Source organism: Mytilus edulis, chromosome 7, assembly GCF_963676685.1.
Source record: "Mytilus edulis chromosome 7, xbMytEdul2.2, whole genome shotgun sequence".
In the NCBI taxonomy this organism is placed as follows: domain Eukaryota; kingdom Metazoa; phylum Mollusca; class Bivalvia; order Mytilida; family Mytilidae; genus Mytilus; species Mytilus edulis.
In genome coordinates, this window is record NC_092350.1 from 80,019,851 (window position 1) to 80,089,900 (window position 70,050).

At 31.5% G+C, this 70,050-nt stretch overlaps 1 protein-coding gene and 1 long non-coding RNA gene across 24 annotated transcripts; both read right to left on the minus strand.

Moving 5' to 3' along the window:
* Positions 1-1,189: 1,189 nt before the first annotated feature.
* LOC139482316 (tetratricopeptide repeat protein 17-like) lies at positions 1,190-49,232 on the minus strand. 23 transcript variants are annotated; one of them, XM_071266117.1, is made up of 31 exons: positions 49,075-49,212; positions 47,583-47,727; positions 46,236-46,350; positions 45,026-45,137; positions 43,315-43,431; positions 42,322-42,431; positions 38,315-38,462; positions 36,329-36,468; positions 35,684-35,850; positions 34,769-34,902; positions 34,217-34,249; positions 32,558-32,656; positions 31,739-31,869; positions 31,061-31,256; positions 30,044-30,121; positions 29,116-29,340; positions 28,198-28,464; positions 26,122-26,142; positions 22,767-22,908; positions 20,948-21,013; positions 19,837-19,934; positions 18,863-18,964; positions 17,226-17,273; positions 15,214-15,384; positions 8,526-8,787; positions 7,847-7,976; positions 7,243-7,399; positions 5,894-5,971; positions 5,245-5,364; positions 4,100-4,243; positions 1,190-3,177 (listed from the first exon to the last, which is right to left on the minus strand). In XM_071266117.1, the coding sequence occupies exons 1-31, from the start codon at positions 49,183-49,185 to the stop codon at positions 3,040-3,042; spliced, it is 4,005 nt and encodes a 1,334-aa protein (XP_071122218.1). In that variant the 5' UTR covers positions 49,186-49,212; the 3' UTR covers positions 1,190-3,039. The 23 variants fall into 23 exon arrangements, 20 of the variants coding, with proteins under 20 accessions (XP_071122218.1, XP_071122217.1, XP_071122221.1 ...); XM_071266116.1 differs by having other exon boundaries at positions 15,214-15,387; XR_011654832.1 differs by lacking the exons at positions 18,863-18,964; positions 34,217-34,249 and having other exon boundaries at positions 1,190-1,581; positions 1,653-3,177.
* A 5,309-nt stretch (positions 49,233-54,541) lies between these two features.
* Positions 54,542-57,053, minus strand: LOC139483655 (uncharacterized). The gene is made up of 3 exons (XR_011655070.1): positions 56,895-57,053; positions 55,226-55,405; positions 54,542-54,611 (listed from the first exon to the last, which is right to left on the minus strand). It is a non-coding gene; the product is annotated as an uncharacterized lncRNA (long non-coding RNA).
* Positions 57,054-70,050: the final 12,997 nt, after the last annotated feature.

Consider the following 70,050-nt stretch of genomic DNA (forward strand, 5'->3'; position numbering starts at 1 on the left):
ATTGTCTGGAAACTAGAAAAATGCTTGTTTTGGCCCCTTGTTGGCCCTTAATTCCTAAACTTTGGCCCCATGACCCCTGAAATGAATCCAAACCTTCTGCTTGTGGTTTTAAACATTGTGGTACAATTTCAGAGCAATTGAAATACTTATACACAAGTTATTATCCTGAAACTAGAAAAATGCTTGTTTTGGGCCCCTTTTGGTCCCAATTCCTAAACAGTTGGGACCATCATCCCCAAAATCAATCCCAATCTTTCTTTTGTGGTATTGAACCTTCTGTTAAAATTTCATAAAGATCTATACACTTAAACTAAAGTTATTGTCCGGAAACCAATGTCTTCGGACGACGCAGACGACGACAGCGATGACGTCATACCATTATACGATCCCAAATTTTTTGCGGTCGAGTAAAAACAACAAAGGAACTCTAATCCGACCTTGCAACTAACCAAGCACTTGTGTCCTATCAACCAAACTTTTATGAATATGATTTTCTTCTGTTTAGAAAATCTGTGAAAATACGAATTAAAACTCGAGTGTTTGTTGTTGACATATGACACCCCAGCAGCACTAAAATGTATTACCTTTGCGTTAAATATGACTGGATGATATGAAATAAACGTTCAAGGGGATATGAACAGGCGAGACATCAAACACACTGCCAAAACAAAATAATGGAAAGCTGGATACGATAGAAAAAGATTGTCCTGAGCATCTGACCTCTTATTCATCATCTTAAAAACCGGGCCCTTTTTAGCTAAAGGAGCGTGCAATATTCCTAGCACATTTGTCAGTTTTGAAGCTTTTTCAGAGAAGTTTTAAATAAGAACTGTGTGCAATCTGAACAACAAACGATTAGAATCGTGTGAAGAAGCCTTTTGAATCTTTAATTCTGCAATCTTTAAAAGCATCACACCGTGTGGTTTAATGTGAATTCTTTGAAAATGACCAATCAGCATGAATGATGTAGTTTTGCACCATACTTTTATCAGATTACCAGAGTTTCACTGATTTTATGTGCAGTCAATACAGTGAGATTTTGAAATGAGTACCGTTTGTATAGGGTCTCAAAATTATCCATCCTATAAAATCTCAAAACATTCCAACTTTGATCTTTTGATATATCAGAAGTCACAGATTTAATTGTCATCCAAATATAAAGGAAAATAATAAAACAAAGAAAAGAAAAGCAATTTCATATTCTTTAATAAAACAGACAATTATACAAAATTAAAAAATAAATAAGGGATGGTATGGAATTCTCTGATTATGAATAATCTCATAACATTGATTTCAATTATCCTAAAAAAAGTTCTGTTAACAACATGATTCTCCTGAATTCTCCACTTGCTAACAAACAAAAATAATATATGTTTCTTTCTAAACAAAGCACTAATTCTTGTAACATTGCAAATTTCAAATCTTTTATACCTGTGTTCTTTAATAAACCCTGATCAAAAACAAACATATTCACTTACTTCTTTTTTACTCTTTTTAATACCACATCAATCACTCATACATTCATTCATTTGTGTCAACTTAAGGAAACCTTTTAGGAAGAAATAATCTACAGAATCTTTTCTAAAAGAGGAACGAAAGATACCAAAGGGACAGTCAAACTCATAAATCTAAAACAAATTGACAACCATGGCTAAAAATGATATCACTGTATTCTTTAAATTCATTGTCAAATAGTCTTACTAGCTACAATCACATGAACAAAGTCTTTAATTAATAACTAAACTAAATGATCCTGTAAGGGCTTAAACAATCTAAACAATAATACCAATACAATGATGTGTCCAATGTTACAGAAGTCAAATGCCCCACTGTTTTTCTTTATATGTGTTTACAGTGAAAAAGAATTGAACTAGTGAGGTTTTGTCTCCAAAAAACAAAAGTTTGGTCTTTCATGTAAAGAGATTAATTAGTCTTCTGAGGATATTTTGTTCTGCTTGTGAAAAGATAGATCTACTGAGAACATTTTGTCCTGCTTATTATGAGACAGCCAGTAGAAGGACTGGTATTTTGAAGATTTCAAATAAAAAAAGGTGGATGTTTCCAAGGATATCTGAAGAGTTGACACCTACACACATTCACTGCATACAACTATTTTGTTTTACAAACTATGACCTTATAGACTAAATTTCCTTTTTTTTTCATTATTAATAAGACATTTAGTGCAATATATATGAATATAAAGTGAGGAAATTACAAATTTCAATTGGTGCTAGTTATACTGATGGGGGAGGTGTGTTTATATCTTTGAATGAAATTTGAGAAATAAACTCTATTCTTTAAACTAGACAAATACAAATTACAAAACTTAAATAAATAACTTTTCTTTTAGATATGTTATTTTTTAATGACATTTCCTGCAACTTACTTTCCTTGTGATTTAAAAAAATATAAATCTTTATCTTTAGAACGACATTGGCTTTAAATATAAAAGTAAATAATCAAACAGATATTTGTGACAAAACCTGTACAGACGCTTTAAATTGAGTCAGGAGATAATCAACACAAAGGGTGGGAACATGCATCCATATTGTAATTTCTAGTAAACAATCGATATCATAAACTAGAGGCTCCAGGTAGTTGGTACTGATAAACTATGCACTATTTGTAATGGATTTGAGAACTTTATCCCTGAAAGGATTTATATTATTTCATTTTTTATAATGGTAGCAGACATGTTTGGTGGCAGTGATTGGTAGTCAAGTGCAATTTTTCTAAGGTTATAAATAAAATATGTCATTCCAAAAACCTGTTTTTCCTTTAAGGTGAACAGAATTAATGAAAAATGATGGATTTTTATGAATTTTTCTATCATGACCCCCCTTTTTATCATTTTATATGTCAATCAAGTATAAAAGGATGGTTTACAATAGGGGAAAAAAAGGTAAATTCATGAAAGACGTCAAAGATAGCAGGTATTTAACCTAATATGGCCACTACATTGGCCATATCAATATTTCTTAATTGTCATGTTTAAAAATATCACAATAAGCTTTAAGATGAGTATATAGCAAAATAAAATTAGTCTGTTGGCATGGCAACAGGTTTCTGCATCACAATTTTACATTTGATGGCTTTCAGCCTCTGCTTTGCAGGTTCAAATGTGGACTGTAATCCTAATGTTGATTCATAAAACATGGTTGCTTTATCCCATTGAGCCTAAAAAAGGAAAAAAATACATTAACATATAAATAAATTAATATTGAGGTAACCTAACTAATAGCAGGATGTAATATTAGTAATTTACCCATAAATGTGGTATTACAAAATTTTATGAATTTATAAACTAAAATGTATACTAAAATGATTGATATATGACATATACTGAAAATTCAGAAACTATTCAAATTTCAGTTTATTAAAAGTTTTGGACTGCATTTCTTTCAGTTTGTAAAAAAACATTAGTTAAGATAACAAGCTTGAAATATGGCACAAATAAAGCTTTCAAAATGCTCAGTTTTGACATAATTTTTATACTTTTCAGATGTAATTAATGCAGAAAGATACAATATGTATTGACCATGTATACAAGTGCTAGGATAAAATACATCCATCACAGCAATGGTGCATTTTGTTTGTTGTTGTTTCAGTCATCATTTCAAAAGTCCAATAAAAATCAAGATAAATGACAAAGAATTTGTTCATTTTTTTCACAATATTCTGTTAAAATTGCTGTCCTTGGAAGTCACATTAGCATTTTAATGTATTTAAAAGTATACAATACCTATTAAATATAATATTCATATTAATAGTGATTTTACCCTGCCGTTTTCTGCAAGCATTTTTAAAACAACAAATGACATTGTTGGAGGGTTTTACAACCTCTTCTTCAGAAGAGATATGAGGCATAAAATACACACACATGGGAAGCCTACTCAATAAAGGCCGATTTATGAACAAAGATTTTTTTCTTATCTGTTTTTTTTCAAACAAACTTGACAAAAAATTTCAACTTCCATCAACATCCTGAATTTGAGTTGTTGTCTCCCCTTATAGGTACTCTTCGTCTTATTTGAGTAGAACGGAAAGGAACAGGCTAAATAAATAAAAACTTCATGACAAGATTTTGGTTGATAATTACCTTTACAGCATACAGATTAGCCATGGTGAAGTGACTCACAGCCACTTTATTAGCAGTATCTAGAGCTAAATTAGTGGTAAAAATAGCATCGTTTATGTAACCAGCTCGATGAAAAATATTAGCAATACTGATTAATGCTGTGTCCTGAAAATATATATATATTTTTTACTTATATAAATATAAACTGTTTTTTTTAACTAGGACTGTGACATTTAAAGCATCAATATGACCCAGAGTATTATATTTGGTTTCATGTGAATGTACAGAATTCATTAATGGAATGAACTATTACAAATATTAAAGTTACATATTTAAACAATTATCTAGCTACCTGGGTGTTTATAGCTTATTGTAATATGACGTTCTTCTTTAGCTTTGGGTACAAAGCCATGTTCTAATTGCAATAGAATATGGGCTTATGTGATTGACATCACAATTGAAATTGCACCATCTGATGAATTTTTAGCAATGCTCTGCATATATCAAAATTGACATTTTTGTTGGTGTTGCTCGCTAGGAAATTAAATAAAAACATTCTTAAAGTAAGTTTAAATGTTTCTGTTCTTTTTTTATTGATAAACTATTGATTTTCTACAACATTTTTTGTTCATCAAATCAAAATGGCGACATTTCGAGTGTCTACTATATTTATATTTGTAAACATTAAAAACCTTGCTGATTTTAACAAATATAATGCCTACCCTTGATAAAATGAGCATAGCGCATGGCATGAAAGAACTATTTCTTAATCAATCCATGTAGGTGATTTACTGCATCATTGAAACAATGACATTTATTAATCATAGTACTGATACTAATTATATTATAAACAGATATGTCATGATTGTTCTTGGCTTTTGACTGGTTAAAAAGACACATCTTTCTATAAAAATGTCTTTCAAAATATCTGTAAAACTAATTTCATTTTTTTACATAAATAAGGCCGTTAGTTTTCTCGTTTGAATTGTTTTACATTGTCTTGTCGGGGCCTTTTATAGCTGACTATGCGGTATAGGCTTTGCTCATTGTTGAAGGCCGTACGGTGACCTATAGTTGTTAATGTCTGTGTCATTTTGGTCTTTTGTGGATAGTTGTCTCATTGGCAATCATACCACATCTTCTTTTTTATATTTAAATATATTTACCCTTTTATTTCTAGGTGCTGTTGTTAATGACAGACGTAGACAATCAATAGCTTTCTTGGCATCACCTTCTACTCTCCAGTACAAAGCTGCTACATTTGTCAAGATCCAAGATGTCATATTCTGTAAAATTAAATAAACACATTTTCCAAGTGCTTTTCATTTTCCTTAAGGTGGTACCCAACACTTTCACTAAAATTAATTTGGCTCGTTTAATTTTCATAAAATTTTGTCAAAGTATTTACTTTGACCCTTAAACAAAACTATAAAATTTTCAAAAATTTTGAACCAACCATTTTGTCAGAAAAATTACACTGGTTATATAGCAGTTTGACAAACACCTATTTTGATCATTGAGAACCTTAATATTCCTCTTACAACACAACTTAATTAAAACGTTTAGCTGACTTTACAGAGTTATCTCCCTGTAGTGTTAGGTACCACCTTAAAAACTAATTACCAATAAAAGGAGATGACACAAAAAAATCCAGTTAAATAAGAAGATACTTTCTAAATGCATTTTCATTCTTCTTTGGGAATTTTGAAAATTAAATTCATTTTTCATATGAAAACCAAATACATCATAAAGCATCAAGTAAATTATAAATATTATCATTATAATTGTTTAAGATAATAACTAAAACAGTGGTACCTTTTTTAAAGCATTTGCAATCCTGGTTCCAATCACTTCCACACGTTGTGCTGGCTCTCCTCCAAGTTTTTGCAACACCTAAAAGAGATTTTTTCCATGTATCTGACCAATTGTTAGTGAGGCTACTGATATCCAAAAAGAAAATTACTATTTGGTAGGGTTAAACAATTTTTTAAATCACCATCCTCAATCTTTTGAAGTTTAACACAATTAAAACCATGTAAATATAAAACTGTAAATTCAGAAATTATTGCGATTTTGTGATTTTAGACTAAAATGCGATTTAAATTTTTGCGATATTGAGAAAAAATCCTATTTAATTCATATAAAAATTTCAAAATGTGAGTTTAAGTTATTGTGAATATTAATTACCCTGTTGCATTTTCCCCAATAATAAAAACATTGAAATAATTTCTGAATTTACAGTAAATCATACAAGGTGTCAAGATAGTATTCAGTATTTTAGAAATTTTATTCATTTCATATATAGAAACAATCAAAATTTTATTCCTGGTAACATTGAATACTGCCGCCTGCCAGTGTAACAGTAAATTTGGTCCGGTAGTAAAAGTTGTCCGCCAGACTTTTTTTCCTAGTTAATCAAGTCCATGTCTATGATTTTACTAGGAATATAAGTCCTAGGACAAATGTTCTTAGGAAAATAAGTCCATAGCTAGTAATATATGTCTGGTACTTGTTTTCCTAGGAAAAATTGTCCCAAGACTTGTTTTTTCTAATAGTTTTATTATATCATAAAATATATTCAAAAAAGAAGAAAAAATGTTAGATATTGAAGATTGTAAATTTCCTTATTTTTTTCCAATTAAAATGAAGGACTTTTCCTTTATAACATAATTAAAACATGAATATTGAGTTCCCATTGCTTATAACATTTTCATTTTATAATAAAAGACATGGACATTTTTACATAGGAATACTAATGACATGGACATGATTTCCTAGGAAAATTAGTCTGGGGACATAAAATTTATTTAAAAAATTGATACACAACTCTTTAACAATATTAAATAGTGAATATAATATGGTGCAGTAATGACAGAAAATCCTACATGTACTTGGCAAACACGTAGCAACTGAGCCTCTTCATGGGGTTTTTGACTATGTGATTACTGAGTTGTTTTTATAGTGATCACTTGATTACCAGATCAAATATTTCATGTTTATTTGATTACTTGATAATATTGTTTAAAAAAAAAATCAATGATTAAGTGATTATACTGACAAAATATTTGTGATTTTTTTATAACTTGGATAACCCTCTGAGGGCCTCACAACTAAGGCTAACTAGGATTTATCTACAGTAATAGAAGCAGTACTGTATTAATTACCTCTCTCAGTCCTGACTCAGGCTGGTATTGAAGGTTGTCTCTGTTAATCATTCCGGGTAAGTTGTCTAATTCTAAACTGCTAGAGAATTCTGTCATACAAACAGGCTCTTCATAGTATCGCCGAATAACTGTCTCAAAATCTATATGCTTCCTTAAACTGAAATTATAAAAAAGAAAAAAAGTGTAAACTTTTTAGACATTGTGAAATGGATGGAGAGTTGTCTCTTTGGCACTCATATCACACATCTTCTTATTTGTATTAGTAAACTACAGTCAATTCAATATAAAGGTATTCTTATTCAAAGGTTGCCTCCCTTTTTTAAATTTATGCTCTCTGTACACATTTTTGACCTTTAAGTACAACTTTCACTGATATCAAATTTTTTTTTGTCAACAGTACTCACAAGGGGGTCTCAACATACATAATCAATATTTTCATTTCATTGACTTTCTTTGGGCACAGGAATACAGTAGCCAGAGATCTGCAATTTTTGCCAGGGGGTTTGAATTTCCTAATTATCCAATTTAGGAAATATTGAGAATATATCCCCGATGTATGAATAAAGATTTCTCAGGAATTCTTGCTCCAGAATATAATACTTACTCCACTTGTTTAGCTGTGACTGACAGGAAAGTACTGGTAAACTCACTAAACTTTATGTTTGGAAGGTTGTTACAATCCATAGTGGTGGGCGTGGCCATATGATATCTTTGTCCAATCTGATAGCTTGTATCTGAAACAGACAAATAAGTTTAAATCAAGAGGGTGTGGCCATATGATATCTTTGTCCAATCTGATAGCTTGTATCTGAAACGGACAAACAATATGTTTTGAATAATCTGGATGTAACAATGTATTAAAGCTGTCCATTTTAATGAAAGACAAATAAAAAGCCAAATCTTTTAAAAGAGGGGTTGGGTAGTGTGATAACTTTATGTTTTATCATAGCTTGCATCTGAGTGTCAATCTGACTTCTAGATTCTTTACAAGTATGTCCTAGGTTAAAATAAGAGATGAGATCTCTAAATTACATAACCCTGATACAAACTAAATGTACATGTCCCCAGTCAGGACCCTGTATTTCAACTGTTTCAGTTTTTTTGGGTTTTTTTTACATTTGATTTCCCTACAGCTCTAAAATGTTGTTTTTCACCTGTTCAATTGATTGATAGACTCTTAATTTTTTTTTGCATTTCCCCTTTTGGATATTTCCCTTGGATATGGGTACTGTATTTTTGTTATATATGTTCTTCTGAATTTGAAGAAATAACTGAACTGGTACCTGGAAGTTCTGAATCTGGTAACTGTTCTACTGGTTCCATTTTTACTTCTTTCCCATCATGAATATTTGGTTCCTGTGGGTTTTTAGATCTACTCTGTCTACGTTTAGTTTCTTTTATAACTTCAGGACCTTCAGGAGCTTTTGCAGCTTTCTTTTCATCTTTTTCTTTAGATTTTTTAGAAGCACATTTACTATTCAAATGCTGCAGCAGAGCAGATTCTAAATTCGCAAGTCCTTCCTTGTGCTTATCAAATTCTTCCAACTAAAAATAGATAGAAAGAACATGCGTAATAATTAAACTTTGATATAAATTTACATAAGCATTCATCTCCTTATTTTCTATAAATATATGGGTATAACCATAAATTAAGCAACAAAATGGCAGAATTTAAGCAATTTATAACTTGGTTCAGTCTACCAGTTTTATTCAAAAGTAACAATACAAGGTAAGGGTCAACCAAGACCGAGGTTCTGTGTGTCATGAAACTTTTAGTAACAAGTCAGTTTTATGCTGGTTAATTCGCCGTTTCAGAATCTAATGCATCCAGGGTAATATTTACAAAAGTGTACACCACAACGTCCTGATTGGTTAAAAATGTCATAAACAATGGAAATTTAACCAATGACGTGGCGTTATTTTCATTTTGGGGTACGAACAATGAAATTACCCATGATTCTTTAGATTCTGAAACGGCTAATTGCTAATTGTTCCATATGAGTTGTTTAAAAATTCATTAAAGATGATATATGATTTAGTTGAATGTTCCTTGAGGTTTTCTGTCAACCAATATACCAAAGTTAAAAAAAAGGGTCATATAATTGGTAATGCAAGTCCAGAAGAAACTGATTAAAGCGAGGAAAGGCCACATGTATATATAGGTAGACAGCTATTAAAAGCTTTGACATAATAAAATGTGAAACAAGGCAGTTTTCTGTCCTCGTCAGTATAACACTCTAGATCTGGGTCAAGGGAGATAATTTATAAAAGTAATACAGTGTAGTCAAATTCCTCAATTTTTAGCTTCTTAATCACTCTCATGATAGGTTAATATCAGCAATGTCTCGGACAAAAGAAAATCAGTGTAGATCAATTACTTTTAAAATATTCTGCATTTCTAAGAAGCTTACACTATATTTATAACAATGGTTGACACAATCATATTTGTGATTCTAAAGGGTTATGTCCCTTACCCTACAGCTATGTCTACCAAAATAGGTATGACATTAAAGTTGTCAATAAATCATGTTTCTTAAATAATTCTAATGAGCAAGGCATCTTCTAATCTTATACTTTTTTTTTTCATTCAGTTTGATTGGATTTTTCTTTTTACAGCATTACTAAATATTCTAGGCATAAAAGGTTATCCAAAACTCATCATGATTTGCATCTCATCAAATTTTTAATCATTCCGTTTTTCAAAAACAAGTAATGGTATCTTATAAAATTTTATCTGCAGTTTTAAGGTGGTACCTAACACTACAGGGAGATAACTCTGTAAAATCAGCAGAACGTTTTAATGACGTTGTGTTGTTAAGGGAATATTAAGCTTCTCAATGATCAAAATAAGTTTTTGTCAAACTGCTATATAACCAGTGTAATTTTTCTGATTAAACGGTTGGTTCAAAGTTTTTGAAATTTTTATATTTTTGTCAAAGGGTCAAACTGAATACTTTGTCAAAATTTAAAGAAAATTAAACGAGCCAAATAAATTTTAGTTCAGGTGTTAGGTACCACCTTAAGTCATTGATATGTTTCTCTTATACAACACTTTGTTCATAAACTCACCTTTATTCCAATGTCAGCATAAAAATGAAAACATTTCAAAACAAAACAAATAGAAGTCAAACATTGCCTTTGTAATACTTATTATGTTTGACCAACTATGTAATTGACATACCATGAGCGTTAACCATTTATTGTTGATGAGTTTGTGCTAATAAAATATTTGTATTTGTATTTGTATAATATCTGAATATTTGTAGACATATTTTGCAGCAAGTGAATATAGTACACAGTTAATAATTTAACATAAATAAGCCAAATTTGTGAGTAAAACTTAACCATAACTTGAAGATTTTCACTTCAGTAAAGTGGCATGTTAAGCAGAAAAACATCATATTCCACTTTTGAAGTCCTTGATTTGTCTTAACCTCTGATTATATCTAAAATTGTCTCCCTGCACTATACATGCTATAGGTGAGCAAGACCTTATACTTCCTGCACTCCAGGTGAGCAAGTTATGAAAACACTGAGTTATTTACACTACAGAAAGTTCAATCAAGCAATAGCTATGACTGCCATAAATGGGTGCTTTTATAATCTCAGAACTGACTGATGGACAAACAGACAGGCAAATGGACAGAGTGCAAACCTAAAGTCCCCTTCAAATTCGTGTGTAGGGGACTAATAACCATGTAATTAAGGTCAAGGTCAGATGAACCATTCCAGGCAAACAGGTAAACCTTGCAATCAGTCCATTCACCAAATATAGTTGTCCTATTGCTTATAGTATCTGCCAAACAGATAAAACCACGAAAAAAGGAAACTGAACAATAACTAACCATGAAAATAAGGTCAAGGTCATATGACAACTGCAACAACATGTATCTCTTACAATCATTCAACATACCAAATATAATTGACCTATTAATCACAATAAGTAACAGTTTTTTTATCAGTCACTGAACTATGGAAATTATGAAAGAGAGAAACTTCATGACTTAAGAAGTATATATATATTTTTCAACATGTCTGAATAGTATTCCTAAGCCTTGCATTCTAGAGACAAACCAGAAATCAAGAATAGCAAATCCTTCCAAAATGGCCATCTCTTTTATTTTCCAAATAGAGATAAAAAAACACAAAACATGTAATAGAAAAATATTTACTGATCATTTTCTGTTTACAAAAAAAGCAAGGAAGAACAAAATTAGTAACATGGCACATGAGTTCAACATTGTTCAAAGGTCATGACCTTTCAAAAATCACATGACTTGACATAAATGAGTGACTAAGAGTGCTTTCACAAATGCTGATCTTTCATCAAAATAGAACTGCAAAGGTATAATGGTATATATCTACTTCTTGTATTAGCAATACTATAGATTCATTTATTAATCGTAAGTTGATAAGATTTTTTGAAAAATATAAATAAAATAAAAAATGTAAACTTTTTTGGTCAATTATTCAACATTCAAACAGTTTTTAGAGTTAAAAGATATATTATATCATAGTTATAAAATCGTAAGTCTCTGTGTTGTAAAAGGTCATGACCTTCTCTGAAATCACATGGTACAAATATTTTAATTACAAATGTTATTATGATTCTTAATCTGAAAATAGATTTAACATGATAGAAGACACTAACAGTTCTATCTGAACACATATATCACATTTCAAGGAATAAATAAAACATTAAGTTAAAGAAATTTGGAAATATCACTTAACTTAAGAACCAATCAATTGAGCCATGATTGTGAGATTGTCTTTTTTTCAGGTGATTGTTGGTTTCCCAACACATATATTTACTCTAAGAGTAATATTAATTTTAACAAACAAACAAAAACGTGGCTCCCTTTTAAGACAATTTAGAATAATTTTTTAATAGTCAGATAATTTCTTTTAAAAGTTTTTTGTTTATCATTCTTAAATTTAACATAGCTTTTATCCCGATAGTTACAAAGATCAAGGTATAATCATGAAAACGTTAAAATAATTTTTTGATAAAATTTCCTTTCAGTGGTTTATAGAAAGTAAGTAAGTAATGGAATTTTGTTTATAGTTGGACATGATCAATAAATAGCTATAATGGTTTACTTTTATAAATTATTATTTGGATGGAGAGTTGTCTCATTGGCACTCATACCACATCTTTCTATATCTATATAATCTGCTCACAAACATGTTGGCCCGGTATACGGGTACGTAAAATAGAAACAATTATTTTTGAACGTATTTTGAAGAGAGTAGTTTTAGTTGACCAAGAATGTTATAATCATTGACAACAGATCAACACAACTAGTTGCAATGGTATTTCATTATCAAAACTTTCCTATATATTTAATGTAAAATAATTAATAAAAAAAAAAAAAATGATGGAAGGAGAATTTCAAAGTTTTTTAACCTCATATTTGTTCAATTATTAATTAAAATGTCAGTGAAACAATTCAGTTAACTTAAATTTTGACACCTTACTGTGAAATACGAAAAATATGCAGAATTTGTCAAAACCCAAAAATCAAGTATCCACAAAATTAGTATCCACAAAATTAAGCAAATTTTCCTAAAACAACAAAAATTAGTTTCCATGAACAAAATTGAATCCACAGTAGGCCAATTTTCAAGGTAACAATATATGTATTCTACCATCTCATTTATAGCAATAAAGATACCGATTTTTAGCCAACATATACACATTTAAGTTACTGTAAACCAACTTATTTTCGCGAGCGATTTATTTTCGTGACTTTCACGAGAAGCAAAATAACGCGAATATAAATCGTCGCGAATATGTAAAACTTAGATCCTTCCTTATTTTACTACACCAAACATTTTTGAAAATCGTGAAATTAAATCTCCGTGAAATGAGATAGTAAGGGCTAAACGCCAAATAAAGTATGAGCGAAAATAAGTTGGTTTACAGTATACCGCAATAAATGTCTTTTCAGTGATGATTGTTGCCAAAATGTTTTAAAAACCAAATTTATCAACAAAATTGAAGAGGTGATGATGATACAAAAATTGACTAAAAGTATAGCAAAAGCTGAGAAAGTACTCAGAAATATAATTGAAGGAGATATATTCCTTCTTTTCAAATAAATTCAAGAAATTTTGTAACATCAAATTTTTATATCACAATATCCATATTTTCATGCCCAAGTACTAGCTACTGGTCTGGTGGTACCCTCTACGACAAACAGTTCGCCAGCAGAGGTAGTGACAGTATTAACATTAAAAATTGCAATTTAACTGCACTGTAATTAAAATTTGTCCTGATTTTTTTTCTGACTTACATATTCTTGTAACACCTTCTTGTGAAAATGGCAGTACATAAATTGTACCCTCTCAATATTTTAAAGAAAGAATAAGTCTTCTTGTGGAAAAACAAAGTCAAAGGAATGTAACTCTCTGAAATTTTTAAATATGAAGAGAAGGAATTTTAATAGGCACAATGCTTAGAAAAAAAGATAAATTTATTTGAAATATTAATCATAGTAAAAAAAGTAAATTATATAAATATTGTCATTTTGAAACTCTTCTTTTAATTATTGATCCTCTGCTAAAAATACATATAAAATCAATTTACAAATCTGAAGTCTAAGAATTTTTTTTTAGAAGACTTTACAAAACTGAAGTCTTATAGAAGTTTTTTTTAGAAGAATTTAAGAAACTGAAGTCCAGAAATATTTAAAGAACTTATTGAGAATGAATGGCATAAAACATCATAGAAGCATGTAACATATCCCATAATTCATAGCCAAACATGGCATCTAGTTGAAAAACAAAGACAATAAAAAAGTAATAATAATAAAAAATAAATCTAAAACAATCTCACATTACAACAGTAGTTCATACCTGTCAATCAAAAAGATCAAACGTTTCAGTTCAAAGGTTAAAGTTTTCTTTAGAATTTCGAGTTTTTTTGGTTTTGAATTTTCTTGACAATTTTTTACCTTTCTGATTTTTTTTTTCCTTTTAAAATTGCAAGCTCATGTAAATTTACAGCCAAGAACAGTTCCGGCTTGTATAATTAAAGACAATGTAGACTAAAATCAATTGGAAAAAAAAAAATCCTTTTGTATATAACTTTTAATATTGAAAATTTCTGGCCTCTGTGTAATGGTTCAAGTTAGACTGCTCCCGTTCCATTACAAATCATTGTTGATTGACCTATACACTATTCCTATCATTAATCTTTCTGATTTTCCTTCAAAAAATCTATTAAATCAAACTTATTTTGAATCTTCATTAATTTAGATGTATCAATTTCATTTTGGATGTAAAATGTTACTTGTGTGCTATGTATATAATGCAAAAATATCAGCAAAATTATTCCAATTATCAGTAATTTCTTATAAACATACAATCGATTCTTCTTGGGTTTTTAATGTCAGAATGAACAGTATTTTTCCTATCTTTTATCAACATAAAAACATTATTTAATAATAAGCTTTTATAAAATTTTATAAATTGATTAGATTCAAGGTTTATAGATGAAAACAGAATTAGTAGATATAAGTAATTTTCTGTAGACAGCCATCTGCAACTTGCATTGACAGGTATGGTGAAATTATAGATAAAACATCAAAATTACCGACCCCTTTCCTATTGTTGAGGCCGCTATGAAATAAATGAATTAAAAGTATTAAATATTTGTTCAAATTGCAGATTTGCTCAATTTTCAATTACTGTATCTATAATCTATATCACAAAATATTTTTATTCCTTTTTATGTTTTACCGCATATGACAAATTCATACGTTTGTAATAAGACCTTTGGACCTTGCTCAATGAACCATTGAACTTGAAAATATTATGATCTTAAAATAATGAGTGATAAAAAAATAAAAGGAATAATTTGATGAAAAAAAATAAAAAAATACTAGTGTCTTAAATCTATATACAGTGTATATCCCTCCATCTAGACTATATACCAAACCATTGAATAATCTAATTTTAAATACTTACATAAGTTTTGAATTCAGGTTTATCACATCCTGGTGTTTTTGTTCCGTCATTAAAAATGACACAAACATCGAAATCGACATTGACCTCATCCTTAGTCTGCATAAAGATGAACTTTTGATGTAGAACTCCATCAATGAATTCCAACTTGATGTGTGGTCTTTGGTTTCCTTGCTGCTAATAGGTAACAAAGAATTAAAAAAGAAATGAATGATAAATCAATACAACATTACACCCCAATATTAAAAAGTTTTGTCCTCAAAATTAGTTGCATAAGTAATATTTATTTGAATAATAATTTGCACCATAATACAGAAAACTAAATTAATCTACAGTTATAGTATGGGGTGTTAAATATTTGCTTTTAAAAAAGCTGACATTATTACCTTAGATTAATTTAACAAACCTATGTGATGAATATGTAAGTTTTGCAGTGCCCTTTCGTTATGCCTAGAAGTATTAATATCTGCATACATTCAGTGTATCCCCTTTCGTTATGCCTAGAAGTATTAATATCTGCATACATTCAGTGTATCGACAACAAACATGAATGTATTTAGATATGTTTTAAATTTTGAAATTTTGAATGTTTGTTTTACATTTAATGGCAAATTAATTGCATATTCAATCATGTTCAATATGAAGCTGTTAACTTGGTATGATTATAAATCCTGCTTTGTAAAAGACCAACATGATGATCCCAATTTTGAATATGCTAGTTCACAAAGTAACAATATGCAGGAAGGCATGTCACCCTTTTACTTCTCTGACTTGCAGTCAATCAATCTCTGGTCTATAAAGAGCTGTATGCTATGCAAAGACTAGTCCACTTTAGTTTGAAAAAAAAATCTAATTTAATGTGACATATATATAAAATTTCAAATTAGAAATAAAACTGTATGTGTTTTACCAGGCAGTGTTCAGAATCATATCACAATAAGAGGTTCTCAGTTTGAATATGAATATAATATTTGCCACTGGACATTAATAAAACATTAAAATAATGGATTAATCCTGGCAGAGCATTAATCAGCAGCTGGCAAAGTTGAAAGTAGTCTTGTCTTTTTTTCATCTGTATTGTGTGTTATATTAGTGTCTTCCAAAATTTATCATATTATCAATAAACAGACCTTCATGATAAAATAAGTACAATCACAATTAAACACTGTTAAGTACCACATTCATATGCAAGCTCCCCTTGAAGTTTTTATTAGCAATTACTTGAACAATTAAAAAATATGAAAAAAGAAATTCATGCAAAAACTTTAACAACAACTGTAAAATTTCTTGTATAATATATGACCAATCACCAATTCAAATAAGGCTTTCCTTTAATTTTATCCAAAGGTAGTACAGATATGACAGAAGGTATAGAAATAAAAAATTACAAATATTATTTGCTAGGGACTTTGCCAAAAAGTACATTTCATTGTAAAATTGCTATCAGTTATTTCCCCTAATAAATGTTATTTTTTCTGAATACATTCTGTACACATGGTACAAGAAAAGTTTATCTTCATTTGTAAATATACAAATAAAGATAAACTTAAGTTAATATGTATGATACAACTATCTTTGTAAGAATGAAATTCTCAAGTCTTACAAAGAAATAAATTTCTGCTTCAAAATTTGCTTACATTAGTAAATTTGCTTACATTAGTAAATTTGCTTACATTAGTAAAAATGTATACAAAGCATAAGTTTTGATAGAAACAGTTACACTCCATACTACTTTCAACTCAAAATCATTAAATAGAATAGTCATACATGTACTATAAAATACAATGAGTATTTCCTTTAGACCTGTAAACATAAAGTAATCCCTCTGAAACATTAAAGCATGATGCTGGATTTATTAGAAATAACTTTCTGTCGTACTCTGAGTATTAAATTTGATTTACCCTGATACCATAAATTAGAGCAACATTTTTTTTGTTTTAAATTTCTCTATACCTGTATACTGTTTATAAAAATTCAGAAAACATGCAAATAAAATGAATAAAAATGAAAATTACATTACGCCATATATTCTGTTTGAGGAAATCTCTTATATTGAACTTTTTCTGAAAACAACAGTATTTTTCTTAGACTCTTAGTTGCTTATGATTATTCAATGCTATCATAACCATATACAGTCATTTTCAGTTTTATTTTTTGGTACTTAACCCTTTACTCCATAATGACGCCTTTTGACACCTGTGTAGTACATGTACCTCAGTTGAAACGCTATGTCTCCAAAATGTCTGCATCAGACTTAAAAAAAATTGTATCCAATATGAAAAGGAGATTCATGAGAATATCTGACTTGAATTTCATTGATGAAATATTAGTTTTCACAATGCATTAACACTTTAAACCTGATGATTTTTTTTACTGAAAAAAATCCTATGCGAATCAAGTATTTAAAAAAAAAATATCCATGGAGTAAAGGGTTAAAAGGCCGCCACCTGAAAGTCCTGGAAGTGGCGAATTTATGCTAGGCACTGTCAAAATTTTAAAGCCATGCATGTCCCATTTAAACCTAATGCAAACATTTGTAAAACAGGATATTATTTTGAAGAGCATTCCGCTCAAATCACTGCCAGGGGCTGTCTGAAACTTGGCTGTCTTAGGTGAGAGTTATTTTGCCCCGTGTTGAAGGCCTAACTGTAACATTAAGATGAAGAACAGTAATAAAAGCGCTGGTTCCATTGCTTTTTTAGTGTTATTTCCTGTACATGTACTGATTTTGTGTCATGTATTTCTATCAATATATGAAGACAAAATAATGTAAATTCAGAAATTTTTGCATGCATTTATGATTGTGATTTTGTCATTTTAGACTAAAATGTGTTTTAATTTTGCAATATTTTTGTTATCCTATTTAATTCTGTATAAAAAATTTCAAAATGCGAGTTTACATTATTGCGATTATAATCCTGTAGCATTTCACAAAAATAAAAACATTGCAATAATTTCTTAATTTACAGTAATTTGATATTTTGAACCCATTCAAAAATTGTACCATTTAAAAAGGAATTTAAACACACGTAAAATATATATATCTAAACTATAAGCTATAACTGAAAAAATAAGAGACACATGTTTCCTCTATTCAGTACAATACTAACTATACCTTAAAAAAAATTGAAAAAGCCAAAGCACCTAAAGGAATTTTTTTTCTTATAATTTTGGAAATATCACCTATGTAAAATATCAATACAGGTGCATCGCAAAGTGAATAATCTAGCCGTCCTCATTAATAACTAAACAGGTAATTCTGTAAATTCTACATAGAACATGCCCTAAGTGAGCAGAACATTAAAATAAGCCTTGGATTTCGGAAAACATTCCAACAAAATATGTTGAATACAAAAGCTTATTTCGTTTTTCAAGGTCTTCCACTACAAAGGGTAGATGGGCACTGAAAATTTTAAGTATTGCTCACTATCTTCCCTATCCTGCTATGGATAGGTTGAAAATTAAAGTGTAATTGGGCTACAGCTTAAGATTTACGAACAATCTTTGGCCAAAACATGGTCAAGATGACCAGATGACCTACTTCTATAAAGAAACAACAGATGAATATATAAACAGATATATATAGATATAGTGAAAACGACAGACAAAAGTAAAAAGAAAAACAACAACAGAACAACAACAGTTTGTTTACCATGCACTGTGATGTGTGCAGCGAGACCGGGCGAATGAAAAGTTTGGGAGGAGTAACTATGTGGGCTACCAAACCAGTGTGGGTCTTCATTGGAATTAAACACTGAAACAATTTTTGTTAGAATAGTCACACACATATTATCAAGATTCTAAGATACAAAATTTTGTTAGAACTGTCAAACAATTATTAGCAATATTCATAGATATAATTGTTTGTTAGAATTGGCATACAGATATTAGTGAGATTCTAAATTAGATAACTTTTGTTAGAAATATTACACACAAATATTTGAGCATAGAGTCATATATAATACTTGCTAAAATTGTTACGTTAGTATTCCAATAGATGCAAAGCAAACATGATTTTTGTAATAACACACACATAATTCTTTTAAAATTCGAAAATTCATTCTAGAATAATTTTAATACACATTTTAATGATTTCTATGAAGAGCGTAACACATATTTGAGCATTACTTAGAACATGTAGAATAATTGTGTAAAATCTTTTACATTAATAATTAATTCATAGACAAACATGAATAAAGTAATGACATTATTCAAGAATTTTGTAGAATACAAAAGAATTACATGATAAAGTCAGTATATGTATGGAGAGATAACTCTTTGAATGAAGTACAAGCATCAATAAGGGGAAATAACTCTCAACAAAAAGGGAGTTAATTCATAAAATTTATCAAAGTAACAGAACAAAAATAAGTGAGAAAAAAATCAACATGATTGATGATTAAACTTGTTGTACCCTCAAAAATGTGAAACTGTACATACAAAAACTTGTTTCTTCCAGTTCTAAATGAGATACTGTGCTTAGTGAAGTATATAGATTAAAATTAATGGAAAATTTGGAAGAAATTACAAACCAGTGTTCATACAAATAACTGTTAGGACACAAACATTTAACTTCATATAGAAATATTAAAAGCTGTCATAGGTCACAAAGTTCAAGGTTATTACCTGAACTCTCAACTGACTACATTCCTCCCCTTCACAAAGACCTTGCTTCATATAGTGATCACTGACTTCATCAAGTTTACTGCTGAAATCTGCTGAAACTGTAAGATAAAAAAATCAGTAAGTGGACTTTGGTCAAACAAAGTTGTTTCAGAGGCATAGACGGCCTATATAAACATGCATGATAAAGCCAGGTTTGGCATACAATTTTGGGATTCTGACAGCTCAAGGGCTATATAGACAGTCAAGGTCATTAAAAACTTCCATCATAAAGTGGGATTTTTATGCTCTTCAACTTTGTATTGATTTTGACTTCTGACTATTTGGACTCTAGAGCATCACTAATGAAACTTGTTGTCCAAATGTGTGTTGCCTTGATTATTTTGGTTACTCTATGCAATCAAATAACAAAAAATATGTATACTGTGTGAAAAACAAGAGGTCGAAGATGAAAAACATTTTATGTTAAACTGTCCATGCTATTACAAACTTAGACATAAATTTCTACCTATGGCCGCATTAGACAATTTTAGTGACAATAGCAAAAAACTTGTTCATTTACTGAAACACTATCAAATTCCAACTGCAAAATTCATAAATTCAGTATTCATTCATAGAAAAAACAACTTTGCATCTAATTCTGTATTTTTGTTTTGTAAACATCTAAGTTTTTCGACTATGATATAATATTGCTAAAGTGACATATAGGTCTGATAGGCCGGGTGTAAATATCAAATTGCTATGTATATAATTGTATAAATGTATGTTATGATACACATGTCACTATAATAATTTCTTACTTGCTTACATTTAAAATAGAAAGATCTATATGATGAATGCTTTTGTGTTTGGAATATCTATGCAAATAACAGGATTATGCAAATAACAGAATTATACAAATAACAGGATTATACAAGTAACAAGAGTATGCAAATAACAGGATTATGTAAGTAACAGGTAGACTATGAAGTATATTCCACTGAATAAAATAACATTTGGTTGAGGCATACTGAAGTTAGAGAATTATGTACAGATGGACAAGGGTAAAACTTAATGCCCCCTCCGCTATGGCGAGGGCATAAAAAACATTTAGAACCTAACAACTAATACGTACAGACAGGCTCCTCTGAATTAGGGTATGGTTGATTTGGTCCTTTCTGTGAACATTGGGTATCTGAAACTGGTGAAAATAAACAATGATAATTACAAACTCTGTAGAAAATAAATATCACCAACTAACAATCAATCACACATCTAAATCCAATGGTTTTTAATTTAAGGATGTACTTAGGTGAGGTTTTGGAATTTGTGTCAAATATTCGGACTCCTTGGTGTTTTTCCATACAATACAAGTAAAGTAAAATATTTTGCCCCATAACACCCATTTATTTTTTCATATAAGACTTAATAGCACATAAAAGGTCATTTAACAAAATTTTTGAAAATTCTTGATTTTCTTTCCTTTGTTTTGAGACCCAAATAATACCAATGCAAATATAAGGTAAAATTCCGAGTCAGCTTTTTCCCGAAATCTCAAATATCTCGAAAAGGAGGTCAATGACCTATCAATATTTTTTGCTTATTTTTATCCTTAACGAATGCTCTACCAGCTTATAGTATCAATTTTAAATTCTTGATTTATTAATCTTCACCTAACCTCACCTAAGTACATCCTTAAGGTCAAATAACAGTAAGTGGGCTATTTGCGGCTTATTTCTTCGTCACTAGGTCTCATGTGGAAAGTTGTCTCATTAGCAATCATACTACATCTTCTTATTATTGTAAGTCACAGATTTTGGTAAAATTTTGCACACAACTGTAGCTCATAAAACTGTAACTGAAAATTGAAGAAAACTAGATGTGTCAAAGCGTCACGAATGGCCCCGTCTCAAAAAGTTGAAAAGTCTGCAATTTCTATATTACATGTGGACACAATCATGATGGTAGTCTCACATATCATAAATCAGCTCAAAATCTGGAGGTGTATAGAAAAAAAGTGTGTATAACTGTGATTTTGAACAATTTTTCAAAGCATTAGAAAAAAAAGTCTGTTTAAGGTGGTACCCAACACTTTCACTAAAATTGATTTGGCTCGTTTAATTTTCATATAATTTTGTCAAAGTATTTTTTTTGAACCAACCGTTTTGCCAGAAAAATTACACTGGTTATATAGCAATTTGACAAACACCAATTTTGATCATTGAGAAGCTTAATATTCCTTTTACAACACAACGTAATTAAAACGTTTAACTGACTGTACAGAGTTATCTCCCTGTAGTGTTAGGTACCACCTTAACTGTGATTTTCAACAATTTATCAAAGTCCAAAGCCCGTAATTTCCGTAAAAATTACCGGAGCAGAACAAAATTTATACTTGATCTGTAACTCATCATTGTTAAATCACATACCGAAAATCTGAAGGCATTTAGAAAAAAACCCTGTATAACTGTCATTTTCAACAATTTATCAAGGTCCAAAGCCCGTAATTTCGGCAAAAATTAGCGGAGCAGAACAAAACTTAAACTTGACCTGTAACTCATCATGGTTAACTCACATAACAAAAATCAGCCCAATATCTGAAGGCGTTTAGAAAAAAACTCTGTATAATGGTTTGTTGTGGAATGACTGAATTACGGAATTTCGGACAAGGGTAAAACTATATGGCACCGACAACTTCGTTGCGGGGCCATAAAAAATGCATTCCTCTTGTATCATTTGAAATATTCAGAAATTTATATATCAGTACAAGTTTTTGTACATACGAACCTGACGGTTGGTCAATGGTTATGTCTCCTGTACAACTATCAAGTTTGATTGGTGTAACTGTACAAAGTCTGTGTACATACTAACCTGACGGTTGATCCATGGTTATGTCTCCTGTACAACTATCTAGTTTGATTGGTGTAACTGTACAAATTTGTGTACATACTAACCTGAAGGTTGATCAATGGTTATGTCTCCTGTACAACTATCTAGTTTGATTGGTGTAACTGTACAAGTTTGTGTACAATGGCCGTTACAATCAGACTTGCTACGGCTCCGTGTTTCAATAACACATTTTTCTTCACCATTTTCCTGAAAAAAATCAATATCCTTCTTTAAATTTTTAAATAGAGATGGATGTGTCATCTTTTGATAGTCCACAATACAATATGATTGCTTGAATTGTTAAGGTATCAGCTCCACACATTAGCCTGCATGACACATTATTATGGAAAACCTTCACCAGGTATGCCAAAAGTTTGGTACTTGGAAAGCAAGATCAGGTTTCAAATTCTACATTTCAAAATGAAAAAAAATCCCAGGGGTAAAGCTATTTGCAACTAGGAACATCCATTACATCTGGAAAGCTAAATACATGATATACATTATAAGCTTATCCCACAATAAGCAAGCACTCTATACTTCTAAATAAAATTCAATCAACAAATAATATTAATCAGAAAGAAATATTTCTATGTTTTTTTTAATTTCAAAGAAAAAATTATTTAAGTAATAAGCTACTGAAAATGTCAACTTTAGATTTAAGCAGATCAAATCAGCATAGGTATTGTGGCCTTACACTGCTTACATCTATGTCATTTGTTCTCTGGTAAATAGTTGTCTCATTGGCAATCCTATCATATCTGTTCTATTTTTAGATAAGCGCCAACAATACAAACTATATGGTATTGGCTTTGCTCATTGTTGAAGGCCGTATGGTGACCTATAGTTGTTAATTTCTGTGTCATTTGGTCTCTTGTGGAGAGTTTTCTCATTGGCAATCATACCACATCTTCTTTTGTGTAAGGTCCTTGTGATAAGGAAACTTTTTCTTTTAAATGTAAAGATCAGCAAATCTATGTTTTAGCGCCAAAATATAAACAGAAGTTATGAAAAAGCCATTTTTCTCCCACTATAGTACTTTTCAATAAGTCATGTCCCCTTCTATTTCAGATGCAGACAATGACTTATTGGAAAGTATATAAATGCTTAGATATTTGTTGTGTAATTTTTACCTGAACCTTTTCAGGTCTTGTGTGAACCTGAAAAGCAAGCACATGAACTGTGAACCCTGTCAAGAGTTAGGTACAGGCAAAACTTTCTATTATGGACTTACGTCTTTAATGAAATTTTTGTCAGTTTTCTTGAGAATTTCATGTGAAATGATCCTTTCAGAAAATAATATTTCTAGCACTTAATCTATATTAACAAGCATGCACACGCTGAAATGTCTCGCCTTCTTTACTAATTATTGATATATTATGTTGATAGTCTTAAATATAAAGCTTTCTTACAACTGTCACATAAATTTAACCAAGAAAACTAAACATTGACCAATGAACCATGAAAATGAGTTTAAGGTCAAATGAAAGATGCCAAGCAGGCATGTACAGCTAAAAATTCTTCCATACAACAAATATAGATGACCTACTGCTTTTAGTTTAAGAAAAACAGACCAAAACACAAAAACTTAACACTGAGCAATGAACCGTGAAAATGAGGTCAAATAAAACCTGCCCGACTGACAAATAGATCATAAAATATTTCCATACACCAAATATAGTTGACCTTTTGCAATAAGTATTCGAAAGACCAAAACTCAAAAACTTAACTTTGACCACTGAACCATGAAAATAAGGTCAAGGTCAGATGACACCTGCCGGCTAGACATGTACACCTTTCAATCACTTTATACACCAAATACAGTAGACCTATTGTATACAGTATGAGAAAACAGACCAAAACACAAAAACTTAACTATAACCACTGAACAATGAAAATGAGGTCAAGGTCAGATGACATCTGCCAGTTGGACATGTACACCTTACAGTCCTTTCATACACCTAATATACTAGACCTATTGCTTATAGTATCTGAGATATGGACTTGACCACCAAAACTTAACCTTGTTCACTCATCCATGAAATGAGGTCAAGGTCAAGTGAAAACTGTCTGACGGGCATGAGGACCTTGCAAGGTATGCACATACCAATATAGTTATCCTATTACTTATAATAAGAGAGAATTTAACTTTACAAAAAATCTTAACTTTTTTTTCAAGTAGTCACTGAACCATGAAAATGAGGTCAAGGATATTGGACATAAGACTGACGAAAACTTTGTAACATGAGGCATCCATATACAAAGTATGAAGCATCCAGGTCTTCCACCTTCTTAAATATAAAGCTTTTAAGAAGTTAGCTAACGCCGCTGTCGCCGCCTGATCACTATCACTATGTCGAGCTTGTTGCAGGCCTCGACAAAAATCATTTTCACATACAATTTTGATGTCATATTCTAATGATGATATTCATCAACTATTTTCTAGTCAACTTTAAATCTCATATAGAACCCAAATAATAATTTGATAACATTTTGTGAAAATTTAGTATAAAATTCTAAAATAATTAAAATTGCTTTCATTTGAAATTCAAATCAAATGTAGCAAGTTATATGCCTGTATTTGGGGAGCTAATCTGTCCCCCTGATATCAATAACTAGTGAGAATTCCATTCAACACAACAATATTGAAATATCTATAGTTAAATGGGTTGACCGAGCTATCCATTTACACAACATCTAAAAATGCCATTGACAATTTGTATAAAGACTTACATTATTAGTTTTAACTTACTACTTACTACTTACTACTGCTCAATCTCAAAGTAAGATTGTACAAGCTAGCTCTATTGAAAAATACTGACTCCCAAAAGGCAGCTATTTTAATTTGATGAAGCCAAAATTTACTGTTTCATGATAAAATATGACCACATAATATAAACCTACTTGTATAATATTTAACTTAATTTCCTAGCTAATAACACCAACCCAAATGTCAATTTTTATCTCCAGTGTTTTAAATATTTCAATTGTAAATACAATCAAGTGCAGCCCGTTTTATTTGAAATTAGAACATGTATGGCTTTGTTTCAAAAGTGAGAAAAGGAAGTCATCAGAATTGTTTATATAAGTTTTGTTTGCACTTCTTATTTTATCTTTTAAAATCATGAATTTTCTGTTTGATTTGAACTTGACCAATGAAAGTACAATGACCTGAATTTGTTTGTTGATTTGGTTTTCAGTCTGGTTGTGTTGTCATCTCTTTGGTTTATACCCTACATCTTTATTTTTCGATTTCCATAAAAAAAAATATATTAGTTCACAAACAGGAAATAAGTTTAATCAATGAGCTGTTCTAGGATCAAATTGTCAATGGTATATTTAAACACTGTGTAAATGAAGCGACTTCTTGAGTACAGAAAAAGCAGATCCTCAAACGGATGCAAATTACTATAACAAACTTACAGTCTCAACACCTGTAATCATCTAAGAAGAAAAACCCATCCTTTATTTAATAGTTATATAATAATATAAATTATATTCCAAACAGTACTTGAAATACTCGAGTTAATATTATGCAGCTACTCTTCACATATAGTTCAGAAGTCAGTTTTACAATAAAACAATAGTAAGTCATGAACAATTCAGTATACCATACTAACTTACAAACAATCTGAGTCCCAAATTTGTTAGTGAAACCGACTCCTGTCTGTTTTATATAATGAGTTGGTGAAAAATACCAGCTTTGAAAAGAAAGTTCTTCGCAAATGGTATTCTTAATACATAACAATGAATAAATCCGAACATAGTGTGTGTTATATATGTGTGCTCTAATACTTTGGAGTCATCTATTTTCGCGGGTACCAATTTTCATGGAGTGAGCTAAACTTGCATTTTCATGGATATTTGATTTCGTGGTTTTTCAAAAGTCTGAATAAACTCTTATACGCAATTTGTAATTAGTTTAGTTCAATCATATTTATTTATAATGGATTGGGAAACAAGTTTTGCAACTTATATTAATCCCTTTCCACTTTGCAGGTGCGAGTGCTGCCTTGTAGCGGCATTAGCCTACTCTTTTTCGAAATCTACAAGGGTGTCTTTAACGTGCAAGAGATATGGCTCTCTCTTAACACGGGTCAGCCATTTATCGTCCCCTTCTGACGGACTATCATCGTTTCCTCAAGACCATACTCGCAAATGGTGTCAAGGGAGAGCCGATAATTTAGTTCCAGAAATTTTTTATCCCGCACGAGAATCGAACCAGGAACCTTTGTGTTAGTCTCGGTGTTAGTAGTCCGATGCACTAACCACTACACCACGGCTCTCTAAATTTGTAATTCGTTGAACATTTGAATTCATGATTTTGGGGTTTCCATGAAATCCACAAAAATTGGTGTCCAACGAATAATAATGAATCCACAGCAGATTTTTTATTCATGTGTTTTCAGCTTACAAATAGATATTTATTAGTTAAAGGTCCTCCCCTATAAACTAAGAAGTATTAAGTGAATATAAGCAGGTTTTAATGCCTTTTCTTTTAAGTAACTTTAGTCTTAATTTCAGAGATATTTTTGTAGTAATTTAGACTCAATTGTTTTGTAATTTTAGTTTTAACCTTTTTGTTATATTTTTTCAGTCTTGATGTGAGAATTGGTGAATTGTTTTTTTTTAATATTGTTGATACTTTGATTTTACATTCCTCCTACAATTGTGGTTTTGTCCATGTTTAAATTGTACTCAAGTCAACAAGAACTTAAAATCTTGCAAGTCATTCCTAGAGATTAAGATTATTATAAATTCAGAAATGCAAATTATAAAATAAAAATCTATGAAAGGACAAAAAAAGCGAGATTCAGACTTCTGAAAAATGTGCATATAGATACATATATCAAGTTCTTATTATTGTGAATTTACAGTATTAAGTGTTAGAAAAATTGACAAAAATATTTAAAGTTAAATGATGGTCATTTAAGTCTGATTTAAGTCTTATTGAGGATGTACATGTACTTAAGTGAGGTTTAGGATTTTTTGTCAAACGTTCGGACTCCTTTTTTTTTCCCTTATGATACAGGAGAAAATATTTTGCCCCAAAAACACACATTTTTCTTTTGTCTGAGTCTGACTTTTCCCGCCATTTAAAAAATATCAAATATTTGAAAAAGGAGCTCCATAACCTATCAATATTTGAAGCTTATCCTTTCTAGTCTATTTCGCAGCTATTTAATTTCGAGATTTTCTCATTTCTGGATATAGTTTAATAAGGAAAGATCTAAGTTTTACATATTCACAACGATTTATATTCGCGTTATTTTTCTACTCGTGAAAATCACAAAAATAAATCACTCACAAAAATAACTTGGTTTACAGTAATCACATAATGCTCTTATGACTTATAGTTCCAATTTTATATCTTTTTAATTTCACCTAAAGTAAATCCTTAAGAATGATGGAATCATACACTGTGTTTTTGAAAAAGAACAGAACCAAAGTTACAACAGTTAAACATAAGACCAACAGATTGACCTCCCAGCCACTTACATTTTTACAGATAACTCGACTTTCTGTGTCCTGGCCTTTGTTCTGAGCCCTCTGTGGACAGTTTGGTAGGTTGGGTTGAGACATCTCAGCAGGGGCAGCACTCTGGGCCGAATGGTGATATTTGAGGTAACATTTGATAGCTCTGAGAGCATTGAAGGCCTCCTGGTGCTCAGGCTCTATGTCTATAGTCTTCTCATAATGTTTGACAGCACCTGTGTAGTTCTTTGTCACCCATAATAAATTTCCATACAAAAAGTGAGAATCAGGCTAAAATATAGAAGAATTGATTAATTGATGTAGCATGAATAAAATTTTGATTATATCCCCTCGTGTAAACTTGATCTTAAAGAATGATCAAAATCGTGGACCAGAAAAAGGACAAATTAAAAAAAAAAATCCCAGATTTGAGTTTTCTCTTTTCCCATTTTTTTCATGACTGGAAATGGTGACATCCACTTCATATTGAAATTAGAATCTGATTATCCTCTTATTGCCAATCTATTTATTTTCATGGCTACTAATTTTCATTGATTGAATAAAACTTGCAGTTCTGTGGATTTCGAATGTTCAAGGCAATATAAATTTTTCACTACTCTTAAAATGCAGAGATTGGCAAAACCAAGATATCAAATATCCACAAAATGGAAAAAATTTATACCCAGGAAAATTTAATTCTGAGTATAACACTGTAAATATTTTGTAGATTCATCATTATTCGTTGGATACCAATTTTCGTGGTTTTCGTGGGTACAGGTTAACCAAGAATTCAAATGTTCAATGAATTACAAATTGTCTATAAGGTTGTATACAGACTTTGGCAAAACCACGAAATTACATATCCACGAATAGGCTAATTTTCCGAAATCCACGAAATTGGTACCCACGAAAATAAATGCATCCACAGTATTGTATTATTACCTCCAGATCATTAATTGCCAGAGCATCCTTCATGATTTTGACACCATCTTCAAACTTTCCCCACATGTATAGAATGTTGGCCAGGTTAACGAGAGGGACATCTTTGTACTGTGGCTGTACAAAGTACAACGATCTTCTAAAACACTCTATACCGTGATAATTGTTACCAATAACACGCCAATACAATCCAGCGACATTGTAAAGGATCCATTCTGGTCCTATTTTCTGTTGAAGAAATCAAGGTACATTGCAAAAATTTCTATTTAATTAAAGAAGTTCTGGAATATTACTGTCATTGATAATTCTTAATTGTTCCAATTCTTTATAGATATTTGAGAAAGCAGTCCAAAGGCTAGGATTTTCTCAACTCCAGGTATATATTTTTATTTAATAATTTGCAAATAAACATTGCAAAACATAAAATGTTACAAATAATCCTTAATTTTTTTTTACATTTCATGTAAAACTGAATGAGTGTCATAAGTGTTTTCTTTGACCTGCATTTACCCAATGCTCTTTTTCAAGAAGGAGTTATTCAAAATTTACTTTTCAAAGCAATGTTTTGGGTACAAAGCTCTGATTCCTTTCACGGATTTGGCTATACTTTTTGGACCTTTTGGATTATAGCTCTTCATCTTTTATATAAGCTTTGGATTTCAAATATTTTGGCCACGAGCATCACTGAAGAGACATGTATTGTCGAAATGCGCATCTGGTGCAAGAAAATTGGTACCGTTAATTTTATTGCTAGTCTTTCTGACTTTTTGACTTTTTACTAAGGTCCACTCACAGCTGGGCTGTACCTTCAAATCAATAAAACTATTATTCCCTCTCTCCCCCGTTCATTGAAATGGACTAGCTTTGGCTATTTCACAATGAAATTGACTACATCTATTTACACAATCACTATATTTTCTGTTTAATTTACCTCTTTCAATGCAGTCAGTAATCTTTGCCCAACTTCCTCTGCTGTTAAAATTCTGTCAGGAACATGATTAATTAACCTCTGAAAAAATTAAAAGAAGATCTGTGATTAAACATTTTTATGAAATACGTTTAAAAGAAAAGATTATTTTAACATTTTTTGCAGAGAAAAGCATGTTATGGTGGTACCCAACACCTTGACTAAAATTTATTTGGTTTGTTTAATTTTCATAAAATTTTGACAAAATATTTACTTTGACCCTTTGACAAAAATATTGAGCCAACCAATTTATCAGAAAAAATAGTCTGGTTATATAGCAGTTTGACAAACACTAGTTTTGATCATTGAGAAGCTTAATATTCCCTTAACAACACAACGTAATTAAAACGTTTAGCTGATTTTACAGAGTTATCTCCCTGTGGTGTTAGGTACCACCATAAGCATGACCATGAACTTATACAGTAAAAAGTAATGATGTAGCTAACATTGTGAAATAGAGCATGGTCATTCTATAAAACACTTAGTGCTATATTTTGACCTCAATATTGGCATTTTTATTTAACTGCATTTTATTAGTAAATTCAATTGAACCATATGCTTTAACTTACAGCAAGGAAATCATATTAGTAAATTTCATCAATGCCAGAATGCAAAATCAATATCTCTGCTATGAGAGGTCAGCTTACTGAGTGTAAAAGGAATTTAATGAAATAAATTGATGTGGAGCAAAAACTCCACCATTCTAAAGACACTGAGTTCACCCCACTGGTATTCAGTGGGGTTCAGTTGTTTGGCTTTTTGTTTTTATCTTTTGCCATGGTGTTGACTGTTTCTATTAGACTAAGGATTTATGATTGCCCCCTTGGTATTTTTTCTCTTTTTATAACAGATAATGCAAAGGTACAACTATTTCAAATCCATTTAATTTTCACACTTATTGTCTTATAAATACCTAATGTACAAGTAAGTTTTGCTAAAAAAAAATGCAAAACTTAACAAAATAACCAAATAACTTCCTACCTTTTTTTGGAACTTGTCAAATAATTTGAGTGGCATTTTAACTCTTTGTTCTCTGCTGACAGCTGGTATGTGATCATAAGTGGTGACTGATCCCTCAGGAATCTCCAATAAAGGCACACATACAGGTGGATACCATGGCAAGGGGTGCTCCTCTCCTGGAGGAATATTTTGTGCCTCAGATAAAAGTGCATTCACCCTAAAAAAAAACAAAGAATTACTTACATTTCAGATTTTCAAATTTTTAATTATGCATGTATCTACACACAAGCTTTAAGCATTCATACAATTTTTGTTCTTTGTCATTAGAGAACTTGGTGTTGATTGCACATCTTTGCTATATATACTAAGGCAAAGTGGTATGCTTGCCAAAGAGACAACTATCCACCAAAATTCATATGAAATAGATGTATGCAAATCTGTTTTATTCACTACTTTTTCGTGGGATACTAATTTACATGCACAAAATGGGTTGTGTTAAATCCCAAATTTAGTGTTTTACTGAATAAAATTTGGTCATAGGCTTGAATGCAAATTATTATTCTATCCACAAAAAATATCACTTTTCCTCTATCCCAAACAAATGGTAACAAAAAATAAGACCAAAAGACAGAATTTCTTTTCACAAAAAAAAACCTGTTACAAGTAAATCAGTGATCAAACTCTTTTATTCATACATACTCAAATCCTTTATTTTCTGGTGATAAATATACAGTGCTAAGATTTCTTGGATCAGGGACTTTCTGTACATATGTATCACATTCTTCTCTGGACGGCCATTCATTTTCAGCATCAGGATCACCAAACTGGAACTAATATCAAGGATTTTTTTTTATTAATCAACAAATTTTGTTGTGCTTACTATTCTTTTCTGTCGTGTGTTCCTTTTTACCATTTTAACAGCTTCAGGAGTTAAGCAAAATAATTAGTTTTTATGTATTTGTAAGTTCTTTTTCCTTCTAGAAAACACTAGAAATATCCATAACATAAAAAAAGGTCAATGGGTCTGATACACATCCAAATAAAATATTATGGTGGTCCATGCAAGTGTACACAAGTAGCTAGGACATCATCAGTGCCCTATGGTTCAGAACTAGTTAATTGATGTCCAATGTGTATTTTTAGGTATCTGTATATTTTACGGAATTAAAGGGTCAATTTCTACCCTTTCTGAACCCACTCCTGTGATGACTCCGAACTGCATAACTCTCATCAGGAATGTTCAAATCCCAAATTTTACCAATATTTCTGATGTTTTAAACCACAAATTATGTGTTGTAAGATTTTCTTTTAACTCAAGATACAATATCATCTTTTGTACCATGTATGAATTTATGAACGGAAAATTTACCATAAAAAGTATAATTTAAATCCATTCTGTTCTGAAGCACCTGCTACTGTTACAGGGTTGTCTCCCCTCAGAGCAACTCCAAATTCAGATGTCAGTGCTACAACCTTTACTAAATTTTTATGTTTACAATTCTTTTATACAAATCATACCTTTGGTTTCTCAATCATTTTCTCCTTGGTGTAAAATGGTTCCCTGATGGGTTTAGAATAGTCTACTTTCTTTTTCTCTGAGGCAGGTAAATCTGCTGTCTAAAAATAAAGTAATTTACAATTTTTAAGTGAGAAAACATACATGAAAAGAACTCTTTAAAGGTGGCTGATTTTTCACACCGGTTTGGCGAATCTTTAAAAAATACTGAAATACTGCATAATCCAAAAGTGTTGCTATATTTTAATTTTTGCAATAAAAGGATTCAGAAAAATGCAAATTTGATACATTTTTTGAACCATTTTTCATGCAGAATTTCCAATAATTTTAAAATCAATCATTCACTTTTGTTATTTGTTCAAACTTTTTGATATACTATGTTTTTTTCATAAACAACCCCATCGTTGTAGGACAATGTCAGAACACAAATCTTTCCCTATTTTTTCTGTAAATGTGTGAAATGCAAATTAACTATTAGTAATCAGTAATATCAATTACATATCAACACATTTCAGAAAAATATCAGCTTGACAAAGTAATAGAATTTTATACTTGTACAAGATGCCATATATAAAATTAGTTATATGTATGCTTTTTTAAAACTTTAGAAATATATATTTATATATAATAAGAAAAGAAAATTTTTCAAGTCAAAGAGGAGCAAATATAACATAAACAGAAACAGGGAATGTGTCAAGGAGACAGCAACCCAACCAAAAAGCAAGAAATCAGTCCACCAATGGGTTCAATACAGTGAGAAAATACCACAGCTGGAGGTGGGCTTCAATTAAAGTCATATGAAACCTCAAATCAAAAAAAATAATGCATTTGTTTTTTTATAACTCAATGGATAGTTTTCATTATAAAACTTATGTACATATACTTTTTTCTGAAGAAAATTCTTTAATTTTTTCATATTTGGAAAAAGTTTACTTTATTTTAATTGCTTCCTTCCAGGAAGCAATTCTCCCGACATATTTTCCGTATGCAAAGTGACCTCAGTGTGACCCATCTCGTAAAAATCCGGTGATCACAATACGCATGGATGTCCTTAAAATAAACTATTATCTGAATTTACATGTTAAACACATGCTCAATTTCCGTGCTTTGTTGTTGATTTTTTGTCGATTGTTGACAAACAGGTGACAATCGTTAAACTTCGGCTTCAAAACACGAACTTTAATTACCTGCCATATTTTCACAACAACACTGACTGATTGAAAAAAAAAATGACGATTATACGAAATTTACACGAAAAAAATTATAAATTCGTGCACAGAAGACTAAGTTTATGATGTTTGTATGCATTGGTTCAAGAATTGGAAGAACATTATTTTTTACCGGTCACTCGTTTCTTATGACTTTAATATAAATGTATACTAGTTCTGAGAAAATGGACGTCATGTACATTTCATAATCACAGAAAGAATTTAAGAAATATACATTGTACTTTTGGAATTGATTATATTATAATAAATGTATATTGAATGGTTGACATATGTTAAGATTCAGTTGTCTTGCTACTAGAGAATTTAAGGTTTTCATCCAGAGTATGGCTCTTATGTCGTCCAAAAATGACCATCCAAGCATAAATGTGATATTAGTACACAAGAAAATAATATATTTGAGTTCTTCAAGCATGAAATATACGTCATATTTACCCAAATGTCTAAAAGAGGAGCTGAAAAGTGATACTAGAAAAAGAGTAAAAAATGTTTTGTACAAAATATTTTAATTACAACACTGAGGTAAGGGCTACCAACCTTTAAAAGTCACTAAAGATGAAAGAGTAGGTTACAGTGATCCAACACAATATGCACAAATTAGAATGCAGTGGTTAATTCCTTACATAGTTCATTTATAAGGTAACTTTTGACATTTTATTTTTGCTTATTATACTTAGCAACTCACAAACATTGAGTGTAGCTTTACCATAAAAATTTCATTAGTTTTTAGGGAAATTCAACATTTCAACCACTCAACCCTACTGCTTTACTATACATAAAAATATGGCATTGGAATATGAATTAATAATATGAACTGGTAGCATCACAAGGCAGGGATTGATTGAAAATGCAATTTTTATGCATGATGAAAACTGATCTAGAAAGGTGATATGACCTCTCATGAGAGGCGACTACTGTATACAATTTAGCAAGACACAATGCTTATCCACCCAGCAACATTCTTAGGCAAGGCATTTTAAAACATACCTGATTTTTTTCTTCCTTTTTGGAATCGTCAAAGAAAGGGGCAAAATCTAATTCTACCGTGGAGGTATCTTTCTTCCCCCATGTACACATCAAAACCTGTTTACCATCTCTGTCAACCATCCGACAGTATTCTCCTGAAAAATGTAGTTAAAATTTAAAATCAGATGCCTTAAAAAAAGATAAGCAACAGGACAGGTGCCAATATGGAGCAGAATCCTCTTACTTTTTAGGAGCATCAGGTTTTTAATGGGGTTCATGTTGCTCAATCATTGATTTTTTTATGTTGTGTTTTGTTTACTGTTGTTGGTCTTTCATTTGTTTTTCATCTTGGCATGGTCAGTTTGTTTTTACTTGTGGGTTTGAATATATTACCTTGATATCTTTATCCTCTTCATAGATCCCTTTTTATTTTTTTTCTGAATTTATTATTAAAGATCTTTAATAAGATCAGTCATTTTAAAGACGACGTATATTAAAATCATGTTGACACCTTAAAAGTTTTATGTGAATGCAAACTTCAGTTGCACCGGGTGTTTTTTTTTTTTTATTGTGAATCTATTTTAATTACAAATGCATTATATCAGGAAGGGGAATATTTGAGAACATTAAAATTCTTTCATATTTTGTACCTAAACCTAGCCAGGTTATCTGAACCTAGTCGTCATTGTTGTTGCCTCTGATTTCACATATATATTTTTAGCAGGGTCAGATGTTTTCTTGAGTTTGGTATATAATCCAATATTTTTAATAATTTTGGGTATTCAGTAATTCTTTGTATGCATTGTTCCACATCAATACATCTGTTTTTTTTCCCATATTTTTTTATTTTTGCACAACTACATATACAAAAGCATAGCAAATATCAATTTACAGTATGTTTGTACATTAATTAAAATTCCACTATTTTACACCTACCTATCTCTACAGCCGATTCCCTTAATTTCATGTTCTCATAAGAGATATGTTGGTCTAATTTAACATCATTGGTAACTTGTTCAGATATTAGTTTCTCTGTTTGACTCTGGAATATATCATGTTTTCTCTGATATTCTTTCAAATCATTCAATGTTTGCTGTAAAGATCTGGAATAAAATAAAATTTGTTCATAACATTTTTCATGCAAGCCATACACTGTCTAGTTCCTTACATTATTCATGCAAGTGGGAAATGGAAGAGAGAAGCGGGTCAATTATTAGCTGGTGAAATCTGCATAAATATTTATGTATGTGTGTGTGTGTTGAAGTTCTAGTGCATACAACCATCTATTACTTAATATTTATAGGAATCAATGAATAAAAGATCCTATAGTGCAACCCCTGCTGAGCCTTAAAAACTTCTCTTAGTTTTACTGATGTATATTTCATAAGGTGTTTTGACAATGCCATTAGATTAAACTCAATGGCCTTTAAATTTCCACCTAGCTTTGATTATTTGGCCTCTTAAGCTTCCTGATAATTCTTCTGTGATAAACCTCTTAAGTTTCCCATGCATTCAACCTCTAAAATTTCAAATAGTTTCCCCTGTGTTGAGCCTCTAATCTTAGTCTTCCAATAGGTTTACCTGTGTTGAGCCTCTAAAGCTTCCTCTAACTTGGCATGACACAAAACAGCATGTTTTCTTTTAGCTGCAGCGTCAAAATCTGGTTGTATCCTCAGGGTGTTCTCAAAACATATAATGGATTTATTGTATTCTGCTAAAACCTGAAACAAAAAAGATGTAAGACTATATATGGTAGAACTATGTTAGTGAACTAAAACATATATCTCCCCCTTTATCTTTAGGAGTCATTCCAGTTATAAAAAGGCACAATTACCTGTTAAAACTTACAACATGATTGAGGTATAAAATATATAAGCTCTGATCACCATGGTTAATATATTATTCAAAATCTTCACACTGATATGTGTGTGGTGGTAATTATCATTATGTAAAAGTGTCCTAACATTTGATCAAGACTTACTGATGCAGTGTTCTCCCCAGAAATTTTGGATAGCATCACATTTTGCGTAAAAAAAATTAACTGTATTTTTTTTTAATGTCATTTGTCGCGTCACGTTAATGCTCTATTTCCTTTATATGTTTTAGTTTATATTATTCAATTCATAACTGAGAATACAATTATATTATAACCACAAAAACAGTTGTGTTCAGTTTATGTTTTCTTTATTCATTTATAGTTACAGAATTATTGTTTTCCTCTTGTGCAAAATAAAAATAAATGTGTGGTTTCAGTTACCCAACAATAAGTCAAATGAATGAATGGTTCATTATAGTGCAACCTGTATATATACAAAACTAAATATCTAGTACACAAAATTAACTATTTTTATATTGTATTAAGTAAAGATAAAGCAGCAAAAGTAGCAAAAAAAAATCAATTTAAAAACTTTTTTTATCATGTTTATGAAATTCATTGTTTCATGGCACTCAATGAATTGGTCCCAGTTGTTTCTTATCTTTACATCAAAATGATATGTATTTTTAAAAAATTTATCTAACAAATAGTCTGTTAATGCGTAGTTTTCTCTATTGGTATATATATTTTTTCTGTCTACTGTCCATCTGTTGTCATTATCGTGAAAATGCGGATTTCTGTCGTATCTGGTCCGGTTCCGATCCGTAGTTAACACAAAAATGTGCAATGGCGGCCGTAGAAAAAAATACGAAAATGAGTCCGAGAATAAACATTGTTTGACAAGAGATTGAGAATGAATAAGACGCTTTTAATGCATTAAATGGATTAAACATAAACTTAAGCCAATTATGATCACTTTTTAAAGAAGTATAAAACTTATTTTAGCTCAAAACCAAAATTCTAGCTCTCGTATTTACCAGAAGAGTAAATAGAGAAAGAAAGTATTTTTTGGAGAGTTGCACAAATAAACGACCTTTTATTTTTTTTAAAATCGTTTCAATCTTTGAAATTTCGTAATACAAAACGTAGATTTCGAATTGTTTTGTGATTGCATTTTTGCATGTTGAAATTGGTGATTGCAGACACGTGGTATTAGTCATGTCACAAGTGTCGGCTTGGGATATTCGCATCCAAACAGTTATCACCCTGAGGGCAATTAACACCTGGCTATTTAATCTCTTAATTGCCTTTAGTGTCCGACTTAAAGGGATTACATTTAAAGGTGATATACTTTTTATGATCATAATCGATAATAGATGAAAGTTCAAAATTGAGGACAAGTAAAATAGCATCTTTAAAATAATTATAGCATCGCGGGAAATATTATAGCATCACGGTGAAAAATTATAGCGTCGCGGTACCGCGACGCTAAAACGGCCTGGGGAGAACACTGCTGATGTTACAAAATAGAAATCAATTTTAAATGTATGTAGAGATGTACGTACCAGGGTAAACCTTAATGCCTGCACTGCCACAGCAGGGGCTTGGAAACTATTTTTCATAATTTGTACCCACAAAAAATAATTGAATCCACAGCATAAGGTTTTGAATTAAACACCATACCCATTTTTTCCATTCAAAAATTAGAAAATACTAACAACACTTCATTGAATATTACCAAGGCAACTTACAGCATAAATATTTCCCAATGTAAAATGATTGACATTAAGCTCTTTTGAGACGTCTAGGGCAGCATGTACAACAACAGCAGCCTCATTGGAATATCTGGCTCGGTGAAGAATGTTGGCTAAACTTATCAAGGCTACATCTTTCTGATGCCTGGAACAAAGTGATAAAGGAAAGAAAATGTATTTCTGTTTAACAAAATATGCAAGAATAAAATATATATGCTTGTAAAAATTAGTTTCATTTTACTTTTATCAAAGACATATTCACCCCAACTTGAACTTGTATGATCAAGTTAATTTGTATGTTTGTAAGAAAAATATTCTACCAGTCAACAGTTTTTATTTAAAATAACTGCTTTCAAACTTTAGACATGTCATCATAAAAGGAGCAGGTGATATTTGTGTTTTGACATATTTTAAGACTAAGATTACACTGCTGTTGACCCGGACTGCCGAAAACATGAGGTTTATTTATATCCTGATAATTATAACTGGATAAAAGGATAATTCATAATAAACCAGATGCTCCACAGGGTACAGCTTTATACGACCACAGAGGTTGAACCCTGAACAGTTGGGGCAAGTATGGACACAACATTTAAGTTTGAAACAGCTCTGAATTTGGATTGGGATTAAATAGTTGACACAACATGTTTCTGATACAGAATGAATGTGGTCTAAGAACTTTAACTTAAAAACTTAAAATTTTTAAATTGGACATTTACCTATTATGGTCCAATATCCTAAATCTAAATACATGGTTAGATTCAGCATATCATAGAACCCCAAGAATTTAATTTTTGATGAAATCAAATAATGTTCAATTTTAGACCCTTTAGTCCTCAATGTGGACCAATTTGATAACTGGGCCCAAACCTTTTTTTGGCCCCTTATTCCTAAACTGTTGGGACCAAAACTCCCAAAAACAATCTCTACCTTCCTTTTGTGGTCATTAACCTTCTGTTAAAATTTCATAGATTTCTGTTTACTTATACTAAAGTTATTGTGAGAAAACCAAGAAAAATGCTTATTTGGGCCGTTTTTGGCCCCAAATTCCTAAACTGTTGGAACCCAAACTCCCAAAATCAATCCCAACCTTCCTTTTATGGTCATAAACCTTGTGATTAAATTTCATAGATTTCTATTTACTTATACTAAAGTTAAAGTGCAAAAAACAAATGTCTTTGGACGACGACGCAGAGGACAACGACGACGTCAACGTCATATCAATATACGACCAAATAATTTTCAATTTTTGCGGTGGTATAAAAATTTCTTGGTTTTCTTGGTGTTTTTTTTTAGGAAAATTGGGTTTCCAGTTTCTTGAAATTGACAGCTACAAGATTTGTCTTTTCAAAAGGTCACTTAACTCAAATTAAAATTGCAGTTTCTAGAGGTGTAACACCACAATTGATTTTCCCCTATTAGTCTTTGTTAAATTTGCACTTTTCAAAAAAATGTGCAGAATTTATCTTTGTTTCAAATAATGAAATACTTGGCAAGAGTAATGTTTTATCCTGTCCAGTTCTATAGAAAAATCAAAGCACCAAAGGGTGCTATAGGCAGTTAATCAAAAACCCAAAGGCAAACTTGGCCACATTCAGATGAATAGTGTAAAGAATTAGTCAAAATATTTATCTCCGGCATTGTTCTCAGCTATTTCTAAAGTATCAAATAATGCTTGTACAGTAATGTTTATGTTATGCAATCCTACCACTTTCAAAAGTTATTTCCAATTTATATTTATAAAGATTCAATGTCTGAGATTATACACATACACTGTCCTATGTTAGGGGAGAGTTTTGTGCCAGTTAAGACATTTAAGCCACCACATTCTGTATGTACCTGTCCATAGTGAGGACCCACGAATGCGGTGATTGTTGCTGTATATCATATTTATTTTGCATAATTCTTTTGTACATTTTATTAATTTCTTGTGTATACTTCTGATGTATGATGTCCAAGTTATTGTAAATGCTCTTTTGTTCTGACGTTGGAAAGTTCGAGGCGGAAAGAACTAACTAGCCGAAAAGTTCTCCAGAACTTATTAACTACATTGTAGTTACTTTGTTCTTCCTCTGGTTTAAAAGTTCCACCTGAACAAGTGACTAATTGAAATAGTTTACATTTTTGTTATCATGATTATTGTGTTAAGGGGCCAGCAAAAGCAATCCTTTGGGTGTAGGAGTTTCTCCCTGCATTAAAGATCCATTTGTAACCTTCGACTGTTGTCTGCTCTAAGATCTGGTTATTGTCTCTATGACACATTCCCCATTTTCACTCTCAATTTTTTTTACGTCTCAAATTATAACTGAATTAAAATATGTTGATTACGGTTTAACTGTCTTCCATTACTAATATCATAATAAAAAAACATTTACCGGTATTTAAACTTTCAATAACTGTAATACATGTAGTAAGAATTAAGAAAAACTTGTTTGTAACTTCAACTGTTCTCGAGTCTCGTTAGTCGACTTGTTGCCTTTTTTATCGTATCATGTGATTTCTTTTCATATTATTTTCATGGGGAAATCGTTTACCAGCATAAAGTTGCTGAAGGAACCGCATAGAATTGATTCAATAACACTTAACGAGTGTTCAAATGCGAAAAATTATAAAAAGAAACATATAAAAAAGTCGTATTTTTCTGTACCGGAAATCGAAAAGTCTTTGTATATCAAAAACAATTACGTTGTGATACGCGTCACAGATTCGGACTTAATATTTTACAAAATATGCGACTTTGAAGTTATATAATGCCGTCCTTTAGAAAACAGTTGTTAAAGTTTACATCACAATATTTATTGAACCACATCGAGCTTAATCAAAGCATGTGTAGCATTATGTTACATTGTACACAAAAGCGAAACAATCTTAAAATGACCTTGACATCGACCAATCAGAAAACTACAATAACAACAACTTAATTTGACAAGCATGAAGGTGATTTGCTAGAAATTGGAATAATATTAACAAGAAAACAAATGAGCATACATTAAAGATTACTGAATAAAGATGATTTAAATAATCTCAATCAGACAAAAAAACGAATAAAATGATTAATAATAAAGTACCTATGTATCATCAGAATTCTCCCAATTTAAAAGGTACGTAAATTTCGTCTTCTATGTAATTTGAAATTGCCACCAACTTATATCAGCTTATTAATAGCCTACTGACGTATGTAATACGTATCGATGACAAACAATATTCCTACTACTTTTGCCATCTGGGAAATGTAAACGACTCATCTTTATAGATTTTCAGCGATCAAATATTTCATACAATTGTTCTTTGACATCTTAGCCCACAGCACAGGGGGTAATAATCTATAGAAGGATTTCTATCGAGTACTACTTCCTATGTGCAACTTCAAAACTTTTGGGAAAATCGACGACCATTTAACATTTTTATGGTAATATTTTTTATATTCCAAAATAAAAAGTATGAAAAAAGTGCCCAATTAGTTATAAATAACATGATAGCCAGCCAGATAATAAAAGTGGCACATATTTCAGCATTTATTGGGTAGAACATAAATCTAGGGTGCTCGCATAAAGCAGCTTAACTGCTTAAAAATCACATAACATTTCATTGCATATAAGAAAATAACCATCATTGGAAGTTAACCAATCAAATTTCTCCCCTTATTTTATCTGTGTACAAGATTTAGTCACCATGTAACCTCAAGATTACAAAATTTTCTATAGAAATCCCAAATAAAAAATAATGGTGTTTTGAAATACCCAAGACATATGTTTATGACACAGAAATGGTTCTACTGCAGTAAAATGTAGGATTAATTACCTACAACTGTCAAATTCAAGTGAATATTTTTTTGACCTACTTTCGTATACAACTTGATGTGACGTACCATGATTTGATGGTATAACACCTAGATTTCATACAAGGAGCTGTAATTTTTTTTCAACAATTGTGATTGTTGATTTGTTTAGGATCTCGGAAAAGTGGATCCCCTGTCTGATATTGATTTGATTGGAAGAACAAACCTTGGTGAAAAATGTAGAGCTCTCCTGACACATTCTATAGCATGATAGGGATCTCCTTTAATTCTCCAGTAAAACGCTGCCATATTGTATAGTATCCAAGATGTACGATTCTGAAATTGAAAATATGATAATTGTTTATCCAAGATGTCCTATTCTGAAATTGAAAATATGATAATTGTTTATCCAAGATGTCCTATTCTGAAATTGAAAATATGATAATTGTTTATCCAAGATGTACGATTCTGAAATTGAAAATATGATAATTGTTTATCCAAGATGTACGATTCTGGAATTGAAAATATGATAATTGTTTATCCAAGATGTCCTATTCTGAAATTGAAAATATGATAATTGTTTATCCAAGATGTCCTATTCTGAAATTGAAAATATGATAATTGTTTATCCAAGATGTCCTATTCTGAAATTGAAAATATGATAATTGTTTATCCAAGATGTCCTATTCTGAAATTGAAAATATGATAATTGTTTATCAAAGATGTCCTATTCTGAAATTGAAAATATGATAATTGTTTATCGAAGATGTCCTATTCTGAAATTGAAAATATGATAATTGTTTATCCAAGATGTCCTATTCTGAAATTGAAAATATGATAATTGTTTATCCAAGATGTCCTATTCTGAAATTGAAAATATGATAATGGTTGAACCAAGATGCCCTGTTTAAAAAAAAATCATTTATTGGACAATCCATGGAGAGTATAAATTTCAACAACTGACTGGAAAGAAATATAAAATTCTGACAATCTATTTGAAAAATGAAAAATAAAACATTAAATCAACTTACTAAAAAGAGAAAACAATGATGACAATAACCACTGATTGAATACTAGATATTGCTTTTGACAAATTGGAAAAGTATTTTTTAGTGATGGATGTAAAAACTACTTTTTTTGGCCCCAGTTATTCATAAGCATGAGCTCTGTTGATTAAAAATTGTATTTTAAAACTAATGTTATGTGATCTTGTCCCAACCTTTTGCAAAGCCTCATATATTCTGTGACCATATTCATCAACACTGTCTTGGTATGTAATAGCATTTTTCAGTCCAAGTTCAGGAGTGCCTTGCAATGTCTCCCTATCTTTCATACCCTACAAATGTACAAAATATACACATAAAAATAAATATCATGTACGAAAAGTGTAATATATTTTATTCTATACTTTTAGAGATCTTCTGTGTCTCCCTTCTCAAATCTAAGGCCAAAAAAAATGATATATGTGTTTCCTATTGCATCTTTGAAAAAAATAGGGTAGGTAGGTTGGGATTTTTTTTATTTTACCATTTTCTTATACATGTTATACACTGAGTCTATGGAAGGGACATTATGACTTTAACACTGCTTATTGAAAACTGGGGTGAAAAACACTTTAAATGTTAAAGTAGGGTATTTTTTAGCTTTAAAATTAGGGAGGGTAGGGTAATAGGAAACACACACCTTTTTTTTATTTGGCCTAAAACTTGTTGTCACTGAAAGGTGTAATATGTAATAATTAAGACAAGAACTTCCTAAACTGCTTTTTACAGTGCACACATTTTCTTTTCTCAATTTCCATTTAAGGAAAATAAAAAAAATCTTTAAAGCAGCAAGAATTTGAAATCATCCTTTCATTTCTATAAAGGGAGAATGTATTTATTCATACAACAATATGAGCAATCCCATCAGGAACTGTTTAAAAAGTAAAACCTTATTTTGAAAACAAAATATATCTTAACAATATATAAATTATTTGTTAGATTTAAATAAAAGATTACAATAACCTCAGCAAAATTTGACTGGGTATATTTAAAATATGTAGAAAAATTGACATGTTCATCAATCATTTATAAAATAAATAATGACAATTATGCAATTTTAAAAGTACATTGTAACAAGTTTCCAATATATATGGAAATACAAAATAACATTTCTGCTTTAAACTGAAATCTGATATAAATAACTATGTTTTAAAGTATTTCAAATAAAACCGAAATTCTATGTTCATGAAAAATATACCAACCAAGGGAATAATATAACACGGGAATTCTATATTGCAAATATCCTGATAAAGCTCACACATAATATAATTAAATATTTTAAAATGAGTAAAACAGATTCATAAAATTTCTGATGCAAAAAAAAAGAAGATGAAAATGTAATCATAAATGGAATTGGGATGCATACATACAGTTACTACATTAGAAAATGCCTGTACCAAGTCAGGAATATGACAGTTGTTATCCATTCGTTTGATGTGTTTGGACTTTTGATTTTGCCATTTGATTTTGGACTTTCCTTTTTGAATTTTCCTCGGAGTTCAGTATTTTTGTGTTTTTACTTTTTACTTCTATGCTAATTCTGTTATATTTCAAAATTCACAAATCAATATTGAAAGCTTAAGGGGAAGAGTAGATAACTGTAAATGTTAGTGCACTCACAATGAAATTTTCCAGGAAATTTTATGTTTACGATCGGTGTTACTCTAAGAAAAAAGTTAAAGTTAATCTGCACTGATTTTCAAACTTATATGTATCTGAGATTTTACTGTCAGATACAAAAATCTAAGATATAAATAGAACATCCTATATGTTGACCTCTAGATGTCTTTTGTGTCAGTTGATTATTGTCTAATTGAAGGAAATCCCCCTTCTACTCATTTTCAAATTACACAAACATTTTACAGTCATAACTTTGTAGTACGTTACCTCAAGGTGTTCAAAGGCATGAAAACTGTATTCAAGTTCTGAGAACAGCCTACAATCTGGTTGGTGTAAATTATCTCTCGGTGTTATACTCAAATCTATATGTTCTTCTGGTCTGAAAAAAATAAAGAATAAAGAAAATTGAAAGCTTGAGGATAAGAAGTAAATGGGAAATGTATCCATGGGACACAGATGATGGCCCCTCTTGCATTTAACGTTATATTGGGACTTAGCTCAAGAACGGAAAAAACAATGCTACCCAAAATAAAACTTGATTGGAGTTTTGTGATCATAAAATGTGTATAAGTTTTATAAAATTGGAATGTAGAGCTAAAAAAACATTGTAGGATTAGGATAATAGGCATTGCATGTCAGCTTGGTCTTCAATAGTATTAACAAATTGTTCCCTTTAGGTTTTGAGATAGCACCATGGCATTAAAGCCAAGTGAAAGTTCAACGATATATGTTGAACAGTTTGAATTGTGTCCTGTAATCATGGTTTTTTATTCATATTTGTATGATCTTGCACAGTTTAAGATTTTTAAGACTGAACAAAAGCTAATTGCTTTCAGTTTAAATATTCAGAAATAGATGTATGCTTATATAATCAACATCTATAAACATAAAAAAAAATTACATGTACATGTAGTTGAGAACAAGATGTGACCAAAAACAATCATAAGAGAGACATTTATAATAGGATTGGTATGATTTATTCAAGTAACATGTTGTATTACATGTAGTGTGAACTCATCAATATTCCTTGGCTACCACTTCTCATAGATTATCGAAAGTGTGTAAATGAACCACAAATTTAAATGTTCAACAAGGTACAATTTTTCTATAAGCTTGTGTGCAGATTTTGGCAAAACTAAAAAACTAAATATCCATGATATCCATGAAATTGATATTTCCTCCACATACATGAAAATAACATAATAAATGATTCTACCTGTTTTCACAGTTTTACAACTACAACTTTTTAGTCTCAACATGCTAGGGTGAGCGTTTGGATCCCGCCAACATGTTTAACCCCGCCACATTATTTATGTTTGTGTCTGTCCCAAGTCAGGAGCCTGTAATTCAGTGGTTATTTTATTACCTATATTCCTTTATTCTATGGCTTAATTATCTTATTTTCTTATTTTATGACTTGAATTACCTTATTCTTTAACTTGTTCACCTTATTCCCTTATACTATGACTTGTATTACCTTATTCCTTTATTTTCCAATGGCAGGACAGTACTGATATACAAATCAAACTCTGGCAATGGCTTCCCTGCAGCCACACAGTCTATATCTGTTTTGTAAAATCTTTGTTCAAGACCTACAAAAAAGAGCATCAAATGTTATTATAAAACTTAACACAAAACATAATAGAACTTGAAAAAAAAGTTTTCTAGGTCATGACTGTTTTTGTTAAACAACTGACATCAGCATTACTATAAACATAATAAATCATTTTGTGTAAACATGGTAAATGCAAAGTGCATTATTTAACTTTCATTATTTTCATTTCAGGTGTCTTATTTTGTTGTTTCTGGAATGGTGTCTCATTGACACTTATATTGTATATATATGTTGTGTACAAATTGTAATGTTGTACAAATTATAATTTGTACAGATTTTTTGTACAAGTTATCAGTGTTTTATGAACTGCTTAACACAAATGGATGATGCAAGCAGACAGTATTTTGTTTCACAGATTTCTGTCATATTTTCACAACTTCATCATACAGTTTAATACTGAGCATTGGTACAAAAAACATTATAAGACCACAAAAAGACTTTCTATAGGTATTAATATGGTATAGGGAGAAAAATAAAATTAAAATTTAAACCATTCAGGTATCCTCATTTCCCGTTTGAGAACAAGGAGACTAGCACTAAATGTTAGGCTAAAGTATCAAAATTTGAATTTAAAACATTAAACTAGTACATTTTAGAAGATAAACCTGTATCACCTGGTGCAAGAAGGTATGTGTCAAAAAACTTATAAATTGTACAAAAACCCTTTACAAATTATAATTTGTACAAACTTACATCTTGTACACAACATATATACCAAAGGGAAACGATGCAACATTTTTAAACTTATTTTCATAGATCATTCTTATGTCATGTACAATGTATGTTGTACTGTTACACCACTGTCCAAGGTTAGGGGAGGGTTGGGATCCTACTAATACGTTTAACCCCGCTACATTCGGTATGTATGTGTCTGTCCCATGTCAGGAGCCTGTAGTTCAGAGGTTATCATTTGTTGCTGTTTTACATATTTGTTTTTCATTCATTTTTGGTACATTAATTAGGACTTTAGTTTTCTCGTTTAAATTGTTATACATTTGTCATTACAGGGCTTTTTATAGCTGACAATGCGGTATGGGTTTTGCTCAATGTCGAAGGCTGCACAGTAACCTATAGTTGTTAATATCTGTTTCATTTTGGTCTCTTGTGGAGAGTTGTCTCATTGGCAATCATACCTCATGATGGCACATCTTCTTTTTTATATATAATTTCCTACAATTTTGTTACAGATAATTTCCTAATCAAACAAACCTGTGTCCCTATCTTCATTTTTGTCTATTTCTTCCTTTCTTTGTAGTAACTCTCTTTTAAGCTGTAGTATTGTCCCTCCTCTGTCTTCTTGTTTCATGAAGGCTACAAGGTCATAAGGTCGTCGCAAATTAAAGACGGTGTCCAACTAAAAACAGTAAAGAAAAAATAAAAAATAAAACAAACATTAAACTGCTGCCGGATAACTATATATATTACGTCTAAATGTATATATGTATGTGACTTTCCTGAAAATCTGAGATTCATAATACAAATCCATATTGAAATCCTCTTTGTTAAAGGGTTATTTTTCACTAGAGGCTCAAAGGAGTTTATCTGATAAATATAAACAGAGTACTCACTCTTTCACAAAAAATATTCAGTTAATTTTCCCCTGTAATCATGTAATGAGTCCATTCCTGAATGTTGGTAGTCCCATTACAAAAGCATGGGTCTCATTCTGAATTTCTTTTTCTTAATGATGTTCTCTGATCAAATTTCAGGAATTGACTCATCGCTAATAAAAGGAACCCCAAAAAAGTTTCTTCTGTCTTTAAGGTATGGATTTTTCATTACTGAAGGCTGTACGGTAAACTTTAATTGCTTATACATGTTATATTAAAATCATATGAACTCTGGTGGACAGTTCGCTTGATGTTGTCTCTTAGAAAATCTAACGAAATATCTCCTTTCTCCCTATCTAGATAATTATCATTTTTTATGCACCACTTTCATGACTTTTGGCCTGTTTTGTGGCAGCCAGTTTTATTGGATGATTGGTGAAGAATTCTGCAGTGCCCAGAGAAAACCACCAACCTTGCTAGTTGGATAGGAAAACTGATAATCTAGTCAATTAAGGTTGGACCTGCATGAGCTCGAACTCATAACCTCAGTGTTGACTGGATAGTGATAACCATATTAGAACTACTAAGACGACTTGGCCATTAAAACCCCATTGTCATGTATGTACATGTAAGTCCAAATTATTATGACGTCATGAAAGGCTATTTTATTTTTTTGTTTTTGGCGCCTTACTGCAACAGTAAAAAAATAAAAATAGTCTTTCGTGACATATCATAATTATTCGGATTACATATCATAACCAAGACATTCTTTACAGCATGCAGATCTAGAGTTTTACACTGTATTCAGCAAATGAACTGAATTCCTTAACCCCAAATTTCCAAAAAGAAATCTGACCACAAAATTCCACAAGAAGTAGAAATCTGTAACTTTTAGCTACTTGTTCCGTACCTGTAAATGTCCTTAAAGACTTCAAACAAGTTATTTTAAGCTTGTGGGTGAATAAAATTGTCAGTAGAGTACATATTTTCTAAACTCGTCACCTTCAGTTTATTACAACATGATGTAAGGTTAAATTAAACACAAGCTTCAAACGTTTAGCTAAGTGCAATGTCCAAGTTTCGTGTTTGTTTTGGTTGTCTTTAAATGATAGGAATAAGCTGAAAGATGGCTGGTCGGTATTCTAAATTACCTGAGCCTGGACTCTTCCATTTTCAGTGACAACCCAGTGCGAGGACCCATCAGAGAGATGAAGACAGCGAACGATTGCCAGCAAAATCACCAAAACATTGGCAGCCACCATATTTTAATAACATGAATATTCATTAGCGGAAGTTGATACTAAAAACCTAAACAAACCCACGTGGCATCAATCTGTTTGATGCAGAACCGATCGATTATCCGTAAGGAAATCTATGATCTATACTATCAGTAAACATGAAAGTAAACATGAAAAATCATTATGTATTAAAATAAATCGTTTCATTTTTTCCAGGAAAATATACTGTTTTTCCACCCATTAGATTGATAAAACAGCTAGAAATTTTTCATCACTTGCTCATTTAAAAGAAGATTGTGGAAACATTATAAATTCCTTCTTTTTCCACTTTAACTTGACGTTTAAAATTATTAGGTCTAACATTTTTAATGGTTGAATAAGTAAGTAAATTTTTATTTAGAGTCGGCATATATATACATAATAACAGAGAAAACATGAGCTCTGATGAGCTCTTTAACCTGTTGAATCTGGGATTATTTATGTTCCTGCTTTAATCAATATTATTTCAAAATTTGATTTTTAAATTTGGCTGTGGTTAATATGTCCTGGTTATATTATCATACTTAGTATATATTTCAATTTAATCAAGGAATTGTACGTATATATGTAACACTCCAAAACGTGTCCTTCCCCCTAAACGTGTCCGATTCCCCCAAACGTGTCTATTCTCCCTAAACGTGTCCTAAATATTCAATATTGCCCAAACGTGTTCAATTTCATAACCCCCAAACGTGCCCGATAATTGTTATTCGCCCAAACGTGTCCACTTTTAAACGCCATAACGTCTCGCGTCTTTTCGCGCTAATACATGTTTGTCCCAAATGACATCAATAACGTTCACGGCATTTCTGTTATCGGAGACATAGTTGATGAAGTGGTCATTAATTAGCATTAGTTTATTCAATGCTTGTTGTTACTGATTACCATAACTGAAAATTTAATCTGTAACATATGAATTAACTTTTGACTGAAATCGCTTGTTGTCCAGTTGCAAGTATTTCATTCTGATTTAGAGCGAACATACACAAAGTTCTAACTACAGATGAATTAATCGTTTACTATGTAAATTATATGTTATCAATAAACTCCGATCATGCCTTTTATTCAATTCAATTATTGCACGTCGGGCTTTCAGCAATATTGAAAGCCGTACGGTGACCTATAGTTGTTAATGTGTGTCATTTTGGTCTCTTGTGGACAGTTGTCTCATTGGCAATCATACCACATCTTTTTTTTTTATATTCACTTTTTTGAACAGGTCTGATATAGTAAAAGCTCTCCAAATCATTAACTGCGTAGAAATCAGGTTTTTGAATAATTTTTAGGTTTCCAGCATCAATAAAGAAAAACGAACAAGAGACATACATCCAGTGACAAATATTTCATGCATTATTTGAACGACATCAGTAAATACTGATAGGTCATATTATCATATTATCATATTAAAATATACGTAATTTGGAATTGTGCCTAAATTTTTACGGTTACTCGGGATAAATACTAGTTGGGATTTTCATTTAAAAAATTGAACAGCGAGTAAAACGACCCGACTTTTTAATGACTTCAGTAAGAAACTATTTAAGAAACTCCAATATGTAATCGAGGCCGTTTTATATGAAAGTTGTGGAAATTTAAAACTAGCCGAACGGACGCCCCAACTTTACCAAGGTTATTCTGCCATTTAAAAAAAAAAATTATTTCTATTGTTTAATGAAATAGTAAAATGAGTATACGTTAATAAAAAAGTAATACCTAAATAACCAACGTATTTATGATGTGATATGGATAAGAATGATAATTCCAGTAAAGAAAAAAATAAGCTTGATATAGACACGTTTGGGGAATTGGAATTATATAGAGGCCGTTTCAAATAAAAGTTGCGGGAAAAAATGTTGCCTTCCAAAATACAACTTATGGGACATTATAAAGACTGCAATGCTAAAAAATTTAAATGTGCAGAGAAAAAAAATTTAAGTAAATTATATTTGTCTTTTAATGAAAAAGTAAAAGATCGTAAAATGAGTATACAATAATACAAAAAAAACAAGAACCACAAATAATCTACGTTTTTATAATATGAACACGAATGATAGTTGCAGTAAAATAACAAAAAGCTTGATATGGACATGTTTGGGGGATTGGACACGTTTGGGAGTTTATTAAAAATGGACACGTTTGGGCGTTTATACAAATGACACGCTTTGGCGCCCTTTTACAACTGGAGATGTTTTGAAGTTCGGTGACATCGATGTGGACACGTTTGGGGAGATCAGCCACGTTTTGGGGGAAGGACACGTTTCTGAGTGCTACATATATAAATATACAATTCCTTTTTGTAATGTAATAGTCCCAGATATGTCGCTCCTATGTCTGAGATACTCTCAGACGATACAGTTTAAATTTATTGGAATTATGATGAAAATTTGCGTTTACAGGCTATTTTTTACCTGATTAATAGATCAAATATTTACTTTATAAAATCTACCATCATGCGCTACTCTTTGAGTAAATTGAGGTTGAAATTTCAGATATTTCCTCAAAATTTGGATTGTATCAGCATTTTTCCTTTCGACAGAAATATTTGTTTTAAAAGATAAAAACACAAGCTGTTTTTTGTTAAATAATTTGTATTTTCTGTCAATGTTCTATAAGTTTGTACATTTTATTTCTAAAAACAACTCATATTATTTATTGAATGTTGATGAATGTAGAAATAACGTAATTTTTTGCTGAATATTTATCAAATTAAATAAAAATTGCACTATTGACTTTTTCACGAAAATTTGTATACATAATCCATACGTAATAAAACCACCCGTCATTTATATTTAATATTTTATCGCTTATATGACCATCGGAGGTCTCCAGAGGTCAACTCGACAGTAAATTAGATGGCGTCTAAATTAGAACACACAGGAAAAGAATTTATATGTTCTCGAGCACATCATAGTGCCTTGTTAATTGTTTATTACATGTTTTACATAGTTATAAATGAAATGTGAGAATTTGAGTCAAATCGGTGAACATGAATTTGACAGCTAGTCACGCCCCTTTAATAAAAGTATATTGTATGATGTTTATGATTTTGGACTAGTAATTAATTTCATGGGGTGGGGGAGAAACATCTGAATTTCCCTTATTTCTTCCAGCCCACACCTTGGAGAGGAAAATAAAATTAAGGCGTAAAGGGCATTTATTTCTACTCTCATAAATTGACATTGTTACAATCCAAGTTGAAACTTTGGTATTTAATTAAAAGAATTTACATCAAAAGGATATTTTTTTGAAAGGGGAAGCATTTGGTGTGGGTCTCCTGGCTTCACATCTCCTGCATAACCAGGTGATAACAGAAAATTATTCGTACAAATTGAGACATGTTAATTTTTTTACACTCAGTCCTACATGTACATATATCGACTGATCTGAATCAACTGTTATAAAATACTTCTGCTGAATAATCAGATATATACTTATATACTATATAGATATAGTTATAACATATTCATGCTAATACATATAATTTTATTTAGGCGGAAGTTCCTTATGAATCAAAAATAGACCATCGTGTACATTTCCCGAAGCACTCAAAATACATTCAATATTTCACATGTTAAAAAATGGTAGTAACAAATTGATGAAATCTCGCACGGCATGCACATTTTTTTGGTTAAAATAATCTCAAACTACATCTTTGTCGCTTAATATCAATTAAGTACATTCTGTTTTAATGGTGAAGAAAATGACCAGAAAAAACTCGTTATAAAATGCCGTTGGGAAAAAAATTAATGCTATTTAATTAAAGACAACACACAGATAGGATTGTACGCCCAACTAATTTCAAGTAGGATATATACGGACTCAAAAAAAGAGAAAACAGAAACTTCCAAAATTATTTAATTTCACTACCCGTACATAATTTATGGCCTGTCGCTTAACAAACTACAATTCAATTAGTGCTTGCATTTCGTATAACCCAGTGGACTTTAGATTCAGGATAATACAAAAACTAGACGGTTTGATTCATATCTTGATCTAGTCCTTGATATTGACTTCAAACTAGAATCTATAACAAACGTGATTATTTCAACTTTCCAATTGTCAATTTTCCATTTCTGATCAGTATCATACACTATTTCCATTGCATGGCGTTTACATATCTCAATCAATATGTTACTGTCATGCATATTTATACTATATAGTTGTTATTAACAGTTGTGCGCTCCTTACACAAAAACTTCTCTAACAGAGTTATTCCCCGAAAATCATTAGACTTTTAATGTCAAAAAGTGTATCTGTTGCCGAACAAAAGGCCTACATTTATTGTATTTCTACCCCTGGGTTATTGCATCTGCTGTTGGACAGTTAGTCCCCAGGGGTATTAGTAGCCCGTAGACAGTAGTTCGGTTCCAGCATAAAAATACGATTAATTTGTCGTTAAACTTTTTTTTCAAATCATTTTAGATTATGGAACATATATCTCCATCATTCAAAATCAGATTTCTTGCCCGGCTTTGAATAATCTGCTTCCATATTTGGTTTATATGCGGCTCTCCGTTTTAAAATAAGTTTATGATTTTTAAATATTTCGTCCTCGATCATCATTTAAAAGACATTCATTGTAGAAACGCGGATCAGGTTTTCATTTTCTTTTTTTCTGCAGAGTCGTGCCTTAATCTTTTATAGATTCTCTTAAGGAGTACTTTTAGTTTTTACTGCCCTGTTGTTGGTTTTTGGTACCTCTTATTTAAATATTACACATTCTCGCACTTTTTCTTATACATCGATATATATAACCCTTAAAGCGTGCTTTTGTTCCGAGATTCTCATAGGTTGAGAACTATATTGGTGGCCATTTGCTGTTTTCTACTTTATGATGTCTATGGTCGAGTTGTCTCTGACATATTCTCCGTTTCTTTTCCTAGTTTTAAATAAACTAGTCAAAAATAGTATTGTTATCTCAATCTCAAAAGAAAGGCTTGCTAACTTACTTTAATAAGATGGATCGTCATTAACATGTATGAAATATGTGCCACTGGACATTAAGCAACCAGCAATCAATCAATCAAAATGAAAATCTGATACACCATTTGCTGGTGGGTTCCAATGGAGATAGGACTATTGCTAAGTATTCATATCAAACAACATCAATGCAATGCTGATAAACAATGGTTGACTGGTAAATTTGTTACAGAGAAAAGTGTATTATACATGTGATGCTGTCTTATCTTTTTTTTCCTGTTCCGTGTATAATTAATTTTTGTCAATGCTTTGTTGCTTCAATCTTATTTGTTGATATAATTTTTCTGGCTTTTTTTGTAACTGGACGCTTTGTTTTTCAATCCTGGATGTTTCAATGTAACAAAAAAACACAGAAGACTAGTTCACGTGTTGAATCTGCTTATATATTTATTTTGTTTATCTTCTCTTATCTTGTAACCAATAATCACAACCTGAAACACAAATAATCGAAAATTATTCATCAAAGTGTTAAAAAAAAATATATACTTCAAACTCAGTTCACCTTGCAAATACTTTTCATCATTCTCGTTCCTGAATATTATAAACTTTTTATGTAAAAATAAGGAGATGTCGTATGACTGGCAGTCTACAATTGAGACAGCTATCCACTAAAGGTCAAATGAAGTTGATGTAAGCAATATTGTGTAAGTTCCAGTGGCGGATCCAGAAATTTTCATAAGAGTGGGCCCACTGACTGACCTAAGGGGGACCACTCCAGTCACGCTTCAGTGATTCCCTATATAAGCAACCAAATTTTTTCCCAAAAGGGGGGGGGGGCGGGCCCCCTGGGCCTCCCCCTAAATCCGCCTCTGATTTCTTATATAAACGAAGAAGTAAATGCTAACCCTTTCCGATCATATGAAATCAATCCAATGCAAAAAGATGTTTTTCTTCGGTGTTCGATTATATAATATATCATTGCTTTTTATTTTTTCATCTTTGATGTTCTTTGCCTCGATTTTTATTTTTATTATTTTATCATATGATCTGTTTAATTGACAAAAAAAGCTATAAGCACACAAATTTTAAAACTTAAGAAAAATACCTTCATAGAGTTATCTCCCATCCATAACGAGCATCATCTCAGTATGACAAAATGCACAGCATTTGGTAGCATACTTTAAATTGTAACACATGAGAGCAGTGACACCACCAAAGTCATTTATTCGAACGTCGCGGCACCATTCCATCGATTCAACGTTATGACATGCAGACCTGTATTTTTCTAAGAAGAAATCGTCAAATTAAATATGTTTTGAATACATTCTTTGTTCAATGATTAATATATAATTAGAAATAATTTAGATGACAAAAAGAAAGAGTAATGTTGTACGGATTTACACAATAATTTATATGTAAGTTCTGAGTTATTTGTTATTTTAATTTTTAATCAGATTCACATTAGTAAGAATATCTCGAGAAGACTTAATACTAGTAGTTCTTTTTAAACTCTGAAAAAGTATGACCTCCTCCGATATTCATTGTAAATAAATTAATATTTAACATGATACTAGCATTTCGTTTCTTGTGAAGATAGTTTACATTGTCTCTGTTCAATCTTGACTATAGCATTCATAATATGTGTGTAATGGTAACAATCCAACTTTCGGATTTGGAAAATACAGGTTTAATAAATAATTTGATTTGATTTGATTTATTCGATGAAATATTGGAAAATTAAAAAGACGGAGTGTTGAATTCTCAAACACTTTTTGAAACTTTTCAAATGCTAATGTCCCTATCTCGAATTAAAATAGATCTCTTCATTGGTCGACTTGTTGTTGTATTTGTATGCTTTTGCCATATAATAGAACCATCTCTTCGGTGTTCTCTTCATTGGTCGACTTGTTGTTGTATTTGTATGCTATTGCCATTTAATAGAACCATCTCTTCGGTGTTCTCCAATGCATGCTAACATGGTTTTCATTTTGGAGCAGGATCTGCTTACCCTTTCAGAGCAACTGAGATCATCCCCAGCAGTTCGTGCATGGGTTTGTGTTGCTCAGTCTTTTGTTGTGTGTAATAACGTTTGTCTGTTGTTTTATTTTATTTTTTAGCCATATTGTTGTCAGTTTATTTTCGACTCAAGAGTTTGAATTTCCTTTGGTATCCGCTCTCCTTATATTACAGCTGTCAGGGTGTTGTATTTGCCGTCTTCAACCTGAGATGTGGATTGAAGTTGTCGGTTTCTCCGTTTGAAATGCCGCATCATGTATGATAGGGTAACTTGCAGTGTTTCTTTCATTTGGTCTTTGTTAAGGGTATTTTGTGAATATCAGTCTTTATTCCATATTGGTATTATTTTAGTAGGTTTTTCTATATGAATTGGATTTTGAATAAAAAAGCATAATCACCTGAGAAAGTGTTATAATTCACCGCGCTAAACGTCACGCGCTTTTACATGCAACGTTATGGTAAAATGTTTCATGTAAAAAAAAAATTGTATATGTTTGTCATTAAATACATTTTCTTCTCTCGGAATATGGAATAAAACAATTACTGTCTTTTTCCCCGGTAAATATGGGGTTTTATTGTCGGCCTCAGTGAATATCATTTTTTTCAAAAGTCAATAAAACCGCACATTTACCTCATCAAAGGACAGTAATTGTATAGTATAAACCATATGCATGCAGATAAATGTAAAACATAAGATTAGATACGATGCATAGCTGTTAATTGGTCAGGAAGATATAATACGTTCGAATTCAACTTACCTATTCGCCAGTGATGTGGCTTTGCTGAAAACAAGTAGAAAAGCAAGAAGCAAATCACTAGTTGTAAACAGAAACGCATATTCATCCACTAACTACTAGTATTTAAGACTAACCGCTTTATTCGAATGATAGCAGTGTTTTATATATAACTGTATAGATGTATGCCTATTAAGTAAGCGGAAAGTTGCTAATAACTTCACAGTTTTTCTCCCATTGCCAATCATCCCCACGGTTTTTCTCATGAGAATTTTTTAATCATTAGTAAGACATTACAAAGTAAAAAAAAATTGAAAGTATAATCATTGTCTTTTAAGTAGGGTTATGTGTAGTCCCACTAACTGTTATCTTACATGATCATTTGACTAGTTGATTGCTTGGTGTTCAGTGGCAAATATTGTATGCTTACTCAGGACGGGAATATATCTACATTAAAACACCACAGTTGGTAGATACTCATAAGTGGACTGAAAATAAATTAATAAATGAAACGATGTTATTACTTATCCATGCATCACCAAACTTCATACAACGTTATGGTTCTATAGGTCTATATTTCTCTACAAAAAAAAGCGCGTATCATTATTTCATTATTGGCAAGGAGTAATATATAAAACGTTGCAAGGATAATGTAAACATAGACTTCTGTAATGAAACAGGTTCTCATAAATAAACATAAAATTCATCTTTCCATGTGAGAAAAGAACGATAAGCCATTACAAATTTCTAATATCGAAAATGTTTTCTGAATTCAAAGTTTTTTTGGATGTGGTGTATTCATGATTCAAGCGCTTAAAATTTTGAAGTGATTGAATCTTAGAATACATGCATTTTCTCAAATTTTGAGATTATGTGTACAAAAATTTAAAAAAATTGTTTCCCATGATCAGTGCAGCAGTATGACTTGTATGAACACATTTATTTAATTTTGAATTTATCATATTTTAAATTCCCTGAAAAATATTCCTAAACGCTTTTCAGAAAGACAAATATTGATTCCATTTTTAAAATTTGTTTCTGCTAACAAAATTCTGGAAATAAAAAAAACTTAAAAAACACGAACAAAAACGATTTGGATTATTTCCCTTTGATCGAATCTTGGACTATCATACTAAATTTGAAAATTTCAGTTGATTTAAATCAGTATACAAATATATCAAATATATGTAAGAGTACGTACGTTGTTATAGAAGAAGAAGAAGATGCTTTATTTCCATAAAATGGGCTCACAAAGGAGCATTATATAATATCATTATAATATTATTCTTTTACACTTATAATAAACAATACAGTATAGAATACATAGTTACAAACACAAATAAGAAACAACAGTTTTCATGTATCAGTATATTAGTATATATATATAGGAGTATATATAAAACCTTCGTCTCAGGCACACCTTTAGAAACAGATATGCTTCGATTACGAAGAAGAAAGCCAATATTTTAGTTATTTGAAATTGAAAATAAAAAGTAGTACAAAGGCTTTAAGCAACAAATAGGCTCTTCAAATATTCACACTAGAGACATGTCATTGAGATTACTCCTCACAAGAGACAGAATTACACAGAAATTAACAACTATGGGTCACAGTACGGTCTTAAACAATGACCAAAGCCCATACTGCACATGCAAGACTTTTAAAATCATTTATAAGAATTTTTTAAATTTTATCTAACGTGTTTATTGCGATCTGAAACCTCTTGCGTTAAATGAAAAGGTTTAGAAATATATAGAAACAGGACAAATAATATAAAAATACAAAACACGATCTAATTTAAAGCTCCATCAAGATATTTTTCCACATGATGACTTTTAAGTTTCTCAGATATACTTGTTTGTAAATTATCGATTCGTGTAAGGCTATGGCGCATATAATACAATCGATTGATATGGAGTTTTTCTTAATACAATGTATATATTGCATTTCTTAAGCCTCGGTCACACCTTACCGGATAGCTCGAACGGACGCCTAACGGATAAAAAAAAAGTTATCCGTTGACAAAATTTTTATCCGTTGGGAGTCCGTTGGTTTACTAACGGTCATGTAACGAATGCCTAACGGACACACAACGGACATTGAACGTACATGAAACGGATACGTACCGGACAGAACGGACGTCGAACGTACATCCAACGGACGAGTACCGGATAAAACGGACACCTAACGGAAGCGTAACGGATAAAACGGATGAACAAAATAATCTGAAAATTAAAGACAATAAACCATCTAAAAATTTAAGGCAATAAACCATCTGAAAATTAAAAGCAATAAACCATCTGAAAATTAAAGGCAATAAACCACATACACGTGACCTTAAAATGATTGTATCTAGTACATGTATATATGTTATAATATTTGCTTCTGGGAAAGTGTGGTCAGTAGGACAGGTATCAAGGTCACACGTACCAAACAAATAGAACAATTTATCCGATTCTTTTTTACGTTTTTACACACGAGGGTCACTTTAGTTAACAGGTTTAGTTGATTTTATTTTGTATTGCGTCTTGTTTAGCATGATATGTGTGCAAATATAGAGCTACTCTGATTAAAAAAAAATCAAGGTAGAAGCAGTGTGGTAATTCAGTCTTATAGAGTTTAAGTTGATTTTCTGAATTTGTTTATATTATGTACCTCTGGTATGAAAACGGATAATGTGTTATACGGAACTCTTCATCCGTACTGCATGCTACGATATTTTGCTCCAGAAGCAAGGTGTCTAAGTGTAATTGCTAACTTGAGTCCTGGTTCCAGTGGATTTCTGTAAAAGGTATTCTGCTTGGCTATGCGAGGTCCAACTTGCAATATCTCGTCGAACATCTCTGTGGGCATTCGAAGGAAGTGTACAAAGGACTGCCGATCCTCCCACCTAAGTTCGGTCATGAGTTGGTCATATAGACCAAAACTGCATCGTCTTTCAGGACTAAGCCATGGTCGTGTCCACCATCTCCTTTGTCTTCTCCTTCTTCTCCTTTCGACAGCTATAAGGTTTATATTTGCTACATTTAAGTTGAGTCTGGCCTGAATAAGAGCTGTTTGGTAGCGAAGACGTGCTCTTACTCCAAGATCCATCACGAATAATAAATATTCATGACACTCAAGAAAATCTGACATACCAATTATTGGCATTTCTAACGCGAAATTTCAATTGGCATTTGTCCGTTTTACATCCGGTAGGCATCCGTTTTATCCGTTATCCTTCCGTTAATGTCCGTTTCACATCCGTTTTATCCGTTAGGCGTCCGTTAGGCGTCCGGTAGACGTCCGTTGGTGAATTGGTCTACCGGATCTCCAACGGATGCATAACGGACACGTAACGGATACAAAACGGACGAGTACCGTACAAAACGGACGCCTAACGGACGCCTAACGGACTTTCAACGGACATTTTATCCGTTGGACGTCCGTTCAAAGTTTTGAACATGCTCAAAATTTTCCACCGGACAGAACGGACGTCAACGGATAAAACGGACGCTTAACGGACATGCAACGAATATGGACGGACGCCTAACGGATAAGAACGGACGTCTAACGGACATGAACGGATTGAAAAAAAGTTATCCGTTAGGCGTCCGTTCGGGCTATCCGGTAAGGTGTGACCGAGGCTTAACGACTTGCAGTCGAGTATACAGTGTTTATACAGAGCTATGTAAACTTACATCAGTATAATTATATATATCTTTATATTCAAGAATACATAGAGGTGTTGAAAATTACTGGAACTTTTTAGTTCTATTTAGGATGTTCGCTACTCTGCTTCAAAATACCAAGCTTTTCATATTTAAAAGACTTCTCTCTGACAACCCTCCTCCCGACCTAACTTGGTATAGTCGTGATAGTAGTGCGGCGTTCACACAGTGCCGATTATGGCTCCCGATTGAGATCAGACATCGCAAAGACACGAAATGTAAAAATAACGGATTACTATTCTCAAAGATCTGAAATGTCTTTTTATTGCCTGAACGCTGTAGTATTCGTTCGTAACAGATTCCTTCGGATCGGAGAGGTCTGCCATGCATTCCCGACATTTAGGTGCGTCCCGTAACATTCGGGAAAACTCATCCGATTTTTTTTCTAGTAGGATTGCAATCGTGTTTATGTCTTGACAGATTCTGCTGTATCGGATCAATAATCGTAACAATGTTCTGTGTTTTCTTGACGGTGTCCTGTGGAACGGGCATGATCTGAAGAGATTTGTCATTGCTGTTTTTTCGCCGTTTGAGTCCAGATTGCATCCCGAATGCGAACCGTCTTAGACGAAACCGTTGCGGAACAGTCCCTTTATAAATACAAAATTTGACAATAATAGCCTCGTCTGAGTCCCGACACTTTACAGAACACGATACGACTTAGTCCAGACAAAACTGTTTGCATTTCCGGTTACTACTAGACTGTGATATGATTGCGATCCACGACTGTACCTTAACATCACAAATATGACGACAGTTTTCTAACGGATATCTTCCGTCAGCGTCGATTCCGGCACTGTCTGATGTCTGTCGGATCGCATTCGACAGAATCTGGACGCTGTTTGGATAGATTCGGTCGTTTTTAACCATGGGAAAGTTGCAAATCGGATTAAAATCGGATTGAAAAGGCTGAATTTGGACGCTTCCTTAACAATATCTGATTGTTGTCGTGATTAAATAAATGTTTTTACAAATTTTAATAAAAGTTTGAACTTCCATCCACGATTTACAAGATCTTGATCAGACTTTTAACAATTTTTTATCGTGAATTCTCCTAACAAGAACGATCAAGAACGGCAGTAAAAATCGTGAATGTGTGACCCCGTGGCACGACTAAAATACAAAAATATATAAAACTAATTGTAAATTGCTAAAGGATGTTCGCTCTCTGTTTTAAAATAACATGCTTTTAAAAGACTGATACAAAATGCTAGTATATAAAAAAAGGAACTAAAAAAGCAACAAACAAAAACAAACAAACAAAAAACATGGTCTGTTTGTTTAAATTTTCGAGATATCAGCCTTTAAAAATATGCTCATTGTTGAAGGCTGTACTGTGACCTATAGTTGTTAATGTCTGTGTCATTTTGGTATCTTGTGGACAGTTGTCTCATTGGCAATCATATACCACATCTTCTTATTTATATACAAATGAAAAGAAAAAAAATCCTAAATTTCACAGATAAAACCCGTTTCCCACATTTTAATTGAAACATTTACGACAAATTGAATTTCATATTCGTGTAACTTAATCGGCTTTCTAAACAAAAAGCTGATGAAGTTTTGAAAAAAAATGGCAGACGACATGCATCCGTGTCATTATGCCAGTCTCGTGCCAAGTGCCCTTTGATGTGATTGGGGCAGATGGGTCACGTGTCGGAAATTGCAAATGTTATGTGTCCATTTGATTTTTTTTTCACGACATCGCGTTAATTGGAAGCAGAACAATGCTGACTTTATCCAGTCTATTAATAATGTTTAAAAGATGAACTAAAATGATAACAGATGAACTCAGAAAGAGGGTAACCAACGTCATGCCAAACATCTGCTTGTGGTCTCTGCATGGCCTCATCATGAAAAAGTAATAAGAAAGACAATTCTGGATCGGAAATTATTAATTAAAATGCCTTTTTCACGAAATGAAAGAAAATGATAAAATATGTAATATCTTAGACGATGAATTCCATTTTTTCTTTAACTGTAAAATTAATAAAAATAATAGAGAAATCCGAAGTTATGCAAAAATATGTAAATTTTAATACACTTAATTTTACTGATAAACTCGTGATTATACTAAATCCAATCAACACCAAATGATGTAAAAGCAGTTGCTTCTTTTATTAAAGAGTCATTAGAACTTAGGAAAGGAGACCAATAACTTTTTTTATCATATCTATAATAATTTTGTCGAGTTTTCATTATGTTTATTTTGTCTTTGTATTTGCCATAACCAAAATTGTTTTTTTTTTGGTTTTGCAAATAAAGATATATATATATTTAAAGACGCGGTTTTTTTTTTGGACTGAACCTATGATACCTTATTATATACTGTAATTTGTGATAAATTTTACCCTGTTAATTTTGCATAGGTTCTATTTCTGTAGATAAAATCTGTAGTACTGGAAATTTACTTTTAACATTTGGTACTATTTCTTAACTACAGTACTTGATGTGTACAACAGAAACAATTCCAACAGTGATCACAATACTCCATGTTTGAAAATAATAACTTTAAGAGATATGAAATAGTCAAACTCAGATGTTGAAAATGTAACGGTATTACCAAAAATCTGTAGTACTTACATTTCAAGTACAAATCAAGAACTATAAAATACAAGTACCTAAATATTAAAAGTAGATTTCTATGTAAAAGTAGCTGTGTACTTGTCAAAACAATCGAATGATTTTTATACTTTTTGCATATACTGTTGTCTCAAAGCTATATATATTGGTCAGCGTACAACAAATGGAATTTTTTAACGACCTTGACTGGCTATACACTTTACTTGCACGGTCGGTAGTCACCGTAGCAAAATGTTTATAACAGTGCGTTCAGTTGCAAATATTTCATGCATATTCAAGACGAGAACAAAATTCGATCCATCGTATAGTACATATATACAAGCTTAGGATAGTAGGTCGACTTACAGTTTATGTATTTTGCAAATGGATGGCTCAGAATCTCTTTTAAAATAGTCTTTTTTGCCGAATGTTGTATCATAGATATAGGAAGATGTGGTGTGAGTGCCAATGAGACAACTCTCCATACAAATAACAATTTAAAAAGTAAACCATTATAGGTTAAAGTACGGCCTTCAACACGGAGCCTTAGCTCACACCGAACAACAAGCTATAAAGGGCCCCAAAATTACTAGTGTAAAACCATTCAAACGGGAAAACCAACGGTCTAATCTATATAAACAAAACGAGAAACGAGAAACACGTATATATTACATAAACAAACGACAACTACTGTACATCAGATTCCTGTCAATATATTTGAACGTTGGACAATAATTATTTAAACATATGAAATCAATTTTCAAAAATAGATCGCCGTATAAAGGAGTAGGTCCGGTAAGGGCCGATTTTGGCCTCAAATTTCAAGTTCATCTGACGAAAGATTTTATATACTTTTTAAACACTTAAGTGTCTATTTCAGTTGATTCTATAAGTTAATGTGAAAGATTTTAACTGATTTATTCATTAAAAACGCTCCGATTCTAGCTTAAATATGAAAAATCTACTCCTTTCACATGGAGACCTAACAGAAAGCGCACACCATCAGCAAACGCTCTATATGTGCATGGAAAATGAAACATGTAATGTATTGAAGTTCAAGTTTGTTTTTAAGAAATACATAGACGAAGATAAACCAAATATAGCAGTTTCCATCTTACATGTCTTAACATTTTATACAAGCTGGGGATTTAATCCGTATTTTAATTAAACTCTCCTAAAGTATTTAAGGAATTGTATTATTGAATGTCGAAAACAAACGTAATAGATACCGAAAGGATATTCTAACTAATATGTCGAAAATATACTGACAACAGTGGCGGATCCGGGCATTTTAAAAAGGAGAGGTTCCAACTATATGTCCCCATTTAAATGCATTGATCGTCCAAAAAAGGGGGGTTCCAACCCCCGGACCCCCCCCCCCCTGGTTCCGCCACTGGACAAGGCCATGACTAAAAAGGAAAACGACAACAGTACACAAAATACATGGTTGAAAATATGAATGATATTCAGCATAATGAAGAATATTGTAACTGGTTTAATTGTTCTGGTCCTTTCTGGAATCTCGTCTGGAATAAAATGTACATGATTTATAAAGACAAAAAGAATTTTAAAAAAAGAAATTTATGAACATTTGTTAAAAATTATTGTGTAATTTTGGGGATGTGAATGATATGCTTCCCTTCAAGGGCCAGAAATTGGTAATTGAAGCAAAACATAATCTTATTCATGCACGTTTGTGCTCTTTTGTTATGTGTGTACGTGTTGAACTATAAAACATGAAACTTTTAAGATTTACTTGATAAATTCATCATTTGTTCTCCTAGGCGTACGAGCGAGAGACGAAAATAAACGCCCACACACAAACTCGTCATGGGAAATACAGTTTCACTTTTTCATAATTCATTCATCATTTTTTTTTAAATCGGCGATAGTTAATCATAGTATCCATTATTCGTTTTTCTTCTATTTTAGTAAAAATATAATGTACTTTGAATTTTGATGAATGGAGTTTCAACATCACGTGACGTTCCGTCTGTCGTCTGCCCCTCCTACTCCACACCTGCCGTATACAAGTGATGAATGAACCACTTCATTGATGAACTTTCTGATTATGTCATTTGTCGCCTGAGGATACAATTCTTCCTTTCCATCCTGTTGTCTGAAAGTTTAAGAAAGGAGTGTCCTATGTATTTAGTTAAAAAAACTATTAAATGTTAAAAATCAAGAGATACACAGTCACATGTACCAGATGTTATGAAATTCTTGCCAGCTGCAGCTATGATCCGAAATTCCATGTTTCTCTTTTCGCGCTTTCCGGTCTTCAATTCAATTTTAAAACGTACAATTCATTCATCTTTTTTGAGGGAGGGCGTTATTAATTTGTTTGTTTTATTTAGGGGGACATAAAATTCTTTTTCGATTTTAATAATAAAAAACAAATATTTCTCCCTTAGTTTTCAATTTAAACAAACTGTTTTCTTCACTTTTCTTCTGTAAAAATATTTAATCCTCAGGAGTTAAAAAATACATTTCCTTTTCCACCAAACTCAAAAGATAAATGATCAGTCCCTTACGCATATATTACTGCAAACCCCTTTTAAGAGAAATAATATAATGATAAGATATCGAACGGCATGCAGATATTTAACTTAGTGCTGTAGGAGCACTTGTGTAGAAGCTGAAATCCTTCGTGAGGACTGTAGAAAGCGGGTTGCTTTTCATGTCTTTATACTTTAAGATCCGATTATTCGCTGTTCTTAATGTTTTGGTCCAACGATTTCTATGTTCAACCAATTAATTATATATTTTAGAGATGTAGATATACAAACCCTATAACTCCTACGTACGTATACCTGATGTAGGTTAATCCAGAACAGCGCTTCGCATGTATGCAATTTATAACGTGTTCTGTTTCTTTTGTTTTTACTGCACTGGGTCGGTACCACTTCTGGTGAAATATGAGTCCCAGAGAGTATCATCATCTCTGCAGTACTGTAGTACTGACTTCATTTATAACAAGTCTTTCTGAAATTGTCTATTTACAAAGTTCGAAATTATATAACGAAAATAAATTTTAAACTCCCTTATTCAAAGCTGCCCTTATATGGAATTGACTTATTTTTTATGTCCTTATTGGGGGTTCTTAAACATACTTGGCTTTCAAATGCAAAGTATTCGGCCAGAACGTTTCTGATGAAGGAAAATCCAGAAAAGCGCTTCGGACGCATGAAATTGTTAACAACTGGTTCGAGATAATCTACAGCTCTAGCGCTCTGTTTTGAAAGAACGAGACCGAACTTGACCATTTAAGTCCATTTAAGTGTATCTATAGTCGTCTATATACGAGGTGGATTTTGCCTTTAGACCTTTTTGCAAACGGTAACATTTCCCTGGCAATGTGACCCTGTCTTCACAGGGTAAGTAGTACAATCATGTTGTTTATTGATAATGACATTTTTAAAGTGCTTCAAACAAGTTTGGATAAATGGGGATAACAAAATTGGTGGTAACAGAATTGATTTTTTTGACATCTTACGTACGATGCAGGGAGATGTTACCGTTTGTAAAAAGGTCTAAATGCAAAATCCACCTTCTAATCACATATTGATGTTTTTTCCTGTATAATCCAGACAAAATGTGTCAACCTGTAGCTTGACAAAAATGCTAGGTGACCTACAAAATGTATCATTTTACTATATTTTTGAACATATCACGTACAATATATACCTTGTTTTGTCAAAGTATGAACAAATTCCATAATTTTTAATGTATACTCCCATACCACGGATGTCCCGTCCCGCTTGCTAAATTTTTAAAATAGAAACAATATCGATCATGTACAAAATTTCATATTCTTGGGATAAGAAATCATTTAAAGTTAGTGAAATCATGTAGAAAATGAGTAATGAAACACAGCATAAAAGAACAATGGACTCCAACAAATAAAATTGACTTGTGGAATGCATTATTCTTTTGTACACCAAAATTGAATCATTCAAAAATTGGATAACAGCCTGTTGATGAAGCTAAATCATTGTGTCGAGTTTTCGTTGATGGCTATATTTGGAAACATCACATAATTTGTAAATTTAATGAATGAAAAATTAACATCACGTGACGCTCCGTCTGTCGTCTGCCCCACCCACAGCACACCTGCTTCAAAAGTTGTCAATGAACAAATTCATTGATAAATTTTCAAATACCGTCGTTCCGTCTTAGGATTAACTTCATCTTTGTCTTCTTTTAGTAAAAGTAAAGAAAGTGCCCAGTGTTTAGTTATGGTCTTGCATGTTAAAATTTTACGGGTAGCTATTGTAATTCTTAAACTGCATGAAGGCAGTACCTTGGCCTATAATGGTTTACTATAAAATTGTTATTTGGATGGAGAGTTGTCTCATTGACACTCATACCACATCTTCCTATATATTATTTTGCGTTTATACAAAAGGTATACTTTTTACAGGGTTGTAGACTTTTGAAGCATTTAAAATTGTACACTTGCTGTCTGGTAATCCCTTTTGGTATTCTGATTCCAGAGTGATATTTTTTTTATTTTGGGCGCCTTATCAGAAACTCACACCGGACCCAGAATCCGAAAAGGGCTGATAGAACTTGACCTAATGAACATTTACCTCTCGCCAGATTTAGTTGCTCTCAAGATATAAGCATACAACTGTACTTTACCCCTATGTTCTTTACGGGTTTTTTTTTTTACAAAAAAGAAAATAAAACACAAAACTAGATACCCTAGGGATTATGCATTTAGTTCAAGTTTGGTTGAAATTGGTTAAGTAGTTTCAGAGGAGAAGATTTTTGAGTTAGAAAACATGATAAAGAAATTGTGTAAAATTGTCCTTAAAGGACAATAACTCACTAAGGGCTCAATTGACAATTTTGTCATAAACTTATTTGTAGACCATACTGAAAATATTTGCTGTTTACAGTTTATCTTTAATTTATCATTAATAAATTATATTCAAGATAATAACCAAAAGCTGCAAAATTTCATAAAAATTACCGATTTAGTGACAGCAACCCAACAATGGGTTATTATATTCATCTGAACATTTCAGGGCTTATTTTACCTCAACACCAGATTTGCTCTAAATGCTTTGGGTTTTGAGATATAAACAAAAAACTGCATGTTATCCTTATGTTCTATCTTTAGCCCTGGCAGTCATGTTTTTTGACGAAACAAAAAATAAATCACAAACTTTATTCTAGATACCCTAAAAATCATTCAGTTTAGTTGTGTTGGAATAGATTCAGTAGTTTCAGAGGAGAAGATGTTTGAAATAGTTAACACCGGACGGACGACGACGATGACGACAGACGCCAAATGATGACAAGGCGCAGTTCCTATGGAACGATGAACTAAAAATGATAGCGGCTACCAAATGACAGAAGCAGAAACATCAAGAGATACATGCATAATATACTAACTAATTTAGCTGAAAGAGTTCTTTGAAGTTTCTAATGGCTTTTGATACTTGCATAAATACTAATGTATGTTTATTTGCTTTTTGTTTTATAGTTTTGTCGTTAATAATTGGTTGTTAATTTTTTAAATTGTGTTGAGTGTACATGTCCCGTAAAACACATAAAACAGCTAATGATAGTCATGTAACATAAAAATAAACATGGATAGGTATCGAACTCGTGCAATTGGATTTTTCTAGTTTTTTTTTTATTTCATATTATTGGTTAAAATATATCTTAATCATTGGTTTATCTGTATAATAATGTGTTTTGTGGATCGAATCAGTCAATCTAAGGGTTACAAGTGTTTCACTCTCAAAGTTGACATTCTTTTCCTTTTTTATAACTGAACACGCCTAATTCATGCGTTACCAATCTCTACCTAAAGGGTTAAATTGAATTTCCCAAGAATACGGATCTAATGAGCTCGGATTATTCAATTATTAGTCAAAAATTGGATGAATCAGTTTCCGGTCAGAACTCCTATTTCCGCTTTGCGTAGTACACGTGTCGCGTGCACGGCTTTCCGAGGTGAACGGAAATCAAACCAGAATTACTTTTTTGAACTGAATAAAGTAAATGGCAAAACCAAGTTATAAGAAAGTGGGGAAATTATCATAATCTAAATTAATTCATTGTTATCAAAACAACGTCGCGTTTCAATTCAATTTGATCATTGATGATAGAAAAAAAAATATTGATATTATATAGCGGCTACAAATTAACTGCAATGTTTTGGTTTCGAGTATGTTAGTGCTTTGTTTGCTCGTGTGTAAGTTAGTTTTCTTTTAGTTGTTTTACTGCAAATCATATACCAAACCGTGCAAACGAAATAATTAATGGGTTTGTGTTTTATTAAGGCAGCAAACATTTGATTTTCGGGGGGGGCTATGGATTTTTTTTCCGGACAAGCTTTTTTTTGCGGCAAGTCGAAAACTATTTTTTTCTTTCAATTTTAGCATTACATATAGTGCCAGCTGAGGGTGAATCAAACAAATTTTTTTCTTAGGGTCAAAAACAAATTATTTTTTTCTCCAAAAACTGGAAATAAACTTATTTTTCCAAAAAGATCCATAGCCCCCCATACCCCCCCCCCCCTCCCCCAGAAAATCAAATGGTTACTGCCTAAACATCGAAACTACAAACGGGAATCATTCTTAAGAAAGTTTCGGTAGACGTTTTCAAATATTTATATGTGATTAAAATATTTATATGTTTTTTTATTATAATTTAGATGAAATATTATGAATAATATCAGAATCTCATTACTGCCCCCTCATTACTAGAGCCCTAGTAATGGACTTCTGGTACTACTTAATATTCTGTATAGTCTAAGAGCAAAATATGTTAATGAATTAAAATCAAGCCTCTAAATCATTTTTTTCTTGAGAAAAAGACATATGCAGCCTCCCAAGTTATCAAAAACGACAATCAAAATAATAATTATAGTCTTCAATATCCAGTCACGT

Coding starts and splice junctions, on each gene's coding strand:
- LOC139482316 (XM_071266116.1), bottom strand. CDS start 49,185: ATGGTGGCTGCCAATGTTTTGGTGATTTTGCTGGCAATCGTTCGCTGT. Junction 18,965..19,836: donor GTAGTCAGTTGAGAGTTCAG/GTAATAACCTTG, acceptor AAATTGTTTCAG/TGTTTAATTCCAATGAAGAC. Junction 8,788..15,213: donor AACCTGAATTCAAAACTTAT/GTAAGTATTTAA, acceptor ATCTATTTTTAG/TTGGAAGAATTTGATAAGCA.